Source organism: Coffea arabica, chromosome 11e (genome assembly GCF_036785885.1).
Source record: "Coffea arabica cultivar ET-39 chromosome 11e, Coffea Arabica ET-39 HiFi, whole genome shotgun sequence".
Lineage (NCBI taxonomy): Eukaryota > Viridiplantae > Streptophyta > Magnoliopsida > Gentianales > Rubiaceae > Coffea > Coffea arabica.
The window spans coordinates 18499242-18571330 of record NC_092331.1 but is presented as its reverse complement, the minus strand read 5'-3'; the positions used below and the strand labels follow the sequence as shown (position 1 = coordinate 18571330).

The following is a 72089-nucleotide window of genomic DNA, read 5'->3' as shown; positions in this document are numbered from 1 at the left end:
CCAAGGGTCCATGTCAGTTGAGGATTATTATAAGGAGATGGAAATGGCCATCATGAAGGCGGATTTGCGTGAAGATGGAGAGGCCACTATGGCTCGTTTTCTACATGGATTGAGGCCCGAGATTGCCGAAGTAGTGGAACTCCAACACTACCTCGACATGAATGAAATGCTCGAGAAGGCGGTTACAATTGAACGGCGCCTCAAGAGGAGGGGTACTGTGCGACAAAGCACTACTTATCAAGCTGGAAATTGGCGTACTTCTCAACCAAAAAGGGAGGAGAAAGCCGCAGCTCCTTCTTACCCTCCAAGGCCGAATAACCTCCCTTCCAAGGCAGCGCCCAAGCCTGACTTTAAGGCTAATAATGCAGCTACCAAACCGCGTGGTCGAGACACCAAGTGTTTTAAGTGTCAAGGATTTGGCCATATCGCTTCTCAATGCCCCAGCCAAAGGACCATGCTGATGTTGCCAAATGGGGAAATTGTATCAGATGAGGAAGAGGAGTACGAGGGGATACCGCCTCTAGAAGAGGAAGAGAATGAATCAAGTGAGGAGATACCTACGCATGAGGAGATTGGATGCCTAGTGGTTCGAAAGGTCCTCACTACCCGCGCCAAAGAGGAGGAAATGGAGGTACAACGGGACAACCTTTTCTACACAAGGTGTCATATCAAGGATAAGGTGTGTAGTGTTGTTATTGATAGTGGGAGCTGTGCCAATGTCGCTAGTCTGCTCATGGTAGAAATGCTAGGGCTCCAAGTTATCAAACATCCAAGACCTTATCGCCTTCAATGGCTGAACAATGAAGGAGAAGTCCGTGTGTTTAGACAAGTAAAAGTGTCATTCCGAATTGGCAAGTATGAAGACGAGGTTACTTGTGATGTCGTGCCAATGCAAGCAAGTCACCTAATTCTTGGCCGGCCTTGGCAATATGATCGCGATGTCGAATTCAAGGGAAGAGCTAATAAATATGTCTTTACTCATTGCAATAGAAAGGTGACACTTGTACCTCTCACCCCAAAACAAGTGTATGAAGATCAAATGAGTCTCCAAAAGGAGTATGAGCTAGAACTTGAGAGGAAAAAGCGAGAGAAAAGTGAGGAAGAAAAAGGAGAGAGTAGGGCCGAACCCCTAGGGAAGAAAAAGGCAACAAGTGGGTCGGCTATGAGAGAAGAAAATAAGGGGAAGCTAAGCTTGCTAGCAAAAGCCAAAGATGTAAGGCGAGCTTTGTCTTCCAACCAACTCTTACTTATGCTTGTGTGCAAAGAAGAGTTGGTCAATTCATCCATACCTACTGACTCCTTGCCTTCTACTATGTTACATCTCTTGCAGGAATTTGAGGACATATTTCCTGAGGATGTACCTGATGGACTACCACCGCTAAGGGGAATCGAGCACCAAATCGATCTCATTCCTGGAGCACCATTGCCTAACAAACCAGCCTATAGAATGGGTCCTGAGGAAACAAAGGAATTGCAAAGGCAAGTGGAGGAATTGCTAAGGAAAGGTTGGGCTAGAGAAAGTCTAAGTCCATGCGCTGTACCAGTGATTCTCGTGCCAAAGAAAGATGGAGCGTGGAGAATGTGCACCGACTGTCGAGCAGTCAATGCAATCACGGTAAAATATCGTCACCCTATCCCTAAGTTAGATGATATGTTAGATGAATTGCATGGTGCCATTATATTCACTAAAATTGATTTGAAAAGTGGTTACCACCAAATAAGAATGAAAGAGGGAGATGAGTGGAAAACCGCTTTCAAAACTAAACATGGTCTATATGAGTGGTTAGTAATGCCATTTGGCTTAACTAATGCACCTAGTACCTTCATGCGTTTGATGAACCATGTTTTGAGACCTTTTCTTGGGAAATTTGTAGTGGTTTACTTTGATGATATTCTGATTTATAGTAGAAGCTTAGAGGAACACTTTGAGCACCTCAAAGCCATCTTTGCAGTACTTCGAAGGGAAAGGCTATATGCCAACCTTAAGAAGTGCACATTTTGCACTGATCGTGTTGTGTTTCTAGGATATGTTGTAAGTGCGCAGGGCATTCATGTAGATGAAGAGAAGATTAAGTCCATCCAAGAGTGGCCAACACCTACCTCTGTAAGTGATGTGCGCAGCTTTCATGGACTAGCAAGCTTCTACCGTCGCTTTGTGAAGGATTTTAGCACCATTGCTGAACCTCTTACCGCGGTCATAAAGAAGAACGAGAAGTTCTTTTGGGGGGAAGCCCAAGATAAGGCTTTCCAATTGCTGAAACACAAACTCACACATGCACCACTCCTTGCAATACCTAACTTTGATCTCACTTTTGAAGTGGAATGTGATGCATCAGGTGTAGGAGTAGGAGCCGTACTCATGCAAGGAGGGAGACCGATTGCCTACTTTAGTGAGAAATTAAATGGCGCGGTCCTCAACTATTCAACTTATGACAAGGAGATGTTTGCCCTCGTACGTGCTTTGGAGACATGGCAACACTACCTACGTGCCCGGGAATTCGTCATCAAAACTGACCATGAGTCTCTCAAGCACCTAAAAGGACAACAAAAGCTGAGCAAACGGCATGCCCGATGGGTAGCCTTCATCGAGTCTTTTCCATACGTCATCAAATACAAAACAGGTAAGTCTAATGTAGTAGCTGACGCTTTATCTCGGAGACACATTTTGCTCACTGCCTTAGATGCTAAACTCCTAGGCTTTGAACTCATGAAGGAGTTGTATAAGGATGACTTGGATTTTGCCAACGCTTATGCGAATTGGGGAAAATCTGACTTTGAAAAGTTCTTTGTACATGATGGGTTCTTATTTTATCTTACCAAGCTGTGCATTCCTCGAGGGTCCATACGTGACTTACTTATTCAGGAGTCACATAGTGGTGGACTAATGGGACACTTTGGTGTCACCAAGACATTAGCTGTATTGCAGGAACACTTCCATTGGCCTCGCATGCGCAAGGACGTGGAGAGGATTGTTGAAAGATGTGGTGTGTGCCACAAAGCTAAGTCTCGGGTCAACCCAAACGGTTTGTATACTCCTTTACCCATACCTCACCAACCTTGGGTTGACATCTCCATGGATTTCGTGCTTGGTTTACCTCGTTCAAAGCGTGGCCATGACTCTATATTTGTTGTGGTAGATAGGTTCTCCAAAATGGCTCACTTTATTGCATGTCATAAGACGGATGATGCTTTACACATTGCTGATTTATTCTTTAAAGAGGTTGTTCGTTTGCATGGCATACCTAGGACAATAGTATCCGATAGAGATGTCAAGTTTTTGAGCTATTTCTGGAAATCTTTATGGGGTCGGTTGGGAACCAAACTGTTGTTCTCTACCTCTAGTCATCCTCAAACGGACGGACAAACTGAGGTAGTCAATAGGACTTTATCCACACTCCTACGTGCAATCATAAAGAAAAATATCAAGTCATGGGAGGAGTGTCTACCTCATGTTGAGTTTGCATACAATAGGGTTGTGCATAGTGCTACACAATTCTCGCCTTTTGAAGTTGTGTATGGTTTGAACCCCTTAACTCCCTTAGATTTGTTGCCATTACCTTCTTCTGAGCATATGAACTTAGATGGCAAGAAGAAAGCTGAGTTCGTGAGATCATTACACGACAAGGTTCGTACCAACATCGAGAGGAGGACGGCCCAATATGTCCAACAAGCTAATAAGCACAGGCGCAAGCTTGTCTTTGAACCAGGTGATTGGGTCTGGTTACATTTGCGCAAGGAGAGGTTTCCAAAACAACGGCAAAGCAAGCTGTCACCAAGAGGAGATGGGCCTTTTCAAGTTATTGAGCGCATCAACGACAATGCATACCGCTTAGATCTGCCTGGTGAGTATACTGTTAGTGCTACATTCAATGTTGCTGATCTAAGTCCATTTATTGCAGGGGACGAGTACGATTTGAGGGCAAATCCTTTTCAAGAGGAGGGGAATGATGCGGTTGAGCACGAGGCCCAAAGTGTACAAGTAGACCCTGTGAAGGTGCCCCAAGGCCCAGTGACACGAGCACGAGCCAAGAGATTCAAGGAGTCCCTTCAAGCCTTGGTACGTGCCGTCCAAACCCAAGAGAAACCGGTCATTGAAGGAATTGAGTTGGAATATCCTTGCACAACTACTAAAATGCTGCTTACAATTGAAGATGCAAATGTTCAAGCTCCAAACGGCGGGCTGAGCCGCAGTTTAGTTCATGTTAAGTTTGAAACGCATTATGGAAGTAGGACCTGTTAATGCGGTAAATGCGATAAATTTTTGAAGACTAGGTGGAGTTTTGCATAAAGGAATATTATTTTATAAGGTGCTAAGGGATAATTAGAGGTTAGTTAGATAGTTTAGCCTTTGGAAGACAAAGAGATGAGAACAAACCTTAAGGATGCCAAGTGTCGCGAAATCTTTGGAAGTTGGACTTTGACTAAGACTTTCTTAACCTTTATTAAAAATCAAAATTTGACCAAAATTCCTTCCATTTGCTCTTAGCCTTGGCCAAAATTCTTGAGAGAAAAAAGAAGAAAGGAACTTCATCTTCAACCTCAAATTCTTGCTTGAATCTTGAGTTTTAACCAACCATCTTGCAAACTACTCCATAGAAAGTGATAACTAAGGAAGATTAAAGGCTTGAGTGGAGAGATTTCGGAGGAAGAAGCACTAAATTTCCATCTTTCTTAGGGTTTTTGATGCGGTGGAGCACGAGGCCCAAAGTGTACAAGTAGACCCTGTGAAGGTGCCCCAAGGCCCAGTGACACGAGCACGAGCTAAGAGATTCAAGGAGTCCCTCCAAGCCTTGGTACGTGCCATCCAAACCCAAGAGAAACCGGGCATTGAAGGAATTGAGTTGGAATATCCTTGCACGACTACTAAAATGCTGCTTACAATTGAAGATGCGAGTGTTCAAGCTCCAAACGGCGGGCTGAGCCCCGAAGCTTATGATCTATAGTTAGTTGGGCTAGCTTTCGGTCAAGTATAGGCCCAAGGGGCTGGCCGAACTTTCCTTGTTATTTTTCCAGTTTATTAGGTCTTAGTCACGGCTATTAATAGCCTCAAGCCGCATGTTACATTCAGTTTTTGAGAGTATTGAATAAAATTTTCAGAATTTCGTCCATTCCTTGTGGCAAATTCCCTTAGCTTGTAAAAGCTAAGTTGAACATCCTAGAGTTGATCCTAGGCTGTTCTTGACTTATCAATCAAGCACACATACTTGATTGTGGCGTCCTCTACCGTTAAATCTGTTCTTGAGTGGTCCAAGTTCGGGTTCAACTCCGTCAAATCTTCATCGTGTTCCTCTAGATCCGAAGTAGCTTCCGCGTCTCGCATCAGTTTTAAGGTATCTATGGAAAGAAACTTCTCTTTAGTTCTAATACTTGCATACTAGTGGTTTAGAGTTGAATATTGGTAGATTTACGAGAATTTTCATGGTTTGAAGTGGTGATTTGGAAATTTTTAGTTTTTATGGTGAAATTTCGGCCTTTATATGATGCTTAAGGTTAGCCATGATTTGATAGCTTTGCCATGTGAAATATCTAGTTTTTATATGTTAGTTTGGCTTGCTTAAGGAAAATTCTAGCTTGAATGTGAAAATTTCAGCTTAGAGTTTCCAAAAATCAGCTTGATTATGGTTGGTTTTGAGAAATAAATTTGCAATATTTAGATTGTTTTGTGGCCTTAATCAAGTGTATGTTATAGCTTATGACTTGTGGTTGTAGTTGAGGTTGATTTAAGATGAAATTTGGTGTTGAGTTCGGATGGAAAAGTAAAGAAAATAAAGGGAGGTACTGTCCAAATTTTGGGGCAGTTTGTTTCCTTCAAGTTTGGGTTGATTTTGTAATAAACTTGCTTAAGATGCTTGGTAAACCTATAAGCTTTACTTATGTGTTGAATGTTGGTTGAAATGGAAGGATTTTCATTGGTATTTTCACCAATTTGCTGGCTGAAATTTCGCTTGTTGGCCAAGTGATAGCGAAGTCTATTACCTTGTTGTTTTCTAACCTTTTCATAATTGATTTTGGCCAAAAATTGTTCCAAACATTGGTTAAGCCTTTTGTGCGTGAATTTGAGTGAAAACTATGAAGATTGGGAGGTGAAAAACCTCATGATTGTAATTGTTTCATGGCTGCGAAAAATTCTGGTTTGGAGGGCAGTTTTGCACCTTGCTACCTTTTAGCCTCAAAGTCTTTAGTTTGGAAGTCTTTTGAACACAATCTCGCTGACTTTACTTGCCAAAACCTTGAACAACAATTGTATGTTGAATTGGAGTGAATATCCTAGCCTAAAGAGGTGCATTACCTTGTTTCTTTTCATTGTTTTGCTGCTGGAAATTTCCAGCCATGAATCGAAATGAAGAACTCTTTGGTTATTCATGTTATTGGATCTCAATATTTTCTTTTCACTCCAAAATCATATTTGCATCTTTGCACTAGTAGTTATTTGGATTTTCTTTGATTCACCTAAATTTTGGATGGTTGAACCATAATACTTTATCTTGGTCGTTCTTAAGGTTTGTTGGTGATTAAGGGCATAATCCGGAAGTAAACTTTTGACGTTATTTTGCTTAAACTGGTGATTGTTCTTTGCATGTTGTGCTTCCAATGACTATGTAAATTGTTGTGAATGTTTGCTTGAATGTTAAATGCTTTTAAATGATTGTTAAATGAATTTTCGATAGGCGAGTGTGCACTTTATCACACTTGACCTAAGTGAACGTGAAATTTTCAATGATTAAATCATTGAATGTTACTTGTGCATGAATGTAAGCCTTTTGGCTAAATTGGGCCCTTGCCCTTCGTTGCCGGTCGACTCGAACCAGAAACGGACTCGGTCAGGTGGCTGGTAACCCTGGGATAATGTTTGGTATACTCAAGTATTACCACCAAATTTGGTGGAGAACTGGCCAGTGAATTCAATGCAATGAAATCAATGAATGAATGGCAATGAACACTGAAGGAGTTTTTACTATTAAATATTGTCTAATGACGAAAGAATAAGGGAAATGATCGGTGACTGAATGACTGAATGAGTAGCTCCAAGTGAGCACGTATCCTTCCAATGAATGACTGTTTATTTCTTGAATGACTGTTTATTATTGTGCAAAGTGTTCAAACTGTTAAATGCCATACTTCCATGGTTTCTCTACCTGATTACTTGTTTGGGAACCTCACTAAGTTTTGAGCTCAATTCATTAGTTTGTTTTCCTTACAGGAATGGAGGCGGGAGCAAGTAGGCATGAACTAGAGTGTATAACCCTATTGTACTCATACTTTTGGTGGATAGGATGTATTTTGACATTTGATGTTGTATCATACGTTTGGCTTTTGGGTTGTAAATAAGTTTGCATTTTGGTTGAATTGTCGAACTTAAATATTATTTTGGAGGCTTGAATGATTAATCTTGAGAGTTGATTGAGTGAGTGAGTGAGTCTTGGTGAAAGTTAGGCAGGCGGTCTTCCAAACCCTTGGGTACACCCTATAGGAAAGTGGGGTCGTTACAGGTGGTATCAAAGCTATTTCGCATGGTCTCAGTGCAGGGTAAGCTTGGGACAAGTGGTGTTATAGTCCCAATTATGTGAAAAGCGTAAAAGATTAGATGCTCTTCTTGAGCGTAAGCTGTGAATCATGAAGGTTATAGGTATAAGCCCTTTTTCTTGATACTTGGGGAAGATAGATATGTATGTTAGGTAAGAATCTCTAACGTGGGTGATTTACTCTTGGGACCGGCTAGCTCGAGTTGTGAAATATCCTATTATTGGATTCTTGTACTCGAGTACCAAAGAATTGATACTCTTAGGACGGTTACGAATGAAATTGAGGTAAGTGTGGAAAATACAATTAGGCCATACTTATATGAATTGTTTTTGGATCGAGAGAGTAGGTTGTTGCCTTGGATTGCCATTACGAATGATGTATTTGAATTTGTACATGCGATTGAAGAGTTTTGTACTTTGACTAATTTGAGATGCTTGTGGATAAGGTAGTACAAGTGAATGGAGCCAAGAGAGGTTAAGGGTATGCAGACCCCAATGAATTTAATCTTGAGCCTAATGTAGGGCAATCTGTGCCGAAGGAGAAGTAGAATTAATTGGTTCAATAATGACCTATGTTAGAAACTTGAGAATGCAGGACGTGGGTGTAGGTAACTGGGATGACAAGTCATTTATTATTCTACCACTGTATATATGCTACTAGTGACATGTCAATGCTAATGTGTATGGTATCTGCTTTGTTTTACGCATTTGGTTTTGATCAAGTTGATATGTAAAGTATCTTTGTAACTTAATGAATGAACTTGGAATGCTATAAATGTACTAAGTGCATTTCCTTATCTTTGACTGTGTGATTTAAAAATATCTTTCTTTGTCTGTTATAGTCGATTTATTTTGTTTATGTGCTATATAACCTTTTGAAAAAAAAATAAAGAGAGAAGGGTATGGAGAGTAGATGAAGTCAATGACGAGGGGCTAGTCGGGTACGTGGGGCTAGCCATGGACGTGGCGGTAGGCAAGTACAAGAACCAAGAGAAACAAGAGACGCGACAACAGAGCAGCGACAGGAACCAAGGGCCAACACAGGGGATCAAGTAACAACGGTAATACAACAAATGGCTAATATTTTAGCTCAATTGGTAGAGGAACAAAACCGAGCTCCAGTAAATCAGCCTAGAAACCTGAAAATGGAGAGGACAGGGCTCTAGAGCATTTTCAAAAGTTTGTTCCTCTTAAATTCCTTGGAGGGCCTGATCCAGAGACGGCTGAGCATTGGTTGGAGGTTATGGTTAATATTTTTACTGCCTTGAATTATACGGAGAAAAGACAAGTGGCATTTACCGTCTTTCAGTTTGAGGAACCAGCCAGGGCGTGGTGGAATGTTATTTGGACAAAATGGGAAAGAGAACAGACGGCATGGATTTGGGTAAATTTTATGAGAGAATTTAATGGGAAATACTTCCCACTTCTAGTTTAAGAGAAGAGAGAGGATGATTTTATTAGGTTACGTCATGAAACCTTAAGCGTGGCCAAATATGAAACACAATTCAGTAAACTGTCCAAATTTGCTCATGAATTGGTAGTTATGGAGCAAAAGAGGGTGAGGCGATTTGTACAGGGGTTATATATGAAAATGCAAGAGGCTTTGATGGCTGCGCAAATTAATACATTCACAGAAGCCCTTGAAAAAACTCAAAGAATTTAAATTCCAAGGCACAAGTGAAGGCTTTTCATGCGAGAAAAAGGAGCATACCTACTAGTACACCTGAGGAATCTAAGAAAAATGTAACGCCCTCAAAAGTAAGAAGAGTGGACCACCATGGATATTAGGACAATTAGAAGAAGGTTCTTCAAGAGGAGTTCAAATAGGAAAAGGGCAATAAGAGGGAATTCCTTGAGAAAGCCAAAAAGTGGCTTCTTGCTTGACTTGTGGATACTGTGAACAAACAAATCATACTGAGGATGAATGCTAGGTAAAGGGGCGAAAGTGTCTGATTTGTGGGAGTACCGATCATCAAATTAACAACTGTCCGAAGAAGCAGCCATGAGGGAATAATGCTCAACAAGTGAATAGAATCAAATCTAACAAGCTAATGAAAGAGGAAACAAACCAACAGTGCCAGCACGAGTAAATGCCATAGATAAGCAATAGGCTCCAGGGTCGTCTGAGGTAATGGAAGGTAAAAATGTGACGCCCCCATTTCTCTCTATGGCGAATCCAAGGGTATCAACGGGATGCCTGCCTAACTCTCGCCAGGATTCACTATGAGACGAATTCAACTTATGGATAATCAATGTATACTAAAAGTCGAAAATATGAAGAAAGCCGCTTCCTTAAATAAATATTCAAATCTTACATCATAAGTTATCAAAAGTACATCAACTTTTCCAAATATACAACTTTCAAAAGTTGTCCAAATAATTACATTCAAAACCCTAATCAAAAGTCCATCAAGTTGGCTTCTCCATAATCCTTTCCATTTCGGCCCCGTTAAGGAAAACAAAACTAATGGGATGAGCTAATACTCAATGAGGCCAAGAAAAGCATGCAAACACATAGTTCAAGTAGCAATAGCACTTATACAAAAAATAAAGCTATAATATTCAAATAATTCACATTTTAAAATAAAACACACTCATTAAAGATACGGGAGCTCTCAAGAGCTAGATTCCACTTGATTTGTCGAGTATCAATCATATACCTCCGCGTGATGACACTCTATCAACCGGGTAGGTATATTTAGTCCGTAGAACACCGCTTTACTTCGCAAATCCCATTCACCGCTACACCCCCTGTTCCGGGCCCGTTCATCATTTAGAAAGGTGATACTACTCGAGTATCCCAAACGAGATCTTTCAAATAGATCAAACTTTACGAATATTCTTATGGTTCACCAAGCTTCTCGACCAAGCCCATGCCGGCTTGAATCACAAGGTTAGCCTATGAGTTTGGGCGTCCCCCGAATATAATATAAGTCGATGAGACAACGCTCCAATCGACGATCACAAATACGATTCACAATCACATCACTTCACACAAGTCGAATATCGATTCACATAGCAAAATTCGATCACGATTTCATTTAAAAGAGAACTAGTGCGATAAAGTACACACTCATCTCGACAATTCCAAATCACATGAATGGCAAGAAGCAATTCACGTACTTAACAATAAATCATGCACTTGACACTCACCAAGTCAAAAGTGAGCAAATGAGTAAATGAGTTTTTAGGCGTCCGCTCCGAGATTCTCTTGAAAATCCTCTTAAGCGCCTGAAGAAATAATGATTGACTATCACTCACAACCATGCATCAACCAAGAAAGAATGTACACTTGTTTAGACCAAGTCAATGTCTTAAAAGAGAACCTTAATCTCTCGAAAATCGAGATTCAAAAGTGAGGAGTTAAAGTCCCAAGAGAGACTTGCCTCTCCCATGAAATCGATTTTAAAACGATTTATCAATATCGAGAGAGAGTGATGAGTTCTCAAAAACTCATTTCCTAAGAAATTATGAATTTTCAGTTTTGCATGATAAACTTAGTAAAATCGGATCTTGAGTTTGGCATGTCTAAAAATGAAAAATTTTATACCGTCGGAAACTAGGTTCAAAGTACTAAAAGCTCCTAGAAGACACTTTTCCAACATTTCAAATGGAAGCTTTCATATTTCGGCTCAAAGTTGCTGATTCAAGGAAGCATGACAGAACCAGTCTTGGTTTTTCGGCGATGTTTGAAAATTTGGCAAAATTCATAGAAAGCGAATCAGCTCGTGAAATTTGTAACAAAATAAGAGTTCCAAACAAGGTTTCAAACACAATGAGCGGAACTAAATTTGGGGTTTTGAGCATCAAGATATAACAGTTCAAAGTCAGCTGAATCTTGCAAACTGATCAGTGAATTTCCAGATTTGAAGAGCAATCTTTGGGTAATCATTTGGATATCGAAATGATATTGAAATTAAGCCAAATTTGGTACACTTAAACTCCCATATGTGGACTACCTCTTTATCAAAATTTAAATAAAAATTCGCACGGGAAAGCAGTTAACAAGAACTTACACTTAAGTCCTCTAACCTATTTTCTTAAACCCATGCAAACTAACCTTCATTCTTGAAGAAATTGGAAAGATTAAAGAAGATAAAGGTTACCTCTTGAAACCCTAGATGAAATCAAAATTTTCCACCAAAAACTCTCCAAGAAAATCCACAAGATTGCTTCTTGTTCCAAGATAAAACTAATCTTCAAAGTGTTTGAAAATTGGATGAAGATTTGGAGCAAGATTTGTGGAGCTTTCTTCCTCCCTTTTTCTTTCTTGTTTCGGCCGACCAAAGAGAGAAGAGAGATGAGTGTTTGTGTGTGTGAAGCCTGTCTTGGAAGATTGGAGGGAAAAAGGAACAAACAGGCTTGCCAAAATCAACTTTGAATAGTTGTCGGAATAGTGTCGTGCACTACCAATTCCTCTCTTGTTTGATACATTCATGTATTAATCCTCCAATGTAATTCCTTTAGTACTATAATTACTCACTCTTACTAGTCCAATATAAATTTCTAAAATTCTCCAATTAGTCGTGCGACACGATTTTCGAGAAACTTTTGACGCGCACTCAATAAAGTGAAATTTGAACTCACTCACCCCTAATATCTCAATTAACTTCTCTTAGTCTACTATTGATCATTCTTAATTCTCCAAGATTATTGTACACTCGGATCGAATATTATCTCGAAAAACGTGTATTCGATATCCCTTACTGAACGAGTCGCAGAAAAATTAAATTTGCTATCGAGATATTTGAAAAATATAAGTAAGGTATTGTTCCATGTAAATGGATTTAAAATGATTGAAATAAATTATTTTGGGGAAAACGGTTGAATAAATAATCAAATAAGCCAGTAAAATAAGAAAATTTTCAAGTCCTCACATCCTTCCTTCCTTAAAAAGAATTTCGTCCTCGAAATTCACGCCTCGGATAACATCATACTTCTTAATAGTTATGCTTATCAAATTGATCAACAACTTACACTCTCCAATCCATTTCTCACAATTTCTATTCACCCAATTAGCAATCAAACTTTGATTCCCCAAAAGGCATTTAACTTCCAAGTCGTGAGGTAACTTAATCGGTCTCACGTCTACTCCACTCATAGATCTAGGGTTTGCAAAAGAGTGTGTCGTATCATGGTCACTTAGAACCTTAGCTAAGTAAATTCCACCAGTGTCAAGTACTTACTTCAACTTTTCCCAAAATTTAAGATACAGGTTCTCAACATATTCTCAAGGGTCTGCATTGTCCTTTCTGACTGTTCATCAGTCTGTGGGTGGTAGGTAGTGTTAAAATTCAATTTAGTTCCTATCATTTCTTGCACCTTCTGCTAGAATCAAGAAACAAACCGAGAGTCTCGGTCAGATACAATACTTATTGGTATCCCACGTAACCTTATAATCTTATCCAGATATAGCTTAACTAGCTTCTCCAGTGGGGATTTCATATTAATCGGCAGAAATTGAGCAGAATTGGTCAATCTATCTACTATCATCCAAACAGCGTGTGATCTCTTTCAAGAAGTGTAATTTTTTTATCATCAATCCTGCTACTTGCACTTGATGAAATAAAGCATCGGCTACCACATTAGTTTTCCCTGGATGATAATTAGTCATGCAATCATAATCCTCTAAACTCCACCTATCTACGTTGTCTCAAATTTATCTCTTTTGGAAAAAATAAGTACTTAAGCCTCTTGTGGTCAGTAAAACCTCAAACGTCACCCCATATAGGTAATGTCTCCACTTCTTCAATGCAAATATTACGGTCGTTAACTCTAAATCATGAGTTGGATAATTTCTTTCGTGAGGTTTCAACTTTCTAGAGGCATATGCAATCACCTTATCATGTTACATCAATACACCTTCTAAACCATCCTTTGAAGTATCGATATAACCGACAAAACCATCTCCTCCACTCGGTAAGGCTAACACAGGTGTCTCGGTTAAGCACTTTTTGATGAGAACATGAAGATTTGGATTCCCTTCAAATTCAAGGAAATTCAATTGATGGTTGAGGTGCAATCGGGTTCAAGAATCATTGAAGATTTGTCATGCTTATTTCTTGTTATTTATTTAAGTAAGTTTTCAGCAATACTTGTTAGTTAGTCTTGAGTTATTAAGGGAAATAAAGGCTAAGGTCATGTTGACCATAGTTAAGCCAATTGAGTCAGTTAGTTTCCTATTCTAATTGAATTATAGTTTTAGGAAAGTAGTTAATTGCTTCCAAATTTATTTAGGAAGTTGTGTCAAGTCAAATAAGGAAGTTTGTATTGTTTCCAATTTAGATTAGGGTTTTGAGTCTTGTAAGGCTATAAATAGCCAACTTTATTTAACTATTCAGGACATGATATTGAAGATGAATTAATAAAAAGAGAGTTGTCTCCTTTTATGGAGTTCCTTGATGGAACTTGAGTTTCCTCTTGAACTGTATCAAGTATTTAGCTTGGATACTTGTGGTGTTCAAGGCAAGATGATTACATCATCTTGTTCTTTCAAGCCAATAGCCAATCCACTAGGTTTCTAGAGACGGGTTCTCTTTAGGTCTAGCAAGGTAGTTATTGTTCCATAACCTGATCAAGATAGATCCTTCCGCTGCCTGATCGACTTGGTTCTTCAAGACAGGTTCTTGTTGGGTCGAGTTCGTATCACTTTTCACTCTTGAAATCCTTCCTCACATTTATAATCCCAAATAAATTTATCATGTTTCTTAGTCAACTCAGTTAAAGGTCTTGCAGTCTTAGAAAAGTTCTTGATAAACTGACGATGGTATCCGATTATCCCTAAGAAACTCCGAACTTTGGTAGGGTTTTCTGGTCGTTTCCACTTAAAACAGCTTTCACCTTAATTGAGTCCATAGTAATTCCTTCCTTAGATATTGTATAACCTAGAAAGGCTACTTCTTCCTACTAAACTCATATTTATTGAACTTAACGAAAGTTGGCACTCTCTTGGAGTTTGTAAAACTATCCTCAAGTGCCATTCATGATCTTATTACAAGTCTAAAGGTGGGGGAACAATACATTTAATATACATATAAGTCGTAAAATCAAACAAAACACGGTAAAATCTTATAAGTTATAAAAGGTTATAATAATTACACCAGGTAAGGATAATTCATCAAATCATTTCAAAAGAAAAGGGATACAAACAAAATCATAGAAAAAGGTGCTAAGTCACAAATGTATAAATTAACAAAAGGACTTTATCCCCTACACAAAAGATTACAACTTCTAAAAGTGCCAATCTAACTTAGGGTAAAACTACAATCCCTATCCCTCGAGTGGAGTCAGATCCATCCCCAGTTGCAGAGCTTTTGTTACTTGGATCCCTCTTACAGTCATTAGTATTAATCACTCCTTCTGGTACTCGACTGCTTTGAAGCAGACTTAGCAGGCTGTTGGGTATTTCCTCTTTTTAGAGGCACCAGAGCAAGTTGAAACCTGATGTTCGGCACAACCGCATCTCAGACATTTTCTTTGCTTTCTCCAGTACTTGGATTCAGTGTGGTTAGACTTGCCACAGTATCCACAAGTCGCGTGAGGAGTCACTACTTAACCAGTTTGAGAATTTCCTTTGTATTTCTTTTTTAGTTCCACGTTCTTGTGTAGTAACTCAATTTTCTCTGCGTATTCTTGCTTCCACCTTCCTTCCCAGTGGTCAGCCAATTTCTTTTCAAATTCTACTTCCTTTCGAAGAATGTCCATTTCCTTATGCATTTCTCTCAAATTTGTCATCTCACCGGTTGGCCTAAATCAATTGCTAGCCTGTGAGGCAAATCAAGGGATCAAAATAAGTAACTATTCACAATGAAAACTCTGACCATATTACTCTTTCATTCTTTTGGTTATAGGTTACCCCAAAATATAAATCTTAACTATTCTCTACTTAATATAGACGAACTCTTAAGTCTCCACAAGATTTCTATCATCGTTTATAACAAAATACTGAAATCTTATTCCTTAATATAAAAATTCCATACCCTACTTCACTCTCCAATATTCACTTACAAAGTTGCTCAAGAAGAAACTCTAACCTCTTGCTCTCACTAGTGCCTTATCTCATCCCCTCAAACCAATTTCTTCTGTTTCGAGATTAGACCCACCGTGAAACTTAGATGGGTGAACTTCAAGAATCGCTTTATCCTCATACCTCTCTTGGTTCTTAGGTTGGTTGATTGGTTTAGGATTTTGGTGCTCAGCTAATCGTACTAAAATATCAATCATATGATTAATAGTAGAAGCTACTTGTTTATCCTCTTGATTCCTAGGGTTTTGGGTTTGGTCTAGCAGCCGTTCCCTAATCATCCCCTTGAACTTGGGGTTGCCTAACCCCTCGCCCTCGACCCCTTTCACTTCTTCGATCGTTCATAAGTTTAACATTTATAAAGGTATGACGTAAAATAAGTACACATAAGCGAAGTTTGAAAATGACACTTTGATCATGCAAAATGAAAATAATAAGGAAGATACCGAAATAATTGCAAATGTGTACAACTTATAGCATAGATTTGAAATCATAGATCAATAAAGTCAAGCACCTCATAGTAACGTTCAATTGCTTCAAAAGGTAGGAAGCATAGTTAAGCAAAATACAAAATGCAATGGCTTTTGAACAAGCACCACCCCGACTATCCTTGACAAAAATTACTAAAGTAGACCAGATCACTAGCTTAGTGAGTGGTGGAGCCAGAAGTCTCTGCTACTTCAGTAGAATCATCTTCATTTTAAGGACTAGGGGTTTTCTCCTCATTTCCCCGTCAAATATCTTGCCATCCTCCACTTGTTCGACCAAGGTAACACACTCGGCTATCATCTCCTCAGACCGGTCTCTAATTTCATGTACTACCTTAGCAAGTCGGCTCTTAGCCTCCTGAAACTGCTTATGAAGAGTCTCGACCTTTTTCCACTCCTCCAGTACATCGGTCCCCAATTCATGAATTCTAGCAGTCTGGACATCCATAGTCATCCTCAGTCCTCGATTATCCTCCTAAACTGGCTTTTTTCCTCGGATAATCGTCTCCGGTCATCGTTTACCGCTAATACCACATTATTTGGGTACGAATAAGTACTCCAACAGTCACATGGAGTCCTACTTTGACGGATTGGGTTATATCTCCAATGAGCTTCCCTAGACCCTTCTCGATAATGGACCCACTGGACGGCGCCCCGAGACGACTCAATACCACCATTACCTTCCATAACTTACAATTAAAAATAAAAGCTTAGATGGACCAAGTATACTAAATAAACAAGATTTGATCATTTCATACTACCCCACATATCTCTCACAAGATCAAGACTCCTAATCATCCACTAATTCAAACCTAAGCTCTAATTTTTCATCCCTACAAGCGGTCACTTAATTTTCAAACTAGCCCCATAGTCCGGCATCTTAAACTTTTAGCCTAAGATACACTACAGATATCTGAAACCTAAGCTTTGATACCAACTGTGACGCCCCCACTTCTCCCTAGGGCGAATTCAAGGGTATCGGTGGGACGCCTACCTAGCTCACGCCAGGACTCACTACGAGATGAATTCAACTTATGGATAATCAATATATACTAAAAGTCAAAAATATAAAGAAAGTCGCTTCCTTAAATAAATATTCAAATCTTACATCGTAAGTTATCAAAAGTACATCAACTTCCCCAAATATACAACTTCCAAAAATTGTCTAAACAATTACATTTAAAATCCAAATCAAAAGTCCATCAAGTTGGCTTCTCCATAATCCTTTCCATTTCAGCCCCTGTTAAGGAAAACAAAACTAATGGAATGAGCTAACGCTTAGCGAGGCCAAGAAAAGCATACAAACACATAATTCAAATAGCAATAGCACTTATACGAGAAATAAAGCTATAAAATTCAAGTAATTCACATTTTAAAATAAAACACACTCATTAACGATACGGGAGCTCTCAAGAGCTAAATTCCACTTGCTTGCCGAGTATCGATCATATACCTCCGCGTGATGACACTCCGTCAACCGGGTTGGTATATTTAGTCCGTAGAACACCGCTTTACTTCGCGAATCTCGTTCGCCGTTACACCCCTTGTTCCGGATCCACTCATCATTTAGAAAGGCGATACTACTCGAGTATGCCAAGCGAGATCTCTCAAATAGATCAAGCTTTACGAATATTTTAATGGTTCACCAAGCTTCTCAACTAAGCCCATGCCGGCTTGAGTCACAAGGTTAGCCTATAAGTTTGGGTGTCCCCCAAATATAATATAAGTAGATGAGACAACGCTCCAATCGACGATTACAAATACGATTCACAACCACATCACTTCACACAAGTCGAATATCAATTCACATAGCAAAATTCGATTACGATTTCATTTAATAGAGAACGAGTGCGATAAAGTACACACTCATCTCGACAATTCCAAATCACATAATTGGCAAGAAGCAATTCATGTACTTAACAACAAATCATGCACTTGACACTCACCAAGTCAAAAGTGAGTAAATGAGCAAATGAGTTTTTAGGCGTCCGCTCCGAGATTCTCTTGAAAATCCTCTTGAGTGCCTGAAGAAATAACGATTGACTATCACTCACAACCATGCATCAACCAAGAAAGAATGTACACTTGTTTAGATCAAGTCAATGTCTTAAAAGAGAACCTTAATCTCTCGAAAATTGAGGTTCAAAAGTGAGGAGCTAAAGTCCCAAGAGAGACTTGCATCTCCCATGAAATCGAGTTTAAAACGGTTTATCAATATCAAGAGAGAGTGATGAGTTCTCAAAAACTCATTTCCTAAGAAATCATGAATTTTCAGTTTTGTGCGATAAATTTAGTAAAATCGGATCTTGAGTTTGGCATGTCTAAAAATGGAAAAATTTATACCATCGGAAACTAGGTTTGTAGTACTAAAAGTTCCTAGAAGACACTTTTCGAAGATTCCAAATGGAAAGCTTTCATATTTCAGCTCAAAGTTGCTGATTCGAGGAAGCAAGACAGAACCAGTCTTGGTTTTTCGGCGATGTCTGGAAATTCGACAAAATTTGCAGAAAGTGAATCAGCCCTTGAAATTTGTAATACAATAAGAGTTCCAAACAAGTTTTCAAACACAAGAAGCAAAACTAAATTCGGAGTTTTTAGCATCAAGATGTAATAGTTCAAAGTCAGCTGAATCTTGCAAACTGATCAGTGAATTTCCATATTTGAAGAGCAATCTTTGGGGCATTATTTGGATATCGAAATGATATTAAAATTATGCCAAATTCGGTACACTTAAACTCCTATATGTGGACTACTTCTCTATCTAGATTTAGATAAAAATTCATACAGGAACAAAATGACTAAAGTTCATGAAATTTTCAAAGCAAATATGCCAACCCACTCTTTCTTTCTTTCCAAAGGTTTTTGTCCAGTGAAATCAACCTCAATTCACTCTATTTTTGTAACCAAGGTTCCAGAAATATTTAATAAGAAATTTATGGTTAAATGACACTAAAATTTTTGAAATATAACCTCCCAAAACAGGTTTGACCATTCGTCCAGCAAGAAAGGGAAAAGCTTCCAATTTCCAGCTTTGCCGCGCATTCGAAATCAAGCCATATCTAACTCTATACAAACTCAAATTGAGAATGATTGATGGCGCTGGAAACTAGGTTTAAAATTCTACAATTTATCAGTAGACATGATTTTGAAAATATTTTCAGAAGTGGGACAAAATCAAGCCACAATATGCAGCTTCCAGTTTCATTCGTATGAACAGTCAAAACAGAACAGCCAACTTTGCCGATTCACTAGATTCACTCAAAATGAACCAGTAGGAGATTTTTATACCATTGCAAAGCTATAAATGTTTATTTTTGAATGCCACTAACGGCACTCAATTTTGACTTTTGTACAAAAACTTATGTTCGGATAAAGGAGCACTGTCCAAGAACCCTTGCTATACGTTTTCCACATTTGAACCTTGCCAAAGCTCAAGTTTTATGCAACCGAATGAAACGATTTTTGGAAGGCGCTTTGTACACACAATATACAACATATATCCATCGATTTCACAATCAACCAAGCATCAAAATTCTGAAATATAAACTGAACAACATGGACAGAATTTTCGGCCATCACACTCTCCAAAATTTTCCAACTTTCTCTCCATTTTTTTTAACCATAATCTTCTCAATCATCACACAAACAACATTAACCAAGCAAAAAATCCTCAAGGCAGCTACCTACAAGCCTCCTCAACACCGCTAGCCTAGAGATTAAAGCAAGGTAAGTGGTTTCCTCAAGTCCTCTAACCTATTTTCTTGCTTAGGGTTGTAAACCCATGCAAACTAACCTTCATTCTTGAAGAACTTGAAAAGATTAAAGGAGATGAAGGTTACCTCTTGAAACCCCAGATGAAATCAGATTTTTCCACCAAAAACTCTCCAAGAAAATCCACAAGATTGCTTCTTGTTCCAAGATAAAACTAATCTTCAAAGTGTTTGGAAGTTGGATGAAGATTTGGAGCAAGATTTGTGAAGCTTTCTTCCTCCCTTTTTCTTTCTTGTTTCGGCCGACCAAAGAGAGAAGAGAGATGAGTGTTTGTGTGTGTGAAACTTGTCTTGAAAGATTGGAGGGAAAAAGGAACAAAAAGGCTTGCCAAAGTCAATTTTGAATAGTTGTTGGAATAGTGTCGTGCACTACTGATTCCTCTCTTGTTTGATACACTCATGTACTAATTGTCCAATGTAATTCCTTTAACACTATAATTACTCACTCTTACTAGTCCAATATAAATTTCTAAAATTCTCCAATTAGTCGCGCGACACGATTTTCAAGAAACTTTTGACGCGCACGCGATAAAGCGAAATTTGAACTCACTCACCCCTAATCTCTCAATTAACTTTTCTTAGTCTACTATTGATCATTCTCAATTTCCCAAGATTATTGTACTCTCGGATTGAATATTATCTCGAAAAACGTGTATTCACTATTCCTTACTGAACAAGTCGCAAAAAAATTAAATTTGATAACGGGATGTTTGAAAAATATAAGTAAGGCATTGTTCCATGTAAATGGATTTAAAATGGTTGAAATAAATTATTCAGAGAAAATGGTTGAATAAATAATCAAATAAGCCAGTAAAATAAGATAAAATAAGAAAATTTTCGGGTCCTCACAAAAAATTTGGAGAACGAAATTTCTTTTAAGGGGGAGAGAGTGTGAGGACCCGAAAAATTTTCTTAGTTTATATTGTTTTACTTTATTTCTTCGAATACATTTTCTTTACTTTACTTTATTACCTTAATTTTCTAGATATTTTGATAAGTGAGTCCAGTTTTAAATCATTTTTCGTGTATAAGTTAGTTCATGTTAAGTTTGAAACGTATTATGGAAGTGAGACCCGCTAATGCAGTAAGTGCAATTAGGTGGAGTTTTGCATAAACGGATATTATTTTATAAGGTGTTAAGGGATAATTAGAGGTTAGTTAGATAGTTTAGCCTTTGGAAGACAAAGAGATGAGAACAAACCTTAAGGAGGCCAAGTGTCACAAAATCTTTGTAAGTTGGACTTTGACTAAGACTTTCTTAACTTTTACTAAAAACCAAAATTTGACCAAAATTCCTTCCATTTGCTCTTAGCCTTGGCCGAAATTCTTGAGAGAAAAACAAGAAAGGAACTTCATCTTCAATCTCAAATTCTTGCTTGAATCTTGAGTTTTAACCAACCATCTTACAAATTACTCCATAGAAAGTGATAACTATGGAAGATTAAAGGCTTGAGTGGAGAGATTTTGGAGGAAGAAGTACTAAGTTTCCATCTTTCCTAGGGTTTTAAGGTATCTATGGCAAGAAACTTCTGTTTACTTCTAATACTTGCATACTAGTGGTTTAGAATTGAATATTGGTAGATTTATGAGAATTTTCAAGGTTTGAAGTGGTGATTTCGAAATTTTTAGTTTTTATGGTGCAAGTTCAGCCCTTATATGATGCTTAAGGTTAGCCATGATTTCATAGTTTTGCATGTGAAATATCTAGCTTTTATATGTTAGTTTGGCTTGCCTAAGGAAAATTCCAGCTTGTATGTGAAAATTTCAGCTTAGGGTTTCCAAAAATCAGCTTGATTATGGTTGGTTTTGAGCTATAAATTTGCAATATTTAGATGGTTTTGTGGCATTAATCAAGTGTATGTTATAGCTTATGACTTGTGGTTGTGGTTAAGGTTGATCTAAGATGAAATTTGGTGTTGAGTTTGGATGGAAAAGTAAAGAAAATAAGGGGAGGTGCTGTCCAAATTTTGGGTTAGCTTGTTTCCTTCAAGTTTGGGTTGATTTTGTGATAAACTTGCTTAAGATGCTTGGTATACCTATAAGCTTTACTTATGTGTTGAATGTTGGTTGAAATGGAAGGATTTTCATTGGTATTTTCACCAATTTGCTGGCTGAAATTTCGCTTGTTGGCCAAGTAATAGCGAAGTCTATTACCTTGTTGTTTTCTAACCTTTTCATAATTGGTTTTGGCCAAAACTTGATCCAAACATTGCTTAAGTCTTTTGTGCTTGAATTTGAGTGAAAACTATGAAAATTGGTAGGTGAAAAACCTCATGATTGTACTTGTTTCATGGCTGCAGAAAATTCTGGTTTGGAGGGCAGTTTTGCACCTTGCTACCTTTTAGCCTCAAAGTCTTTAGTTTGGAAGTCTTTTGGACACAATCTCGCTGACTTTACTTGCTAAAACCTTGAACAATAATTGTATGTTGAGTTGGAGTGACTATCCTAACCTAAAGAGGTGCATTACCTTGTTTCTTTTCATTGTTTTGCTGCTGGAAATTTCCAGCCATGAATCGAAATGAAGAACTCGTTGGTTATTCATGTTTTTGGATCCCAATATTTTCTTTTCACTCCAAAATCATATTTGCATCTTTGCACTAGTAGTTACTTGAATTTTCTTTGGTTCATCTAAACTTTGGATGGTTGAACCATAATACTTTATCTTGGTCATTCTTAGGGTTTGATGGTGATCAAGGGCATAATCCGGAAGTAAACTTTTGACATTATTTTGTTTAAACTGGTGAGTATTCTTTGCATGTTATGCTTCCATTGACTATGTGAATTATTGTGAATATTTGCTTGAATATTAAATGCTTTTAAATGATTGTTAAATGGATTTTCGATAGGCGAGTGTGTATTTTATCATATTTGACCTAAGTGAACGTGAAATTTTCAATGATTAAATCATTGAATGTTACTTGTGCATGAATGTAAGCCTTTTGGCTGAATTGGGTCCTTGCCCTTTGTTGCCAATCGACTCGAGCTAGAAGCGGACTCGGTCTGGCGGCTGGTAACCCTGTGACAATGTTTGGTATACCTGAGTATTACTACGAAGTCTGGTGGAGAACTGGCCAGTGAATTCAATGCAATGAAATCAATGAATAAATGACAATGAACACTGAAGGATTTTTTACTGTTAAATATTTTTTAATGATGGAGGAATAAGGGAAATGGTCGGCGACTGAATGACTGAATGAATGGTTCTAAGTGAGCACGTATCCTTCCAATGAATGACTGTTTATTTCTTGAATGACTGTTTATTATTGTGCAAAGTGTTCAAACTGTTAAATGCCATACTTCCATGGTTTCTCTACCTGATTACTTGTTTGGGAACCTCACTAAACTTTTAGCTCATTCCGTTAGTTTGTTTTCCTTACAAGAATGGAGCCCAGAGCAAGTAGGCATGAACTAGAGTGTATAACCCTCTTGTACTCATACTTTTAGTGGATAGGACGTATTTTGACATTTGATGTTGTATCATACGTTTGGCTTTTGGGTTGTAAATAAGTTTACATTTTGGTTGAATTGTAAAACTTAAATATTATTTTGGAGGCTTGAATAATTAATCTTGAGAGTTGATTGAGTGAGTGAGTGAGTCCTTGTGAGAGCTGGGCAGACGGTCTGCCAAACCCTTGGGTACGCCCTAGGAGAAGGTGGGGTCATCACAGAAAAGGTGTTCTATTGTCACAATGGCTTACCTCTCTTGCATTCCATAATCCCTTGCACTTTCATTATTCTCCCAATCCAATTCCTAGCTATGATTCTATTTCCTGTCCTTATCATTTCAACTGATATGGCTGCATTTGCATTTATCTTAATGACTCCCTTCTTTGGTGGCTCCAAGCTCAATTGAGGTTGTTATAGTGGTGTTGCAGCTTTGCTATTTTCATCCTCTGTGCTTTTTGCCATTTCAAATTTTAGTCATTCCAATTGTCCTTTTTGCACTATATTTCTTACTTCAAGAGTTTTGTGCTCAAATTTCTTTTTATTTCTCACTTTTCATAGCTAGCACAAGATGTTGATTGCAAGGTTGATTTGATTCAGGCCAAGAACTTTATCCTCTAACCACATTATTGCTTCCCACCCCTCCACAGATTACATTTTAGTTCTGTCAATCCTTAGCATCATACTGGAGCAATTTTCCATGTCACTTCCGCATGTGGACAGTGGAAGAAAAGGTATTTGATTGTCTCAATGGTTTCCTCTCTTGCATTCCATAATCCCTTTTGCTTTCATTATTCTCCCAGCTCAGTTCATAGCTATGATTTCCATTGTTGTCCTTATCATCTAAGCTAATATGGTTGCATCTGTATTTATCCTAATGACTCCCTCCTTTGCTAGCTCCAAACTTGATGTTGTTGTTGTGGTGTTGCTGTTTTGTAGTTTTCATGTCATTTTTGCATTTAGACAATAGAAGAAAAGGTGTTCTATTATCTCAATAGCTTCCCCACAACATTCACATACTCTATCTCCCTTCTTGATTCTTCTATATATGACCTCTTTTACATGAATGCAATTTTGTATACATCTCCACATAAAGTGCTTCAATTTTGCCTCTAGATTTAGATTCCATAGTTTTTTTCCAAACACTGTGCTTCCTTATTTCCCAACTAGTCTTAGCTCTCACTTCCTTCCTCCATTATTGTGTTTTTCCTACTTTGCCAATGCATAACCATATTTGATTGTATATACTCCTGATTTGGAATGAGCATTTGTTATTTTTAACTAAAATAGAGTGATCTATGTTAACTACCTATTTATTCATGTTTATGGCTCCAACAAAGAAATCTACCTTGGCTACTGCTAAGCAAAGTGTTAAGCACAAGGATGATGTATCTACTTTCACAGCACGTCCTCTTCATACCAAAAGGACTGCTGGTCAACATTCAATTGAAGAGGAGCCCGTTTGATCTGAAGAGGAAGAGCAACAACAAGAGGCTAACAAGAGGCCCAAGCTATGAAGAAGAACAGTATGATCGCACTTGATTTACATCGATAACCAACCAAATCTGGCATAACGACAGAGTTCAAGTTCAAGCCAAAATTTTAGTTGAAAAGGACATTAATCACATAGTTGACAACCATTATCATGTGAAGGAAACCTTTCATAATCTTGGGTGGTGAGAATTATTTAATCTCCCTAACTGCTATTATCTAGACTTAATATGGGAATTTTACACTAATCTTCGTAGCAAAAGAGTACGTCACCTTGAATTTGATGAAATTGTTAGCACTATTAGAGGAAAAAGAGTCCATATTACCAAAAATGATGTGGGTAGTTGGCTTGATGTGCTCAACCAGGGACAAGAAATAGATTTGAAAAAGGCCTTCAGTCCTCCAAGAGATTTGAACATTGACGATGCTCTTCAACGCTTGAAAGCGAAGTATGGAATCTCCCAAAAGAGCATTAAAAAACCTTGCGCACCTCTTCTTTTCAAGATCAGCACCACATCCTTATTTATTTGTTCGGTACTAACATCATCCCCAAGGTGAATGGATCCAATGAAACCCAAACAAGTGATGTTTATTTTTTAGACCAAATCATTCGAGAGGTGCCACAGGAAGAATGCTGTCTCTTGGGCAGCATTTTCATCAAGCATATGTGAATCGTGGATAGGAGAAAGGAACCACGGCATGCTTTTTCATACACCCGATTCCTCACCATAGCTTTTTAAAAGGCAAGAATCAACTTGTCTAGGCTAAAACCAGTGATCATAACGCCCATCGAGGCCTTAGGAAAAGTCACATGCCGCAGACTTGGCGTTTCTATTGATTTTGACAGGAATTTGGCTCAAGGTTAAGAAATTAGTGGCCAACAACAAGAAGAATGGAAGGAGCAACAAGCAGGAGCCTTCACTCCTTGATCACTTCAACAGCCAATTGGATGTACCCAAACTTCGCCACCTCCTCCAAACACTCAACCAACATAGAGACAAGTCCATTGACATGTTCAGCCGCTTCGAAAAGAAAATGATGTAAAAGCTTCAGTATCATGATGAACGCCTTCCATGGATCAAAGCAAAGTTGGACATTGACACACCACCAATTCTGGAAATGCAATAAGCTAAATACAGTGGTGAAGGTGAAGTTGAGGGGTTGGATAAGGTGGGAACATTTGCTAGAGCTACAAAGTCTTCGGGTGCTAAACCCACTATTATGCTAGAGTTAAAAGATGGATAAGGTGGGGATGTTTACTAGAGCTGAGAAATTGTCGGGTGCTAAACCTAATGGTGGTAGAGCTGAGTAGTTGTTAGATTTGGAAGGAAAAAAAAGGAGTTCTGTGAAGTTGTTACATCTTTACAACAAATTCTAGACAACCAAGAGGGCTTGTCCTTTCAGATGCGAATTCATAATTTGGTAAGTGTATGTTAATGTTTTTTTTTTCCATCTTATTGTTTCTTCTTTTCTATGTCAAATAGCCAAAGTGTATAACTTCATTATTTTCTTCCTAGATTACAAATAATTTGGAACAAATTTCAAATGGTATTGGTGCCATGGAGGTAAAAGAGCTCAAATTGAAATCATTGGCATTTTTTAAAGATGTGAGACATGTTCCTTCTGTTTTCTTCTTTGATTTTAGTATATACTAATTTCTTTATTAAATAGTATCATGCAAAAGTTTCCGAAGCACTAGAGGCTGATTTGTAAGCAGCTATAGAGATTCATTTTAAGGAAATCCTTCTTGCAGGGTATGTTGAAATCTAGTAGCTTTAGTCAATGGGCTTCGTTTGGATTAGCTGTTTTTAGGAGTATTTTTTAAATAATTTAGGGCAACAATGCATATGAAAAACTTTTACTGCAAATGTTTTTAGTGGTGTTTTTGGTGGTGTTTTTGGGATATATTTAAGGTATTTTTAAAGTTTAAAAATTTTTAGGATAATTTTTAAAAATTAACATTCCACCCACCACCGCCACCATCCCCTCTCTCCCTCCTTCTCTCTTCTTCCCGTCCCTCACTCCTCTCCGACCCTTCCCTTTCCCTCCTCTTTCTCGCCACACTCCGCCCTTCCCCTTCCTTCCCCTCCCCGATCTTGCCTTATTGAGACCAGATGGGGCCTTTGGTCACAACCAAATGCCTCAATCTAGTTGGGGCTAGAGAGGAGGAGATGGGTGTGGCGGGGAAGGAAAGAAGGAAGAAGGATAGAGAGGGAGAAGGAAGAGGCAGGGAGAGGAATCAGGAGGTAAGAGAGGGAGGAGGAAGATGGTGGGTAGGGGTGGTGGTAGTGATGGTGATAAATAGAAGAAGAAAATAGTGTAGATGTCATTTTTTAATTTTTTGTATATTTGGACTTGTTTTTGATATATTGTACGGGCATAGTATTTTTTGAGTTATTTTTGTTTGTGTATTACTGTCATATTGTATATGAAAAACTTATTTTTTAAAAAATGGAAAATCGAAATAGAGTCATTGTTTTATGATTTTTGTGATTTTTTATTTTATCTTTTATAGCAATGTGAAGAAAGTAGATGAGAGAAAGGTTTTTAATCTTATGAAAGAACATTTAGAGCACGTTATGAATGATAATGAGTGGATCAAAAACATAGTTAAGTTTTATATTTGTTGGAATAGTAATAGTTCTTTCTTTATTTTTGTCTTAGTAGTATTTTGTTGAATCTGTTAATTTGTTCTATTACTTTAAGATTGTTCATTTACTCCCAAAAGAGTATAAGCAATTTTCTTTTGCCTATCCTGTGTTCTAGGTAAGTCGTAATATTATTACTTATTTTCTTGTGGCTAGCAAAATTCATATTTGACTCTTGCTTGTCATTCACTTCATTATAGAGATCTTGTATGTTAAGTTATCCATCCACAACACTCCAAACTCTAGAGACTGATAATCTTCAAAACCGGCTAGAATTCATGAAAATTGTAGAAAAGGTATACACATTTATTACTCTCATCACTTTGTAATCTATAACATTAGAAATGCAATCATTATTTTAAGTTATATCTATGTATTATATCTATGTACTTATTGCATGCAATTGGATACTTGTTCAATTGAATGTTGTTTATTATATGATATTGCAGTTTTTTTTTTCCTTATAGCTTATCATGAGCATTGGTTCTCATGATTGCTCATGTCAAGGAAAAGGAAGTCTATATAGGACCATAAGAAATCATACTACAAAGGTGTAGTGCAATTTTTGGTACGTACAAAAGAAGTTGCAGCTTATCTTAACATAAAAAATGAATGCAGGTTATCTTAACATTACTATTTTTTAGTTTTTCTTTATTTTTTGTCTTAATATATAGTATTATATAGTATTTTGTTGAATCTATTAATTTGTTCTATTACTTTAAGATTTTTCATTTACTCCAGAAAGAGTATCACCAATTTTCTTTTGCCTATCCTGCGTTCTGGGTAAGTTGTAATAGTATTACTTATTTTCTTGTGACTAGCAAAATTCATATTTGACTCTTGCTTGGCATTCACTTCATTGTAGAGATCTTGTATGTTAAGTTATCCATCTACAACACTCCAAACTCCAGATATTGATGATCTTCAAAACTGGTTAGAATTCATGAAAATTGTAGAAAAGGTATACATATTTTATTACTCTCATCGCTTTGTCGTCTATAACATTACAAATGCATTCATTATTTTAAGTTATATCTGTGTACTTATTCCATAGCCATTAGCAATTCTGACTTGGATTAGGCCTTCATAGGGCCGGATTATGGAATAAATTTAAAGGGCAAATTGTTTTTAACATAAATCCGGTGGGTGGATTTGTATATATTTGACCAAATTGGGCAGAAGAATTGCAATTCTGCTTCAAATCCGTTCGTAGATCCACAAAAGAATACGTTTCTCAAATTTTAAATCAAACCAATCTTGACATGAATATGCCTCCACAGGCCAGATTGTGGAAGGGATTTAAATTACAAATTGTTATTCAACATGAATCCGGCGGGTGGATTTGTATATATTCAATCGTATTTTTCGACTAGATTGGTAGAGGCTAACTCCTTTGAAACAAATTTTTTGACAAAATTCGACCTCTAGATCTGATCGGCGCCGTGTAAATCTGGCCACATATTTTTATTTTTAAGCATCAATTTCATGTGGAATAATAGTTTCTTCACTTAAAATCATTTGCTTCATAATGTCTGCCTCCTCGTAGCCTTACTGAATTCCACATGAAATTGTTCCTTTCTTTTCATTCTATGTCAGTGATAAATGAAGTGATTTTGTCTATGTGTTTTCATTCGAGTTTATGTTAAGGAAATGAGGAAATAAAAGTATTTGGTTTTTATTGTTAAGCATCAATTTCATGTGGAATAACAATTTATAAAAATATAGGTTCGGATTTATAAGGCCAAGTCTGAATCTGGAGGTCAGATTTTGTCAAAAAATTTGTTTTGTCAAAATAGGCAATATGAAGGATTGCAATTCTGCTTCAAATCTGATCGTAGAATCCACCGGTGGATATGCTTCTCAAATTTCAAATCAAAATAAACCTAACGCGCATTAAGCCTTGACAGGTTTGGATTGTGGAATGGATTTAAAGTGCAAATCTGGCCAACTTTCAGCCTTGAATCCATTCTTAACATCTGGCTCATTTCACTACAATGTGTCCATGAATTTTCTGGAAAGAAATTTTTCCATATCAAATACAAAGGCGGATTTATATTGCAAAGATCAGATCTAGAGGTCAGATTTGTCAAAAAATTTGTTTTGTCAAAACAGAGGGTTTGAAGAATTGCAATTCAACTTCAAATCCAGTCGTGGAATCCACGAGAGGATGCATTTCTCAAATTTTAAATCAAAGCAATCCTAACACGGATTACGCCTTCATAGGGCCAGATTGTAGAATGGATTTAAAGTGCAAATTATTATTCAACATGAATCTAGTGGGTGGATTTGTATATATTCAACCGCATTTTTAGACCAGATTGGGCAGAGGCTAACTCTTTAGAAACAAAATTTTTGACAAAATCTGGCCTCTAGATCTAGTTGGAGCCATGTAAATTCGGCCCTGTATTTTTATTTTCAAACATCAATTTCATGTGGAATAACAATTTTTTCGCTTAAAATCATTTGCTTCATAATGCCAGCCTCCTACAGGCTTTTTTTTTTTTTGGCACCAGAATGACTGGGCACTATCTTTCTTGGGCACCAGAATGACTGGAACAGCACAAGGGCTTAAACTCTCACGTGCCCATCCTTTGCCAAGCAACTCATCCACTTGCCTTTGCAACTCCTTAGTCTCCTCCGGGTTGCTCTTGTAAGCTGGGCGGTTTGGCAATGAAACTCCAGGGATGAAATCAATTTGATGCTCAATGCCCCTAAGTGGTGGCAACCCACTTGGCACGTCCTCGGGAAAGACATCAGCGTACTCCTGTAAAAAAGACTTAACCTCGAGAGATATGTCAGTATCAAGTTCATGCACATTCAGAGCTACTTTCTTGCTAACAAACATAAGAAGCGGCTGCTCATCTCTCATTAACTTCCTTACTTTCTTGGCTTTTATCAGGAGCATTTGTTTTCCCTCGATTTTTACCTCACTTGCCGAGCTATCTATAGCCTTTTTCCTCTCTTTTTTTGCCTCGGCTCTCTCATTCTCTTTCCTTTTTGCACTATACTTCTCAAACTCTTGTTGCAATTTCACTTGGTCCTCATGCACTTGTTTTGGGGAAAGGAGAGCTAGGGTGACTTTCTTACTATTGTACAAGAAGCTATACTTGTTAGTCACACCATCAAAAGTTACCTGCCTATCAAACTGCCACGGCCTACCTAGTATAATGTGACTAGCCTGCATAGGAACTACATCACATAATACTTCATCAGAATATTTATGAATTTGGAAGGATATAAGAACCTGTTTGGTTACTTGAACCTCCCCAGAATTGTTGAGCCATTGGAGTTTGTAGGGTCGCGGGTGATCCCTCGTAGGCAGCTTCAAGTTGTCCACCATGAGTGAACTAGCTACATTTGTGCAGCTCCCACTATCGATAATCACACTACAAAGTGCTTGGTTGACGAAGCACCTAGTGTAGAAGATGTTCTCCCGTTGAAGCTCGTCCTCCTTAACACGTGCGGTTAATGCTCTCCTTGCAACCAAGGCGGTCCCAAAGTGACCCTCGGGTGTACTAAACTCCTCTTCATTTGGTGACTCACCATCACTACCTCCTTCAAGGGGTGGCATGCCGTCGTACTCGGTTTCGTCCTCACTCACGATCTCGCCATTTGGCATCATAATCATAGTCCTTTGGTTGGGACATTGACTAGCAATATGGCCTCTACCCTGGCATTTGAAGCATCGAGTATCATGAGCTCTCGTTTGTGCCCTAGGCTCCTCAAACTTCGGAATCGAAGAGGGTGGTTTCCCCACATTAGAATTACCCACCTTACCTCCCTCGAATCTCGGCTTTGGTGAAGGAGCATTTGGCGAAGGCTGCGAATCATTCCGTGGTTGGAATGGGCGGTTGGTAGAGTAGGTGGTATTGTCGAAATTTACTCGAGTAGTACCCCTCCTCTTGAGCCTTTGCTCAACCTTAATGACCTTATCTACAAGCTCATGCAACTCCATATAGTGTTGAAGTTCCACTCGTTCAGCGATATCGGGTCTTAACCCGTTCAAGAATCTCGCCATGGTGGCTTCGGGATCCTCTTTTACATCCGCTCTAAGCATCAGGATCTCCATCTCCTTGTGGTACTCATCCACACTCTGGTTGCCTTGGACTAGGGTTCGTAGTCGGTGGTATAAATCCCTAGTATAGTGTCCAGGTACAAAGCGAGTGCGCATCATGGCTCGAAGTTCGGGCCACGAAATGAGTTCGGGTAGCCCACTTCTCCTTCTAGACTTCTTGATTTGGTCCCACCAAACCATAGCGTACCCAGTGAATCCCATGGTTGCCAATTGCACCTTTTGCACCTCGGTGTAGTTTTGGCAAGAAAAGACCATTTCGATCTTGGATAACCATTCCAGAAAGGCCTCGGGATCGGACCGTCCTTTGAACTCAAGGATTTGTATCTTGATGCCCTTAAATACATCGGTAGGTCCAGATTTGTTCCTTTGCCTTGGCCGAATGCGAGGTTCTCCATCATCATCATCATCGTTGGAACCATCGGACTCCTCCACGTCCTTTCGCCTTCGCGTGGACTTAGACGTTCTTGGTGTCCCCGATGCCTGGAGTTGTAACAACTCATCTTGGATTGGTTCTAGCATGCATTGGAAACGCCTCTCCATTTGTTCCATCATCTGTTCAAAGTCCATAGGGTGAGATATTCCTTCGTTTCCACTAGACATGGAGTCTCGAGTGTCCTTGCAAGGGTTAGTAGCAAAGAAAGGGGAAAAGGAAAAAGAAACGTTCGTCTCCCCTTTTTTTTTCACTTCACTCCTAAGTGTATACTCTCACACTCATATATGGTCACTCAGATCACTCTAATGAGCTCACCATAAAAAAAAAAATTTCTCACAGCCCTTTGCAAAACCTTGAAGAAATTAGAATTCCTCAAGTGCTCAAATTTAGCTTAGAAACCTAGTTCACGCTAGAATTTGAGGTTCGTAAGAGTAGAGATTTTCTTGGAAAACAAAATTAGGACACTAAGGATGGAGTAGTATTTTATATTCAAGAATAAAATTCGGGAAAAGACTTGACACAAAAACTACAAAAAAATTAAGAATGACGCTCAAGGCTCTAATCAACAAGGAAGTTGGTCATTTTGCTTTGCTGGATTTTCGTGGAATGTTTACTCCTGCTCTAGCTGACTCAAGGTGCTGGTTTCCTTTTTGCAGAGGTACGGACACACCTTAGGAGTAATTCTAGGGAAGGGTTGGCTACCAAATAGAAGGCAAGTGAGTTGGAGGGCCACTTGGTCTTGTCGGGTCCCTTTTGGATTTAGAAGTCAATCAGGATTGGAAGTCCTCCAGCGGCTGTTCCTCTTTTTTTTTTTTTTTTTTTGCTCTAGCTGTTCAGCCGAGTGAGTTCCTTTCCTATGTGCTTGAGAAGGGTACCAAGACTGGTGATAAGTATGGCAAGCGGTGGCTATGAATTGGGTGACAAAATGAAGTTGGAAGCCCCTTCGGTTTTAAGATCCAATCAGGTTTGGAAGTCTAGCGGCTGTTTCTTTATTTTTTGCCTTTTCTAGATATTCAGCCGACCATGTGCCTCTTCCCAAGTGCTCTAGGATTGCACCATAACTAAGAATATAAACTTCCCTCTGGCTGCTGTGTTCGTTTTTTTTTTTTTTTTTTAGCAGCAACTTCGGATGAACAAAGGTTCGCGTTATCAATTTCTTTCCCAGGTCTCTATCGAGTTTGTCCTAGTCTGTTGTGGTAGGTTGTTGCAATTGGCCAGGCTAGGTTCGGTCACAAACGGGTCAAGTACAGCTCCAGGTATCAACCAGCCTTTAACAACTAAGAATAGTAAACCAAACACAAAATTTCCAGCAAATAACTTCAAGAATATCGCTGCAATTTTCCAGATTTCAAAGGTTCAAGAATCACTTCAAGAACTCCAAGAAATCGTGAAGTTTGCTTACAAAATTCAAGAACAAGGTACCACTACTTTCCTAGATAACAAACAACTCGGCAAAGACTCAAGACAGATTTAGAAACAACCCGTACACAACCAATAGATACGAACAGAATTTGACAACTTCAAGGGCTGCACTTCGCGACTTGGAAGAGAGCAGCGAGCAGAATTTTCTTTTTTGTCTGTTTTTTTTTTTTTGTTTTTAACTCAGGTTGGACTTAATCTCGAGAGCAAGAAGATATCAAGTTGCTGAACAATTATCATGCACAAGCAATGAGGCGACAACTTGGACAGGTTTATCAGTGATAGTGCGGCAAGACAGAATTTCCTATCAACTCAATATTTTGTGCGACTTGGGAACATGATAATTTAGCACCGACTGACTCTTTAACCTGCTGGACTCAAGCGGTGGAAACAATATAGCAAGACACGAGCAGATTTAACACACAAGACTCAATGGAATTGGCAATAACGGGACAGATTGCACAAGGTTCAATGGACACAGCAATACGGGGGCGACACTAAGAACACTAGCGGTTTGGTTTTGTTTCTCTTTTTTTTTTGGTAGCAAACTATGGAACACACAATTAGCCCAGACACAACACAATTGACTCTCCGAAATTCCAGAAATTGAAGACGACACAAGACAGAACCAAACAATGACGACCAGACTTGAAAACAAAGGAAACTCGCGGCGCGGACAGAATGCAACGTGCAAAAGATTTTTTTTTTTGAACTAATGAGATGGGCACGAATTAAGACACAAAAAAAGGGATAAATGATGTTACCAACAAGCTAGCTCTGATGCCAGATGATACGAATCTCGTTGGGAGAAGATTCGTGACCCAAGATCGCTTGTTGGATTTGACTTCGGACGCAAGAAACGGTAGCAGCGGAAACCCTACGACCCCTCTAATCCCCGTGACTACGAACTTGTTGATATTATCTCAACCCGTAATCAAACGAATTAGTGAACCTCAGGCAAGTGTAGAAGGCGCCACAATTCAAGTGCGATTCTTGAATTGATAAGCCGAATAAGAACGCTAGAATATAACTCTAAGTTGTTCAAGGGATGCTCGAAAGCTATGGAGAAAATTCTCTCAAGTATTTTATGATAAAAGTGTCTACCCTTCATTGATGTAATATGGTGCCTTATATAAGCTACAAGTGAAAAAACCTAATCTAATAAGAAGAAGGACTAAGGGTGCAGTGGATATGGGCCCTAATAAGAGACGACAATGGAAACGGAAGCTACAGGCTCAACCCTTGATGGGTTAGGCCTCACATGGGCTTTCCTTCCTAGGTAGCCCACTCTAGAAAATAATAATGAACGAAATAGCAATCCTACCCTTGGCGATTCTACGTGCAACATGCACTTAGCCAATTATTCAATCTAATCAACTAATGTGGAAATAACTAACTATGATGCTAAAATGGAAACTAGGGTTTGGCAAAACCCTAATCCTCAGGTGTAGCTTCAATACTCATTACCGGACCGCGATCACCTTCACTTGAGTGTACGAATCTTTCAAAAGACTTGTGTATGGCTTGAATAAAAACATTGAGTTGTTCACGAAGTCTCTTCGCACGAGCCCTAGTAATGGATCCGCTTGGAGTTTGCATGTGATCCTCAGCCCCTCGGTCACGTATCATGATGCTATCACACTCAATCTTACATCTTTTCACCTCAAATTCACCGTACAAACTTAAAACAACTTGGAGATCATCTTGGACTAGGAAGAGGGCTTCATTCTCACAGTTTTCTTGGAGTTCTAGTGACCAAAATTTTCTGGTTTATCATCACCTAGGAGGTAATCATCATCCAACCTTTGAATCTTAGTTCTAGTGAGTTAAATTTCACTTAGAAGCTTGTAGCTTCATGTGGGTAACTTGGGTTGGTTGAAAATCATGTGAGTGGGCTCTATGAAATCCCACAATGGACTTGTTGGGCTGATATCATGATTTTGGATATTATTTATGTTGATTAAGTGTTAGATTAGTGGATATAAGTTGAAAAAGTGAAAAGAAAATCAAAGGAAACCAAAAGCTAAGAAGGGCCGATTCTGCCCTGTTCTTGCCGCAACCTTAGTTCGAAAGTTTTGTGATCAAATTGCCTTGATTTTGATATAGATATGTTGTATAGGTTGTGTGGAAAGTTTTCACCAAAAATCACTTGATTTGGTTGGCTAAAGGTTGCATTTTCAAAAATTCTTCAAACTTGGAAAACGTGTACAGAGGTGCTCTGGCAGCGAATTTTAAATGATCATAACTCTTTGCTCCGATATCGAAATCGAGTGCCGTTTGTGGCATTTGAAACTAGACACTTCCTGTTTTCTAATGGTGTAAAATGCATCCCCTGATTCGACTTGACTGAACCGTGCTAGCTTTTCAAAATTACCTGTTCTGTTTTGTTGCTGTGCTAGAGAGTCAATGAGGTGCTGGGAGTTGTTGCTTGAATTTAAGCTAGCTATGAACAGAATTTCAAAAACGATTTCTTCTGAGAAATTATACCCTTATGAATGTAGTTTCCAACTCCACCAACTGTGCCCCATTCTAAGTTGAATTGAGTGAGTTATGGCCAAATTACAGACCTGCACCAGAGAAAGAAAACCCTAATTTTGGGCTAGCCGATGGCTTAGCTCGAATTGGGACTTGTTATTTTGAAAATTTTGGTGTTAATCACCTACCAAATGTATGTTGGATGTTTCCTAGATTTTTCCTTCATAAATGAACCATGTTTTAGATGATTTCATTGGCTAAAGGTTCGAATAAAAAAGGAAAACGGAATCATAAGGCAGAATTGCCTTGGATATTCCTGGAACTTTAGTGGTCTTGTTAACTGACTTCCCGTACGAATTTTTGCATGATATTTGATAGAGGAGTAGCCTTATATGGTAGTGAAATCATACCAAATTTGGTGCCATTCCGAGTCTATTTTAATGCCCAACTGAAGTCCCAAATTTCATGTTTCAAATCTGGGAATTCTTGATCAATGAGGAATTTTTATCCAACTTTGAGCTGCTATATCTTGGCGCTCAAAACTTCAATTTTAGTTCCACTTATTGTGTTTTAAACCTTGATTATAATTCTATTTTAGTTTCAAATTTGAGAGGTTAGTTCACATTCTTTGAATTTTTTCGAATTTTCAAAATTTGCCAAAAACCAACCCCGAATCTGTCTTGGGAGTCCAAATCAGCAACTTGAAGCCAAATTTTGAGTGTCTTCCCTTTTGAATCATGGAAAAGTACCTTCTAAGAACTTTTCGCACTTTGGAATTAGTTTCCAACGGTACCAAGTTTTCCAATTTTGGACCTACGGAGAGTGAAATATGATTTTTCAAAGAATGCACCTCAAATCTGGAATTTCTGAACTTGAAGGGAATTGAGTTTTTAGAAACTCTCCATTTCCGTTCAATATTGCTTGATCATTTTACACTTGATTTCAAAGATGAAAATCAGTTTTCCTTGTATTATTAAACCCCATTTTTGAGTTTCGATTTACGAGTAATTAAGGCTCTCTTTCATGATATTTTCTTAGATTGTACAAGGGTACAATCTCTTTCTTGTTAATAAGGGGTTTAAAAGTGATAGTGTGTAATTGTAAATTATTTGTTCAGGTACGCAAGGAGACCTTCAAGAGGATCTCACAAGGGACGCCTAAATACTTGACTGTGCACCACTCTTATTTTGATTAGGTGAGTGTCAAGTGCATGACTTGATGTATTTACTTGATCTATTTTGCTCATATGCATGAATGTTACTTGATGAGACGAGTATGTACTTTATCGTACTTGCTCTCCTTTACTCGAACTTTACTTGCATTAAACTTGATTTTTAAAGTCGATTGGAGTGAATCTCATCGGCAAAATATACCTGTTTTCATGTGCATGTCGTGTTATCGTGCGTGTCGTGATATCGAGTGGAGTGAACCTCCTCGACTTATGGGGACACCCAATTCTCTTAGCCAATCTTGCAACTCAAGCCGGCATGGGCTTGGTCGAGAAGCTTGATGAACCAAGAGAATAACAAAACAAAGCTTGATCTTTTTGAGATTTTGTTCGGCATACTTGGCGAGTATTGCCCTTTTCGTGCGTGTTTGGTTACGGATCCGAGAGTGTGGAATGATGGATGAAGGAAGTAATAAGTGAAGTTTCTATGGACATAATTACTACTCGAATGACGGAGCGTCATCACGAGGGAATATCGGATCGAACCGTGGCAAAGCAAGTGAAAATTAGCTCCTGAGAGCTCCTGTATCCTACTCAAGTGTGTTTAATTGTTAATCGTGAATTACTTGACTTTATCGCTTTATTTATGGTATAAATGTTATTGATACTTGAACTACGTGCTTGCATAATTTTCTTGGCCTCACTGAGTATCGGCTCATCCCATTATTTTGTTTTCCTTAACAGGAACTGGAATGGAAGAAGTTAAGGAAATGCCGACTTGGGAAACTTTTATATTGATGTTTTGATTGTAATCGACTATACACTTTTGGATGTTGTATATTTCGGGGAATGTGATTGTAAGTTTGAAATTGTGGTGTAAGATTAAATATTTATATATGGAAATGACTTCGTACCTTTATTTCGATTTTTATTGTTAGTATTAGACTTTAAGTTTGAATTGGAATTGTCTTGAGTCCTGGCGAGAGTTTGGCAGGTGTCCTGCGGATACCCTTGGATTCGCCCTTGGGAGAAGTGGAGCATCACAAAAAAACAAGATGACTCAAATGATCAAAGGAAAATTTTGTTGAGACTCAAATGTATTACTATTCGAGTAAGCAAAGTGACTGAAAACAAAGAAGGGAAAAACAAGATGACATTGGACATGAAATAAACTTCTAAGTAGAATTGGATTTACTACTTTCGGGTGAGTTCTATTCCTGGCAAGCTAGAAAAAATTAGCAAGATTGGTCGAAAGTCAGCTTTTAGTTTCACAAGCATAGTTCAAAAATTTTTGAGTGCTTTATTTTGTTTACTTGAATAATATGTGTAGAGGTATTATTGTAATTGATGAATACATGCAAATGAAATCTTAAACAACGATTTCAAGATGTGCCATGAAAGCCCAACTTCAGCGTAACGGGCTTCTTCTCAGTCTCAAATGGTTGATGGTAACAAACATATTGCTTTATTTAATTGTATTTAAAATAAAGAGCAAATACCCAAATAATCCCTGAAATGTACATTCTTAACTCATTCCATTGATTTGTTTTTAATTTGCTAGAATTTATGGCCTTTTGGCAGAAATTGGCATTAAAGCGATACCTTATTTTTAAAAGAACATTTTAACTTTCTCTATTACAAGAACTATTTCTCTTAACATTATTTTTGTTTTAATTTAATATGTAAGGCCTTGCATTACACATGCGAAATTGCTAGTAGAGTAAAGTATCGTAGCGCGAAATTTTTAATATGAAGAAGTGAGAAATTACCCAATATCAAGCTTTCAAGCTGAAGAAGAATCAGCAAAGAACAGAGGTAAAGGCAACAAAATTTGCGAATATTTTTGTGGACAAAGTTACAAGTAAACAATTTTTGTAGTTAGATTTAGCGCCTATGAATTCTAAAATATTTTCCAAGTGGTCAAATTCAAGTACTTATTTCTCGTTTGCTAATAGAAATGTGTTTACGGTCTCTAGCCTGATCATCCACTTGACCATAATTCAACTGGATGATCAGATTTTGTAGGACATTTAGAGGCATTGTGGTCAGAGGGCGACCTGCTGTATCTAGGAAGATGTAAAAAATAATAATAATAATAATAATAACCTAAATTTAAATTTAAAATAAAAATTTTATATATGTATCATGCATTCAACCATAATAATGTATATAATAATATATATATATATAATATTAACTCTTATACTGGCATAGCCAAAGCCCAGGAAGCAAGACAAAATAGAAACTCTTTTTTTGTTTTTTAGTATCATGTTTGGTCTGTGAGCGTAAATAGTATGCAAAAGGCTGTTCTTTTCACCGAGACTCAAAGTTTATAACTGAAGTAAATGCTTAGGGGTACTCCACCTGAGTACACGTTTTTGCAAAATCAATAGAAGTTACAGAGGTTACCAGAAAAAAAAAAAAAAAAAAAAAAAAAAGGTTTGTTTCCCGTCCAATATCATATAGAGGAAGAGAGGAAGATATTGCTTTTAAATTTTATTTTCTTTCCATTGCACAGCGCCAAAGAATAAACAAATAAATAAATAACCAAGTTGCCCAAGTTCATCTTCAAAGCTCCAATGCTTCATTACAGTTTACCATCTGATGATGCTAAAGAAAATTTTCATCGGATGATAATCCAATAGACAACCAAGCTAATAAAACTCTAGTATTTCAGCTAGACCAAAAACTTTCGGCAACATAGGATCAGGCGAAACTAGACACTGTCATAACATTCTTTCACAGTATCCATCTGAATACAATTGAAACATGAAAAAAATACAAAGCTTCCCTCAAGCAATAGATAATACGGCGCTATTATGGCCACTTAATGAGCATGAGAATCAACCAAATTTCAAAAAGAAGCGGCAAATTTTGTTTTTATCCCAAACTACATGCAAACCCCCACATCATTGAGCTTGATCTTTCAAGTGCTTCTCAAACTCTCAAATTCTAATATTCATTTCAAGAGCCCTCAATTACTCTTGTTTTCAGAGATACACTCACATAGGAATTATTAAATGCCACGGGGAGTGAATGTCTACTATATGTGTTCACCATTTCAAATGACACATGATCTGCATCTTGCAACAGGCAGAAGCCCGCACAGATAGGCAACAGAGCAATCTCTTTATCCTGGTACAGAGCTTTGCACCAAATGCAACCATATCATGGAACTGCAGCGTGAGCTTTCTTTACTGTCGTCAACAGAAGCCATTCTGGTAACAGGTCATACAGAGTGTGCACGATGCAGCAACAATAACCAATGATGTCAAGATTAAGGAACAAATTACAGCTAAACCAACAACCACCATAGAAGTAAAACGTCTAGAGAAATAACTGACAGCTTATTGCCACACAACTTTACGAGCGTAAAGCACATTGACCCCTGTCAGGGGGTAATAGGGCATCCAGACTTCATAGCATCAAATTTAAGAAAAGTTTCAGTCCAAAACTGAGAGCTTTTGAGATGAAATGTACATTCTTAACATGCAAAGAAAAGATACCACAAAGTACTACTACTATTTAGAGTTTCAAACCGTATATGAAACGCTGAATTGAAGACAGTAATTCCAGACAGAAAGCACAGATCCAATTGACTGAATCAGCAAGGTACACCCAGAAACCTTTTAAAACATTAAAAATAACACCATGTTGAACAAAATCTCTACGGTGCGACCAGAAACCTTCCCAAAATCAAGACATCGCAAAGTTCAGTTTTTCAACCCTATTGGCAACATTAAAATGTACTCTAAGAAGATTGGTAAAACATACCTATCTAACTTTTCTAGCGTGTCCAACAAGAAAAAGAGTTGACTCCCTTGAAAAACATATTCAACTAACTGTGTTCCTAATTCATGGAACATTCTTTCAAAAGCACGCAATGCTTTTGGGAAAGAAAACACAACTATGGACCAATATTGTAGTCTACTCTTATGCTGGTTGTGGTCAACCACTACTCTGAAATTTAAAATTAGTTTTTGAAAAGAATGGGTGAATTCATAAGTTGCAGGATTACAAATACTCTTCCCAAAACACTACCAACAGGCTGCCTGAAAAAAAACCTAAAATAGAATTGCATGATCATGTTCCCATTAAGGTACATCCAGAACACTACCCCCATGAGTTTGGTTGCATGATTCTTACAAAGATCCCAAATTTGACACGGCTAGAGCTGCAATATGCACCGTTAAGCTCAGGGTTTCTTAAACTGAGGTAGCATCATTTACTTCAGGCACTCAAAACAGTTCTCTCTCTCTCTCTCTCTCTCTCTCTCACGCAGCCCCCAGATATATCATATCAGCATGGTGTAGTTGCCCAGATATATCATCATGCCCAGATAAAGCTGGAACAAGTGTTTAGTTGCCACAGGTCTAACACCCCAATATTTGGCAGTTCAAATTGAACCAAAAATGAAGCACCATTTTTCTCTTCTTCTGTGAAAGAAAGATGCCTCAGGGGAAGAGGAATGATGCAATGAGAGGACTTTTTCAGAATCGCAAGGATTACTGACAGAAAACAAAGATCTTTGTCCTCTCATGCTGCCTGACCTAGACTACAGCTCACTGACTTGATTTTTAAAAAGACTTAATTAGATGGGAATATGGGAACGGGAAACAAGAAAGCGAAACAACATGCACAAGATTCATTCTATAGAACACATTATTGGTACATCAGGTCTATGATAAGAAAGTATGTTAACACCAGAAAAGTGTAGAAGTGCAAGCTACCACATCTGAGAATAATTTTATCCTTTTAGTGGAAGCATGTATAGATTCTGCATTCTTTTTCTTTTTTTCTTTTTTTCTAGTAGGGGAGGGATGGAATTTAAGAAGCAGGGAGGGGGAAGAAGGATTTGAACTCAAGACCTTCTAAGGTTCCGTTTGATAAAACTAAATCTGAATTCTGAAATCTAAATACTGAAACAATTAATTTGCTGAATTTTAAGCACTGAAAAGAAAGATATAAATGTCTGAATTTTAATGGTAAACCTATTTATACTGTTCGATAAACATTTATAACTGAATGCTTTATAAGTTAAATTTAACAATTTTGCCCTTATACCTTTACATCCAAAAAAGAAATAGAACCTATGTTTAATTAGCTTAAAATTGTTAGGTATAAAAATGACAATATTTATTTTTAGATTAAATTAATATAAAAGATGAAATATATTATATGAGGAGTATGGAGAAGGTGTGAAAGTCATTAAAAAGGGAGAAAAGAGAAATAGAAAATCATTAGATAGAGAATATTAGGTTATTTTATTAGATAAGAATTTTGAACATAATTAACAAACAATGATAGATTTAGTAGATAAGATAAGATAGTTGAAGTAATTCTATTGATTCTTATCAGAATTAAGCATTCAGTTAGGATTCTTGTACTGAAAAAAATACACACAAGTTCAGCACTATTTAACAAGTTCAGCAAATGGATTTTCATTTATCAAACACTCAAAACATCCGAATGTCTGAAAAAGTTTAGATGCAGCACTTTTTTATGTTATCAAACAGACCCTAAGTCTTGAGGTCTCAACCTCGGCCACTAGACTAAGGCCTCCTCAGCATCTAGATTCTTCATTCAATTAGCATCATTTCAATTTCAAACATGAATAAAATGCTGAAAATTCGACAAAACATGAATTTTGGTATCAAGCAAACTCTAAGTCTAAAATAAGATCCTCCACTGCCAACAAAAGAAGCCTCAAAATAGTCATGAATCAAGAGCTATAAACATCATTCGAACCTACTAGCCAACACCGCACTATATACACTCCATAAAAGCAAGTTCAAAACACATTTTATTTCCCAAGATAAGAAAAGACAGTTTAAGAACTCTTCATAAATTGCTGAATGGAACTCACTAGCTCATGTTGCTTCCTATGTAAAAGTGCCAGTGCTACTGCATAAAGGGAGGCTCATATGCATTCATGGCTCATATTTGCAACAGAGGTGTCAATAACCACAAATTTTAATTGGATATTTCATTATAATACCTTATTGAATCCATTTACAATCTACAATGTGAACATGACAACTTGAAAAATGCACCTTCTAAGTATTAGGAATTGTAGATTAAGGTGGTCTCATGGATGCAGGCTAGAGTTTATGCATTGTGTTTGTAACCTGTGTAGAAAACCACAAAAACAAAGATTGGACTCTACTATCCAAATTACACTGGGGAGCTGCAAATATCTCATTCAAAATGGTTACTCATGTTCTCTACTAATCCAAGCAGAACCTGTATATCAAAGACAGCACACACTGTTAACATTCATTGTATCCAAGCTACAACATAGGGCCTTTTTTTTAACTTTTATACAACCACCTGAGATGGTGGGGGATTTGTTAGGAGCCCCACCTAGTTTATGTCAAACCTCTTCTCTGCTTCTCTCTTTTGTCTTTTAAAATAAGATGGTCGCTCATGTTCTGCATGAGCCCAGGAAGAACCTGTACATAGAAGACGGGGGCATTCTTAACTGTATCCTGTAGGGTCTTCTCATTTTTTTTTTTTGCTTTTTCTTTGTTTAAATTAACTTCAATACAATCACATGAGATTGAGGGGGTTCAATAGGACCCAACCAGATTTACATCAAAGGGAAAAAAGGGAGGGGCACTTCTCATCTTTCACTTTCTTTCTCTCACCATTTTTGGGTGTCCATGCAAGGATTTTTTTAAAACAAGTTTTAGCGGCAAAGATGCATGATCAAGCACCTGTTGAGCTTGTAAATTATTGCGGACTCTAAAAATGGCAAGGATGTTTTTGCCATTCTCCTTCCCTTTTGCCTATTTTCTGTGTCTATACACAATAGTGTCAATTACTTTCATGTTGCCACTTGTCTAAAATCAAATCAGAAAAGTTTTCCAACTACAACAGGCTAAATATGTTTAGGCAACCAATAAGCATCATAAGTTGCATCACTATATTCAAGGGGATGATTAAAAAGTATTACTATAATAGTGCATACTCTGCAATGATCAATTGCAACCAAAACAGCAAAATCAGAAATGAACATGAGGAAACTTCTTTACTTTGAGCTATTAGTATATATAATTCGCTGATAATGCATTTCAACTAAATACCTAACATTCTGCACAAACTAAATATGAGCAAAAAGTTTTTAGGTAAAGGCAACTAGCTTTGCATTTACGTACTAGCCATCAAAGCAACAGATATTTCCAAAAAAAAAAATTCAGAACCTTACTCATGAGGCGAGTTGAAGGTGAACGTAGCCACTACATTCTGAGTGCAATAGTGCCAGTTCCACCTCAAACAACACTGCACCAGAATATGAGAGTATAACTCATTAACCTTCTTTATTCTAATGTAGAAAATATTCTAATACTCTTATAGCCAATTCCACCACAACCTAAAGTAAGTGACCCGTGATAATACAGCTAGTAAGCTGCCTTGTAGGAAAAAGCACAGTGAGTTGGAAGAAAAGAAAAAGAGTAATAATGAGATCTTAACGAAGTACCAACACAAATTTTCAGGATTAACAGGGTACAGAAATGATAGACTACCACTGCATAACTGAAAATCCTACTGGCTAAAGTGGAAATTTATTTTTCCTTTAGAAGGCTTTCTAGAAATCAAATCCAGTAGTAGTATGATTTGTATATTACAAAAATGCACAACATGATTGCAAGACGGCTTTGGTTTTCAAATTATGTGCATTATGATTACCACAACAAAAAAAAAGGGAAGCCATATTAGCAAGTGGACCAGTTCACCAAATCCAGATTCTATAAACCATTATACATCAGTTAAGATACTTGATTTATTACTTCAGTCATGTCGTCGTCCATACAATCCAAGTCCTTCATATTCACATTAGCTTCATTTTTAGTAGCTCTGTTATTCACTCTCCTACTCTTCAGTATAATCTCTGATTCCTTCATCAGATTAATATACTTCTTCCTCACATTCGCAATTGGATGGGCCTCAATAGCTGACTTTTCACGATAAGCTTCTTTAAGGATAACAGTGCAAGTCTTGTTCCTTAAAGATAGATAAAACATATGAGGATGCCTCTCAAACGCCTTGTGAACTTTCTGTGGCAACCCCAAGCACTTTCTTAAACACAAAAGCCTTTTCCTCTCAGCAGCATGCTCAACAAAGAGACCAAGCAGCTCATGAAGAATACCAACTACCCGCTTCTCAGACAAATCACTATCCATTTTCAAGTCAGAGGAATCCTCATATGGTGAAACATATGGAAGCCTCTGAAATTCATTCATCCAATCAGAAATCTTCCTCTTCAGCCTCAAACCCTTTGATGGAAATAATGGAAATACGATTGCCTCCCTTTCACCACCAGCATAGACTCCTTTCTTCATTGCGTTCTGTTGTAGTATTGACATCATTGCTCCATCATTACCATCACTCCCAACAGCAAGTCCCTTCAACTCATCTCCCATTTCAACAATCCTGAAGTGCCCATCAAGATTGCTTTCCGGGTGCCTTAAAAACTCATCTGGCAGCCCCAAGTACCATTGCAAACCTTGAATTACCTTCAAAGGCAACACTTTTTGCTCTCCAACACTCATTAAAATCAACTTCTTTAACCTATCAACTATATCATTTTTATGTTCTTCATAAACCTCTCTCTCCTCTTTATCAAGCTGAATAGCTGTAGGGGTCAGTTTAAACCATGGTAAATTATATTTAGGACCTTCAAACTCCTCAAAAAAAGATGGGTATTTTCTCAAGAACCTAGCTACCTTAAATGGTATCCCCAATTCCAGACCTCTCTTTGAGACAGCAGAGATGGGGATGCAGTAGTCCTGTGGTGAGGCTGAGACTATGCAGTTTTTCAAGGCGATGATGGGTTTGAGTTCAATTGATCTGTGGATGGATTCAATTGATTCAAAATATGTGTCTTTCTTCCAGTCCATGTAGACATCTACATAAGCACGTCTTTGGATGAATACGTGGGAAAGATTCCGGCAGTTGGAGAGAGAATGAAGCGAATTTTGACAAGAGAAGAAGAAGATTTTTTGCAGGAGGTTTCTAGCACAACCTTTCTGGTTCGGCATGCCTATCTGATTTGAGATTCTGTGGGAAATTTCAGAGTCAATAAGATATTTTTCTCATTTTTTTGCACACCAATTTTTAATTTTGCAGTTTTCACTAGAGTGTTCGGTTTCTGTAAACTTTTAAACACGGTTCTCCCACTAGGGAATCAGAAATCAACAATCACATAGAAAACAACAACATGAAACAAGTTTAACAGCCCAAAACTAACCTTTTGAAAAGCTACTTATGAGAAGACCCACATTTAAATTTGCAAGCATAAGTATAATTAAGAATTAACTAATAATGAATCTAAGAATTAACTAATATAATCCCAGTGGCCAACTTGAAAACATGAAAAAAGAAAGTACTTAAATTAACAATTACAGGAACATAAGGGAAATTAAATTACAGTTAACAAAAATTTTAGGGACGGAAACCAAAAACAATAAGAATCTGTCTTCCGGAACCTAATTGAAAACTTATCAAACAAAGTTCCAGGGCCAATCTGCAGACATAGAAATTAGAGGCAAAACCGAAAACAAGGAAAAGTTGAGGGACTAAATTTAGAATTTTGGAAAAAAAAATCACTCTCCCAAGCGAGCAAGCTTCTGGGTCTCCATTTTCGCTCTGTTTTCTTTCCTCCAAGCTCAAGTACAGCACGAGAAAAAACCTCCTCCGGCCAGCATTTGGGCATTAAAATCTGTTTACTGGTTTCCAATTTTTCTTTCCATTTGGGCATTTTATCAAACACTAAATAGACAAGTAAAAGTCTAAGACTATTCCAGCTACAGAAAAGTCTGAAATTCTCTGTTTCAACCAAATTAACCATCTTTGCAGCAGTAACACAACAAAAGAATCACACGCAAAAAATCACTCCACCATGCTAGGTTAGAAGTAAGACGGACAGTAAGGCCAATTTCACATACTCTCTGCATGAACTTCAAGAAAACTAAAAGTTGAAAGAGAAACGAGAATTTTACAGTATTTCTTTATTGAAGAAGGTTGTGGTGGCGATGGTTTTCCTGCAAAAACGACACCGGCTTGCTCCCCAGCTCGTTCTCCCGGTGGATTTTTTTTTTTTTTTTTTGGATTGGGCAAAAATGTTTTATGAGAGATGAAAGGACTCCTTCTCCAGGTAAAGTCTTTTCATGTTGTATTCTTCTTCATTTTTTAAAATTAATAATGGGATTGGGGATTTCTGTTGGGCTCCATTTGAAAAATAAGAAAAGACAATTGGACCTCCAATTCAATTGGCCTACATGCATGTTTGTCTTTTTGAACCCAAAAAGAATTAAACAGGAGGTTCAAGTGAGAATTTTCTTTGAATTCATGCCACAAGCCTAGGAAAATCGAGTTTAAAAATAAAATGCCTACACTTTTCAAAAACAAAAAAAAAAAAAAAGGGGTGCCTACCTGCTAATAATTTCTTTAAGGCTGCATTTGGTTCTATAGAATTGGAATCACAATTCTATAAAATTGTAATTCTATAAATTTTAATTCCAAAGCATTTGAATTCCTTGGTTTGGCAAATGCATAGAATTGATGTGGAATTCAATTGAAATTCCTACTTCTTTATTGGACGGTTAAAAATTATTGAAATCCACATAGAATTAAAAATTTGTATACTATTAAATAAATAGTCCATAATAATGACAGTTTTACTATAGCCTACAACTAGATCTCTCTAAAGCTCTATTATATTGCTAGTAGACAATAATTATGTAATTCACCATCTAACATGTTACTATTAGAAATTAAGAATCTAAATTATAGAAAACCAAAATGTTATGTCAAAAAAAAAAAAAAAGCATAGCTTTGACCTTTGACAAATATTTGAACTGTGCCTCCTGCAACAAATTCCAATATATAACTATGAAAGTAAAGTGATTAAACAAAAAAAAAAAAAAGAGAGAAGCACAATTATACATTGTTCATCTGCTAGTAAATCAAAATTATGACGAGATTGTTTCTTTTAGGAAAAAAAGTGTAGACATATCATCAATTGCAGCCCTAACCACAAACATAGGGGCGTCAATTAGTCTAACTAACTCGAACACTTCTCTATTTAAACTTATATTTATAACGAGTTTAAAATTATGTTCAAACTCGTTTGTTCATTTATTGAGCCAAATCCAAATGAATTTTAATCTAAAATCGAGCTCGAACTAAATCTTTTACATGTAAATTTCAAATGTTGTATTAATTGACTCAAACTCTAATGGAATTTCAAGCTTTCATAAACACAAAATGCTATTTTTTTTATTTGGTTTTAATTAGTTGGTGAACTAGATTCAAACAAGCACAAATTGAGTCAGAGTCAATTCTTCTATTAAGTATTTTTAGTCGCCATCAATCCTAATCACAAACAGACATGCTAAAAGTACACACACTATAAAATTTATAACCTAAAAGCCAAAGCAAAAAATGTTGCTAATGAACTAAAGTGGTTGAAAATGTTACCACTGCTATTGATATTCAATAAGGAAAAAATAAAGGCATTCTTAAATTGATACATAAACCAATAAAACAATCCCTATTGAGTCTAAATTTCCATTTCCCTTCTAGAGACACCTTACATATATCTATTTCTACTTCGCAGTCAACACTGAAATCCTTCATTATCTTTTTCTTCTACCACCAAGCTGCTAACATAGCCACAGTAACGAAATGATATGCCACAACTACTCTATATTTTTGCTTTTTGCTCATCTTTATATTGATCTATATGGTGATCCATCTTATGAAATTCAAAAGTAAGACAAGAAAAGGGTAAGTGAACCGATGAAAAATACTTCGACACAACACACCAGAAGAAAAGGAAAAAATAATGCACACCAGACAAACAGCAAAGGCAAGTGAACCTTACCTCCCAACACCAAACAATAAGAAAGTGTGGTCAACCAAAGCTTAGGAGGCTTGCAAATTCTCCGCAAGCTGCGAAGATGGAAAGGGCAGGCAAATTAAAGAAAAATTGGATCGTTTACTCTTGTTAACATTAGAAAGTACCATCAAATATATTCACAGTAATTTAGTGAGATTAGTGCCATGCTTTAAACAGTTCAAAGGCAAGATTACCATTGTCCCACTAAATTGAATGAGGACAAAGATTTTTGCGCCAAACTAGTGGGAGCAACACTTATTGCAAATAAGCACAGCGAGTACAATTTAGGCATTAAAAACATCAACAAACACATAGCCCTATATTGCCTCACCACTCAACATTAGGCTAATAGTACGAATTAGTGTCCTAGTTTTTAGTTAATCATTAAATCAAACAGAATGCAGTCCATATCTAAAACCATCTTAAACCATATTAGTGAACGAGCTTTGCTTTACTCAATTAATGTCTTCGCTCAAGTAAACTCATTCCAGAAAGTTCTTATTAAGTCAAACAGTATAAATTTTAAGATTACCAAAATACAGTGCAAGTCATCCTTGCAAAACATTCTTCAAAGCAAAGACAAGATCTTATGACCCCCTAAAATCACTCAACAATCACTGACAAACCAAACGGACTATCGAAGTCATTTTCTTGAAAAATCACTTCCTTCTCCATAATTTTCCAATGTTTGGTTATTTAGTGAAAATATTTTCCAAATTCCTTTTTTCATAAATTTCGGATGTTTGGTTTTTCAGTGAAAATATTTTCTAACTTCCTTTTTTAGTATTTGTTGATATGTTGCAAATGTTTTTCTATTCTCAAAACATTCTTCTCATTACATGTTATTTTTACTTTCTATCCATTATAATCATATTATCATTTTTATAAAATACTTATTCAAATTACACCATGAATTCTTAAATGGAAATATTAATGACACTAATGAATTAGCTTTTGATCTTCTTTTAAAAAAAAATATTAACGGGTGAAGAATCTCTTTTATCAAATTGGATGCCGCAACATTTTGTTTGTTGTCTCAAATCAGTGATAATAGAAAAAATTAGGTAACCTCTATACTAGATGCAACATCTTTCATTAAATGAACTAAATAAAACACATTTTTTTGGTTCGTTTTTCATTATTGCACTTGGGCTGGGAAAGAAGAGTTAAAAGTCAAGAAAACCTAACTGAACACTATTCTTATTGGTATAGTATCATGTCATTATCTTGTACCATTGAAAAAACAAGGGAAAAAAAAAATTGAAAGATTGGTCTAGTAGAAGAGTTTCGGTGACTGTTATGCTGGTGCAGATTTATGGAGAAACGGACTTTAGAAGTAGAGAATAGTGATAAAATCAGAGTAAAAGAGGAAGAAGTAGAAGATAACATAGGAATTAACTTAATGAAGTATTAATTAACATATAAGCCGCCTAAATGAACTGATAATGAGGGGAGATCTGTTGTGAGAGATCCTTCTCTCTTCCTGCTGCTGGTCCTTGCCTTTCCTGGAAACTCAATAAGTTTTCTCCATGTATCTTTATCATGTTCCTTACCATGGTTCTCCTACTATAAGTAGAGCTAGATGCTTAAAGGTTAACCTCGAGTCCGAAAATTTGACAGGCATGCGCCATGATATATCCTTTTCATGCAAAACATCCACAAAATGTCACTGGAACAGCCAGGGAATAAAGGCCACAAGTATAACTACTATAGTTCCTTAAAAGAAAAGAGAAAAAATAAACCTTTGGCTAAATCCTATTTTTGTAGGTTTGAATTTTGCCAACAGGGAGAGAACCGGAACAGTTCGCTAAATAAACATAGAACATTTTTTATTGTGAGACATTATGAAACATAGTAAGTGCTTCATTCGACATTTCAATCTTTCTTGAATCTCTCGAGAGAAATCAAACGAAGTCTTTGATTCTTCGTCATAAATGCTTTTCCCAGCTTCTCATTTTGCACCAAATGATTGAATACCAAATCCAGAAAGTCTTCGTTATAACCTTCTATCTTTATAATCTCATCATGTAGTTGGTTGATATCAAGCTTGTTTGTACTAATTTTGTTCAAAGCCTTCTCCACGTTGTTGAGACATCTTTTCAATTTCTTTTACGTTGTTGTTTGGTTCCGATGATGTTGCTCTCACTTCGAAAGATCTTGCACTATTCACGTTCTTTTGAACACTTGTCTCTACACTTGTCTTAGGAAGAAATCTGAGTTTTCAAATTCACATCGATAAATGATTTTGCATGAGACCCGGTGGCCAGATCTTTCCCAGCCACAACAACCATTTCATCATACAATTCGATTTTATTGTGAATATAATTGTTGTGAACTGGATTTTTCTGCATATCATAAACCAGAAATTTCAATCAACCATAGAACAGAATGATCGTGAGAAAACTATTTATACACACATCAACCTTGCAGCGAGTAGAGATATGACACAATTTAGAGACATCTATATAATATACAATAAGAAAAATAAAAATCTTATATAGACAAAAGATGTAAATACATGAAATTACCTGAATATAGGCATGATACACACTGGGACTGGGCCCTATACAAAAAAGTTGATATTAATCTTAGATAATTTCTAAGGTGCATGTATTCTTTTATATTGTCTATTATTTGCTAAATTATATTTTCAATTTTTTGATATCTATACCCTAACTAACACTAAGTTAATAGAAAAAAGGTACAAACCAAATTTGTTTTTTATGTCCTTGTCTAAAATACCTTTATTTGATGTCCCTAACTCATCAATGTATAATACAAAATTGTGGCCATGAAATTGTGGAAAAAGAATAAATTTCTTCAAATAATTTTTGCATTTTAAAATTTATTTCCAAAAATTGAATTACATGGTGTGTGCGCGTGCGCGCGTGTATATTGGTCAAAGTTGAAAGGATGCCTAAAGCAAAAAAAAAAAGGAAAGGAAAATTTTCTTGTAGTAGTATGTATTTTACTTTAAGAAATTAATTCTCACACCATTTTTCACTTCCCTCCGAAATTTCCCTCTTTAAAATGTTGTATTTTTCAATTTTTGTTAGAATAACAACCGTGTATTACTAAACAACCGATTATTGGGAGTAATCTATACTATTATAAAAGTGTCGATGAGTCAATTGCTTTCTCAATTGTCCAATCAAATTGCTCAATTGGAAAATTGGATTGTCAACTTGCAAAACTGAAGACTCTGATTGGTCCAATTTCGGTGGCGATTGCTGTAACTTTGAGCAATTTTAGTGGCAATTTCATAACGTCACCACTAACCACTGAAATTCGTTAAATTACCAAATAACCAGCCCAAGCAATCAACCTAATCGATCAGCGCCTCTCACCGGTGACCCTTGAGATCCCAAGTTCTAGTCTCCGCTCCGCTGGGTTTCTCTGCGCACTTAACGTGTTCGGGCCGGGTTGGAGCGCCGGACCCGGACCGCAGGGGATTAGTCGGGTCCCGTAAGAATTGATCCGAACACCCCTGTGTCGACAAAAAAAATAAAAAATAAAAAATCAACCTAAACGATCAATCACAATGAATAAGCAGATGAATTCAGTTCTCACCCGCAGTGGCGTCCTCCTCCTTTTTCCTGAAGTAACAAGGCTGTGGGTTGGCTGTCTATAAATATTGGGATACCCAATGCCAAAGGTAAGAATTTTATACGAAATTTTCATTAACCTAAAGGCATTAAAAACTTTTCTTTTTCCCTCACTTTCTGATTTTTTGTTTATAATCGTACAATTTCTCACCTAAACCTTCCATTCTTCTCCTCAAAACTTCTCCCACGCTTCTTGCCATCTGCACCTCCTTCTTTGTGACCTTTTTATTATTTTTCCTAAGGAATTTGATTCTTTTCATATCCTTGGTATCGGTTGGACTATTTAATTGTGAATATAGAACATAAAAAATAGCCAATTTTTTTCCAATGTTTAATTGCTAGGCATCTTAATGATTGGAGCCTTTTAGAATTCGACAATATTAAAAGTAGCCAATTTTTTCCCAATGTTTAATTGTTGGCATCTGAATGATTGGGGCCATTTAGAATTCAATATTATTATTTGTGGATGATTTTTAAATTTCTCAAATGCTAATGGTTTACTTTTTCTTTTTTTGTTTTTACTCCATTTCTAACCATCTGTCGCTTTCTTTCTTGCCAATGGCATATTCTGATTTTTGGACAGTTTATTGATACTTTATAAACTAAGACTCTACACTTCACATCAACTCGAATTATGTCATTCCAAAGAGTAATATATACATATTATACTTATTAGATGAGTATATAGAAAGGTAAGTAGTTGGCTAAAATATTGAGAAAGTGGATGATTAATGGCCTAAATATTCTATGAGCTCATTTTTCTTGATAAATACTTTATAATAAAATTAAACACGGACTCAATTATATCTTTTGTATTCCATGGTCCATAGTCTCTCATCTTGATTATATATATAACTATCTTAGTCATTTTTCTGTTAGTTTATGCTATGCATGCTGCTTTTGTCAAATCATGTATGCAGTAACAAGCCGGCTATATTGCACGAACGTCCAGATTCCAACATTCAGACAAATGTTCAGTCTCTTCTGAAAATATAAATATTGTCACCATCTAAGTTTTTATGTGAAGAAGGTTTGCATATATGTTAACGTATCTGTAACTTTACATATTTGTTTAATATATCTTAGACAATCTATAGCCATATAAGAGTTCCAATCAAATTTCTCAAAATTATATCTATTACTTGTTAGGGTGGTTATCTAAAATTAACCATTGGTGAAAACCATTACCTATTAAACTCAAAATCTATATGGCGATTATTAAGAAATAAATTATTGATAAAATTGTGGAAGCGTGCCTGGATTCATATCGACAAACTGATATATGAATCTCCAAGGGTATTGGGGTGGTCTTCCAAGTCAACACGTATTTATCGATCCTTGAGAGAGCCCTTTGGTATCTCTCGGGTATCTTTCTTGACGATGGAATATCAGGGAAGAGCTATATTTTGCGGTACTAGAAAATACGACAATTAGAATGATACGTGTGATCTGGGGACTATAACCCTATTTATAGGTAACATTCCTGTTACCTTTTGGTATCCTATTTCAGTCCATCATAGAAATAGGAGTCCTTAAGTCTCTACACATTAAAAACTCACATCCTATTAGATATATTAAGTCCAAACCATATTTGATCACTTTAATTAGACTTAACCTTATTTGACAGTTTGCAACCCATAATTATTCACATACAAGTCCAACGTTAGATTAAGGATCCAATAATCTCCCACTTGGACTATATGTGTAACCTTATAATTATGTTTCGCAATTAACCGTATGAGCTCAACTTTACTGTCATTGCTAAAATGTATCTGTAGCCAATTCGGTCCATCAATCACACCAATATAGGATTAAAGCAGACTTTGTTACAATTTCGTAACTTGACCCATCAATGGTCACATATATCGATACAATTGAATGACATGAATCATGATGTGGATGTGTAGTATGGAAATTTTATGTAATGTGATCAAAACATGCCTATTTCCAACTAGTTCATTTTAAATTTTTATGAGATAAAACCATACCAAAGTCAGAGTGTAAATAAATCCAAACTTTATTTATGCGTAAAATATCCTTAAATCATTAATAATCGAAAAGTATCATAAGAGCATTTAAAATATCAAATTCCCGCTAAAACTGTACATCATTTAACAACATGACACCCATAAGAGTAGTATGTTCATGAAACATTTTGGGTGGCAATTCCTTAGTAAGTGGATCCGCAATCATGGAGTTTGTCCTAACATGCTCTATCGACAACTGTTCACTCTGTACTCTTTCTTTAACAGACAGGAACTTGATATCTATACGTTTAAATTTCGTCGAACTCCTGTTATTATTGCAATAGAGGACTGCTGACTATTGTCACAAAATAATTTGAGTGGTCTTTCAATACTATCCACTACACGTAATTCGGTGACGAAGTTTCGCAGCCAAAATCCATGGTTGGATGCCTCATAACAAGCTATGAACTCTGCAGCCATAGTGGAAGATGCTATGAGGGACTGTTTAGTACTCTTCCAGGATATGGTGTGACGCCCCCACTTCTCCCAAGGGTGAACCCAAGAGTATCCACGGAACGCATGCCCAACTCTCGCCAAGACTCGATACAATTTCAATTCAAACTTAAGATAAACAACTAAGGAATGACAGTCGAAGTAAGAAAAGTCACTTCCTTAAACAAACTTTCAAGTGTTACAACTCAAGTTCTCAAAAGTGCATCACTTTTTCCAAAATACAGTCTCCCAAAAGTCGTCTAATCAATTACATTAAAATTCTAATCAAAGGGCCATCAAGTTGACATCTCCATAATTCCTTCAATTCCGACCCCTGTCAAGGAAAACAAAACTAATAGGATGAGCTGCTGTTCAGTAAGGCCAAGAAAATCATGCAAGCACGTAATTCAAGTAGGAATAAAACTTATACGAGAAATAAAACTATAATATTTAAGTAATTCGTGAATATTCACAAAACAGTTCATTTCCACTTGTTTTGCCAAAATTCAATCTAGTATTTCCTCCTGATGACACTCCATCACCCGAGTGGGTAATTAAGTCCGTAGAACTTTACTTATTCCATTTATGATTCTGAATCGACATGAGAGGTACCTTCCACCCGAATCGGTGTGGTACATGCTATCGCCTAGGGAATCGATTATATGTTTATGGTTCTGAGTCGACATGAGAGGTACCTCCCACCCGAATTGGTGTGATACTTACTATCGCTCAGTGATCGATGAGACATCACTCCAATCGATTTAGAATGATTTGTGATTTTGAGACGACATGAGAGGTACCTCCCACCTAAATTGGTGTGGTACTTACTATCGCTCAGAACTCACAAGCTAAACATATCCATGTGAAATTACCAATTATATCTATTCATGTAATAAGTACCACGTAGTTAAAAAAGAGAGAGAACGAGGGCGATAGAGTACACTCTCGTCTCGGCAAGTTTACGTATCATGTATAACACTTGTACAATTAATATTTCAATCACATAAGCATTTAACATGCACTTGACACTCACCTAGTTAAAATAAGAGAGTGGTGCACAATCAAGTATTTAAGCATCTGCTGTGAGGTCCTCTTGAAGGTCCCCTTGAGTGCCTGAACAAAAATAATCGGTGATTACACGCTACCACTTAAAAACCCCTAACTATCGGAGAAGATTGTACCCTTATACAATACTTAAGAAAATATCGTGAAAAGAGCCTAAATTACTCGTAAATCGAGACTCAAAAGTGGGGTTTAATTATATAAGGTAAAACTGTTTTCCCTCAAGAAATCAAGTCTAAAACGGTCATTTAATATCGACGGTAATGGAGAGTTTCTAAAAACTCAATCCCCTTCAAGTTCAAAATTTTCAGTTTCGAGGAGCAATTTTTGGAAAATCATATCTCACACTCCGTAGGTGCAAAATTAGAAAACTTGGTACCATTGGAAACTAGTTCCAAAGTTCTAAAAGTTCCTAGAAGACACTTGTTCATGATTCTAAATGGAAGACACTCACATTTCAGCTTAAATTTGCTGACTTGCACTTCCAAGACAGATTCGGGGTAAATTTTTGGTAAACTTTGGGAATTCGGCAAAATTCACAGAATGTGAACTAATCTCTAAAATTTGAAACTCAATTAGAGTTACAATCAAAGTTTAAAACACAATAAACAGAATAAGAATCGGAGTTTTGAGCGCCAAGATATAGCAGCTCAAAGTTGGTTCAAAATGACGACCATTGGGCAATTTTTCAGATTTGAAACACAAACTTTGGGACTTCAGTTGGGCATCGAAATGGACTTGGAATGGCACCAAATTTGGTGTGATTACACTACCATATAAGGGCTACGCCTCTGTCAAATTTCATGCAAAAATTTGTACGGAAAATCGGTTAACAAGACCACTAAATTTTCAGAAATTTCCAAGGTAATTCTGCCTTATGCTTCCGTTTTCCTTTTTTCGAACCTTTGGCCAATGAAATCAACTCAAACATGGTTAATTTATGAAGAAAAGATCTAAGAAACATCCAACATACATTTGTTAGGTGATTGGCACCAAAAGTTTCAAAATAACAAGTCCCAATTCGAGCTAGGCCATCGGCTAGCCAAAATTAGGGTTTTTGATCACTGACGCAGTTCTGTAATTCGGCCACAACTCACTCAATTCAACTTGGAATTAAGCATGATTGGTAGCTTTGGAAACTACATTCATAGGGCTACAATTCATCAAAAGAAATTATTTTGAAATTCAATTCATAGCTAGCTCAAATTCAAGCAACAAATCCCAGCACATTACTGACTCTCTAGCACAGCAATAAAACAGAATAGGTAAATTTGAAGATTTGGTACGGATCACTCAGTTTGAATCAGGGGATGCATTTTATACCATTAGAAAACTGGAAGTGTCTAGTTTCAAATGCCGCAAACAAAACTTCGTTTCGACATCGAAGCAAAGAGTTATAATCGTTCAAAGTTTGCTGCCAGGTAACCCCTGTTACCCGTTTTCTAGCTTTGAAAGATTTTCGAAAATGCAACCTTTACCAACCAAATCAAGTGATTTTTGGTGAAAACTTTCCACACAACCTATACAACATATCTGCATCAAAATCAAGATCATTTGGTCACAAAAAAATCGCACCAAGTGCTCTGCAAAAACATAGCAGAATTTGCCCCTTTCTCATACAAGCTTTCCTTTGATTTTCTTTACACTTTTTCAACTTATATCCACTAGTTTAACACTTAATCAACATAAATAACACCCAAAATCATCATATCAGTCCAACATGTCCATTGTAAGATTTTATAGAGCCCACTCAAATGATTTCCAACAAAATAAAGATACCCACATGAAACTACAAGCTTCCAAGTAAAATCTAACTCACTAGAATCAAGTTTCAAAAGTTGGATGATTTACTACCTCTTGGTTGGTGAAACTCAGAAATTTCGGCCAGTAAGAGCTCCAAGAAAATCATGGAAATGATGCTCTCTTCCTAATCCAAGTGAGTCTCCAAGTTGTTGTGAGTTTGTGTAGTGAATTTGGAGTGAAATGGTGCAAGATTTGCGTGAGATGAAATGAGTTTTGCTCCTTCTTCTTCCTTGAGGGTTTCGGCACCTTTAAGAGAGAAAACAGAGAGATGGTGCTAATATGGGAAGCTTCTTCGAGAAGTTTGGTGGTTGGTAGCTTTAGGTGCACAAAAGTCAACTCTCAATAGTGCGTGTACGAGCGTGTTTCGTATCCGTTTTCTCTCGGGTTTGTTTCACTTGTGCACTAAACCTCTAATGCACTTCCTTTAACACTATTATTATTCATTGTTAGTAGTCTAACAATAATTTTCTAAAGTCCTTTAATTAGTCACGCGCGTGAAAATGCGAACTAATACTAGGGTAATTAATCATAAAAATACCTATTTTAAAACTGACGCATGAGTTCTCAAATCTCCAAGGTCACTGTACTCTCAAATCGACTATTGCCTCCAAACGCGTACTCACTAAATCTCACTGAACGAGCTTCCAAAAATTAAATGTATTAACGGGACATTTTAAAAATATATGCAAGTCATAGTTCCATGTAAATGATTCTAAAAGGGTTAAAATAAATTATTCGGAAAAAATGGGTGAATAAATATTTAAATAAGCCAGTAAAATAAGATAAAAATAAGTAAATTTTTGGGTCCTCACATCCTCCTCTTCTTAAAAAAATTTCGTCCTCAAAATTCATAACTTGATTTTTGTGTAACTCTAAATACTTCTTTCGGTCTCCTCTTCAACTTCTCAAATTGCTTTCTCGATTCCATAATCTCTCTATAAAACATTTATTAGAGGGATTTGCTTGCGTTCTAACTTCTTCACTTTTCGATAAAATCTTTACCGGTCTTTTCCTCACGTGACCAATTTTCATCACTCTTATTTCTCCCATTCAAAACTCACACTTATTAAACTGAACTATCCTCCGGTGCCATTCAAGATCTTATTACAGGTCTAAAGGTGTGGAGCAATAGATTACATATACATATAAACCGTAAAATCAATTAAAAATAAGGTAAATTTTCATATATCATAAAAGATCATAATAGTTACACTAAGTTGTAATAAGTTCATCAAATCATTTCAAAAGAAAAGAGGAAACAACAAGATCAAAATGTACTAAGTCGCAATATACAACAAAAGGATGTCATCCCCTATCGAAAAGATTACAACCTCTAAAAGTGCCAGTCTATACTAGGGTAAAACTACAATCCCTATTTGTCTAGTGGAATCAGATTCACCCCTACTCGTAGAGTTTCCACTACTTGGATCCCTCTTATAATCATCAGCATTAATCACTCTTTCTGGCACTCGACTGATTTGCAGTGGATTTAGCAGGTTGTTGAGAATTTCCTTCTCCCTTAGAAGCTCTAGGGCAATTCGAAAACTTATACTCGGTACTACCGCACCTCAGACATTTTCCTTGCTTTCTCCAACACTCGGCCTCAGTGTGGTCAATCTTGCCACAGTATCCGCAAGTTACGCGAGGAGTCACGATTTGACCAGTTTGAAATTTCCTCTTTTGTTGACCTCGCCTACTCTGATTTTCTTTTGGTGGGGTTTCGCTTGATGGAGTTTCTCCGGATTTTTCAGGCATCTTCACTCCTCTAGCCTTTTTTCCTATTTTCGTCAGGGGGTAAATTGGTGTTACTACGCCATATGTTTACCTCAATGCCTATGTACTTGCTGCAAGTGCTAGATCCACCTCGGGCAGTTTTGCTCAATTTGGGAAGGATATGTAATGCCTTTTTATGGGATAAAAATGCAGCTTCAAAGGGTATATATTCACTGGATGTCTTGGGAGAAAATCTGCTACCCAGTAGTTGAAGGTGGACTAGGTTTTCGCTCCTTCGAAGACATGTACTTAGCCTTTACTTGCAAGATTTGGTGGCGGTTGCAGAAAAACGAGTTGTTATGGGCAGATTTTATGCATGCCAAATATGTTAGGGGTAGCCACCCGCTTCAAGTTCGGGTAACCAAGCTTTCCCCTTCGTGGAGACGCTTGGAGGGCATTAGAAATGTAGCGGAGGGCAACATTAGATGGTGTGTAGGCAAAGGTTTTGTAGATTTTTGGTATGATCGCTGGCTTTTTTATTCTTCTTTGGTTGACTTGATCTCTATTAATGACTCACCACACATGTTGCTAGCTGAGTTCTTTGGTGACAGGGGTTGGAATGTAGAGAAGCTGAGGCATTGGGTGCCTGCTCATCTGGTTAGTTAGATTTAGGAAGTTCAATTATCTCCAAACCGATATGATTTTATGATTTGGGTAGGCTCGTCCTCTGGGGATTTCTTAGTCAAGTCTGCTTGGGAGCTTATTTGACAAAAATGTAATAACTCACTAGTGGACGGTTTCCTCTGGAACAACTTAGTGCTGTTGAAACTGTCTTTCTTTGCATGGAAAGTGGTGCATAATTTGGTTCCCTTGGACGTGAATTTGAAGCGACGTGGAATTTCTTTGGTATCCAGATGCTTCTATTGTCTTTTGCAAGAAGAATTATTAGTTCACTTTTTTGTAGGCCTGTCAATCGGGCTTTCATAAGTTTGAAATCACCTCGTTTAATTTGTAACATCTTCAGGTTTTGGGTTATGAGTTTCGGGTTAATAAATATGAAATTCATACTTAACTCATATAATATTTGGGTTGTGAGCCTTATTCGGACTTAGCTCAAACTCACTTATCGCTCTTTAATTTTTTTAATATAATTACTATAATTATTAAGTTGAAAAACTAATTTAACATTTACAAGACTACAATATTAAAACAAAACATGAACAAATAATAGTTCTTTAAAGGTATATAAACAAAAATTTTTCAATAATATTTATATTTAATTCTTTCAAAATACATGAAAAATAATAATAAAAGTTGAAACTTTTTTATAGCCTTGTGATTTGAATCCAAACATACTTGATGATTTGTGTTTCTAGACTAAAAAGAAATCAACCAATATTATGCTAATACAAAAATTTACTCAACCAATAAGAAAAATTAGAGATTCAGTTGTGCATTAATAATATTGACTCTCAAAAAAGCTCATATAAGAGTTTTCAGATGTATTTTTGTATTTTGTAATTTATATATATTTAGTATTTAGTAATAATATATTTGAATATATAATTATACATAATATCAAAATATAAATATTATATATATATAGGTAATTAAAAGGCCGGGCATATAACGGGTTTGAGTCTAATGAGGCCCAAGCTCGGCTCATATTTAATTTGGACATAATTTTTAGGTTCAAACTCAAACCAACTCACTAAAAGGTCGAGCTCATCGGGTTTCGACCTTTTAGTGGGGGCAAACGAGCCGAACTCGAGCTGGCCTTGCCCCATTGATAGTCCTACCTTTTTGTGATAGGTCTGATAGCAATAGAGGTATGGAGCTCTTTTCGAAAGAGATTTGGAATTATTGATTCTCATTCCTTTTCGGTGTCTACGATGGTTTTGCCATGGTTTAGCTCGACTTCTCTGATAACACGGGACCACATAAGGACTGTTGTTCTAGTAGCAGCATTGTGGTTCTTATGAAAGTCTAGGAACAAAGCGCGTTTCGATGGTGCTCATTTTGGGGCTCATAGGGTTATTTCTTTGGTTGATGAATTTGTGGAGTAGGTGGAATTGGTAAAAAAATTCTCTCGTGCCACTTTAGGGGGGACTCGGCAAATCCATGGGCTTAGCTAGGCACCCAATTGGCGAGGGGAAAGAAGACTTACGCCGTATCTTAGAAGCGGCCACCGTTGCAACATGTCAAGTTGAACACGGATACTAGTGTTTCCCAAAATTAGGCTTATAGGGGTGGTTTACTCCGAGACTTTGAAGGCCGTGTAATTTTCGCCTATCACAAGGAAATTGGAGAGATGGATGTCTTAAGAGCAGAAAGCTCATCATTGTTGTATTGTCTTCAGCTATGTAAGGATGTAGTCAGGGGTTCCCTGCTGGTGGAAGTAGATTCTGAGAGCTTAGTTCTGCTACTTAATACGGCGGTGATGTCCCAGTGGCCTTTATGTAATACGCTAAGGAGCAACGCTGCTTTCCTTACTTCCAGCAACTTTATCACATGTTGTTAGAGAGGCAAACTCTTTAGCGGATAAATTAGCAGGTTTGCGATTGCTGTTAGAGTTATATTGTACTTCGCTTCATCAACTCTCGTGTTTAGTGAGAGCTTCGGTATATTTAGACAGCAGAGAGCTTCGGTATATTTAGACAATAGAGAATTCACTTCCCTGTGATGACAATTTGTAAGGGAATAGCTCTCCTATTTGTTGTTTAGTTATGGAGGATGTCCTTAGCTCTTTGTATTTTTTCAGTTATATCAATAAAACAGGGGCTGGCACCCTCACCCTATGTAGGTGTTCTTAAAAAAAAAAGTCATCACATATTGAATAGCTTTTGAACCTATATAACTTAATAATGGTACATATGTGATTGTATACTAACTAGTATAATCTTTAGCATAATCCCATCTTATGATCAATCTTGATATTTGCCATCTTGTTTGATCATTTGGCAGTTTGTAGATTTTCTTGAATCAAAGCTTTTTTCCTAATTCGAGTTCTTTTCACTTTTGTATATGTTTTCGTGCAAACTTCTTATTGTTTAGAAAAAAAAACTGAAATTGTTTGTGATACATCAATTTGTTCATATTATCTATCTCTTACGAGAGCCACTAAACAAACTCTATCCTTCAAGGCATATGCATTGTTGATGGCAATCATGTTGTCTTTTGAAAGTAAAGTATCATAGAATATTCTCATTTAACTAATTATTTATTATTTTTCTGGAGGTTTATGTGTAAACAAGTTAAGACAAATTTTATAAAAAGAATGAAATGATTACAAATCATTTTAAAATAGCTGCTGAAAAGAAAAAAAAGAATTGAATGAATAGTTTGTTAATAAATAAAAGGGTGATTCATAAAATCTATTTTGATTACTTTCTTTTTGTTAATGTTTTGTCTACAATATTATAGGTAAAAATAAGACAAATTTTAGTATGATCAAATAGGTGCGTGGACTTTATTAACATGCACAGGCACTTTAATAGCGTGTGTTATATGCATGTGTGTGTGTGTGTAAGATTGTCAATGTATGTAAAATTAATGCATACAAAAATGATGATAATGAAAAATATGAATAATCATCAATTTTACTAATTATCAAACTATTCGTTTGTCCTAATGAATAAATTGTAATATAATATTCCTTCCGCGATCAATCCACTTACCACTTTTACTTAATTTGCGTGAACAGTACAAATTCTAAAAGCAAATAGTAGCCCTTTATTCCTTCTCTAAAACCCACCACAGACACCCAATTCTCACTGCCTCTCACTGCATGTGTGCGTGTTTTTTTCACTAATTTTCTTGGTATAATTAGTACTATTTTTGTTTTCACTTCAAGTTTTGGTTAAGATGAATTAAATTTACCAACAACTGGAGTCCTTGGTTGGGTTGTGCTTTGTTGATGAGACTTGCCAGAGCCACCTCTGGGTTGAGCTGGCAATGCAAGTACCACCAAAGCTCCATTACTCGATAAATCTGTGTTCATGTTGTCTTCCATTTTAAGCTTTTACAAAATAGAATTTAAGGGACCGAATTTTACTTTTCCAACCGGGGGGGGGGGGGGGGAGGACGGCTAATAAATAAGCAAAGAAAAGTAGTCGGAGAACTTGAGCAGGGTGGAAAAGTTTTGGGGGTATTTTTTAGGCCAAGGAGATTGGCGTCAGAGAGGTCTAGTGTGAGGTTACACTGAAATATCTTAAAAGCATAAATTCATTAGCCTGCACTCCAAAACATTTAGCATATTACATGTGCCTACTAGGTTATTGTCGGATAACATATTTAAGATTGGATTCAAATAACTATCCTATCTGAGAAATGGAAACTAAAAACTCTATATTTCATCCCACATGTAGAAAAATTGGCATCTGCTAATTTGACCATAGTCTCCGAACATATGGTGCATGATATCAAGGTTATGATAATAAAAATACTCACTTATTTCAAATATTGAAGGTAATGGAAAATTGGTCCTTAATGAATTATAGATTAGATAACTAGTATAATACAATATGGACTTATTACACAAGTTTTCCAAATCCTGTCAATAGAGGTTTGTAGCTTCATTTAAATGCAACAATGTGGGTTATGACTAGATAGCAACAAATTTAGTAACAGATAATCATCAAAAGGGATGAAGACTAAGCAGCCATGCTGAGAAACAAATAAATGTTGGGGATTGAACTGGTCGACACCTACTCAGCAAGAGAAGCCGTCAAAGATTACGACAATCCAAGAATATAAAATAAATGTATGAATATATAGCATAGTCTTGTCTATCTTGTGATGGGTGATAGACATTCACTCAACTATTCCATCTACATAAGTTTATTCTCATTTTGCTCCCTCCAAACTTTTGTATGAATTCATTTAGCATAGGAGCTAATCTTTTGCTTTTCCTATGAAACGGACACTCCTGTTCAACAAAGAAAGCATGTCTTAGAAACCATCCTCAAATTTTTAAAAGCAAAATTGCTAGCTTGTCAAAAGGCATTTTTAGTTTGAAAAGCAACTATGTTAAAGACTTGCTAAATAGTGGCAAAAAGCAAAGATAGTATCATAATATGGTAACTAAAGGACAAAAGTTAAAGAAAGCGTACGTGCAACTGAAGTGATTAATCGCCACCATTCACTTCCCTGTCCAAATATATTCGGCTCCCGAATTAAAATTTTCGACAATATCTCCTCAACATGGGCAAAAATAAGGTTGTTGATTGTGGTGGATGGGCCGAATGGAGGCCCCATGTCGACCCAAATGCCATTACTTCTGACTGATCAACATAAAATTTGAACGGGGGTTGAACCGAGAGTCTATCAGGAATCCATCTTGTTTATGGGTTGAAATTCATTACATCATCACATTTCAGCGGATAATTTAAGAACTAAAATTTACTATATATTAACTATGATATGCAAGTTTGTATCTTATTGCCCTAGAAAAATTTACGTACTAGGACCAATTTTTCTAAATTTTATCTAAGAATGATATATTATATAGATAAAATAGAATGTATACAACAAGCCAGAAGAAGTCGGGCTCACAGGAGTTCTATTCTTCATCCAATAACACATAGCATGAATTTACTAAGTCGAAATTGTGGCGACCCCACTTCCCCCTAAGGCGAACCAAAGGGTTGGCGGGCCGTCTGCCCAACTCTCGCCAGGACTCACGCAAGCATTCTAACCCAAAACCTTCCGACGATTAACCTAAGCTATTACAAAAATGATTCTTCCGAAACAAATCGATTTCTATCACCACATTAACTTCAAAGATAACAACATATAACTTAGCCAATCGACGGCTCTTAAACACTTCGCGCGTCGCTCGCAAGGGTTAAGGACATACTATACCAATACAAACATACATACCGAATACTAGAATTAGGGATTACACTTTTCCAGCTTCAAGTGGCAATCCAAAATGAAAGGTACAATGCTTAGCTTAGAAGTCATTACAAACCGAAAATTAAATTCAAGTTGTTCAAGTACAACCATAGGAAATATAAGCTGTTCAAATACTTTCAAACCTTCCATCCTGTAAGGAAAACAAATAAACATGGGGTGAGCTAAAGCTCAGTGGTGCCCCAAAACATGCAGTCACGTAAATCAAACAGCGAGAAATAACTTAAACAAATTGAACAGTTAGGAAAGCGTATAACAGCACAAGGTAGGATACAGGGGCTCTCAGGAGCCATTCTCCTCGCTTGACCACCATTCATCGTAGTTGACCCTCCGTCAACTCTCACTACTTATAGTCCATGTAGATCCACTCATTTTAATCCTAACCCGTCACCATTCATACCCCGGTCCCGGGCCCGCTCACCGACAAAGGACGCAGAATACTCGAGATATACCCGTAGATGTTTGGTCGAGGGATTCACCCAACGACATTATGGTAGTTAGATTCATGCGTCGAGGGATTCACCCAACGACGTAACTACTTTTAGATTCAGGGTAGTTGGATACAGAAGTCGAGGGATTCACCCAACGACGCAACTACATTTAGAATCAAGGATTCAGGAGAAAAATGTTTTTGCACAAGTCACCACTCGAACGGCTAGTGCGATAAAGTACACACAGCTCACTTCGATGGATCAAAAATCAGTTTTGCAAATTATCACATATCGAGTCAAGGAAGTACTTTAAACAGGTAAGCATAGAACAGACAGGGACACTCACCAAGAGTGAAGTTCAGGTATCAAGTTGGGAATCGAATTCCGCGTCCTCGCAATATCCTAGAATACCAAATTTTGAAACTATAAGTTTCTATTCAGTTTTCAAGCTTATACACATCGAGGTTTATCTAATATATTACTAGTTTACTTTCCTATAGTAAATTCAAGAATCTACTTAGGTTGAAGCTTGACAAAAGTAGCAGAAATGTTTCTTATAGTTTTCCTTGAGATATTTTTCCTTAGAAAAGGGTAACTAGTATTATTTTCTTGAAACAATTCAACCATCCACTAAGGATTGAAATTTAGTAAAAGTAGGAAATGTTTTATATGGCTTTCCTTAAAAATATTTTTCTCTATACGAGTGCGGCTAGTACTATTTTATTTAGAATAAGTTTTCTTGCCGAGCAAGTTTCTATGTTTTTAACTAAAATTATTAAAACTCGTATTTTGGAACTTTTCCTATAGTTAACTAGCCAGGAGCAATACTTAATGAAAGAAAAGGAATTAATATAAAACTTAGGATTTTCAAAAGCTATAGAATTTAATTACTATAGCTATCAAGGCTAGTTTGAGCTAAAGGAAATTATTGGTTTGGAAAGTTTTAGGCGAAACACTAGATATTGAGTTTTATAATCTAATACTAGCTGGAAAATATTTTTGATTAATTTGATCACAGTTACTCGAGTTCGCAAGGTCGATACAATTTCCACAGCTCCGATCCCGTTTCGAAATCATAGTATGGATCAAAATATGGCAAAAATCACATAGCAAATTACTAGGGTTTCGTCAATCATTAGCCCTAGATTTCAACAAATGCATTTCTGATAAAAATAAAATGAATGACCAAGGCTTCATCAATCATTAGCACTTGGTTTCGGCAAGCTTATATCACATCTTAACTAAATAAAAAATGAAGGTAAGGCCTTCAAGAAATTCCAGCAATCAAAGTTCATCACTCTTTAATATTTATAAAACCATTCAAATGGCCAAGGGCTTCATCAATCATTAGCCCTTGACAACATCAATCACTTCCAACCACAATTCAATCAAGAATTCAAACCACAAATAAGCTAAATGTTCGATCCAAGTCAAAAATTCAGTTTCATAAAGAAACAGGACATTCAAGCAGGACAGTCTACTTTGAGGAGTCACGGACAGCAGTACATATGGAGGAAAAATATGAAATTTCTACAAAACAAAGGCCCATGAATCTAGTTTCAAATGCCACTGACGGCGCCTTAAACGGATTTTCCTACACCAAGATACATGCATTTTACTGAGACTGGTCAGGGACATCCGAAAATCTGAAATTTCATTTTCCACTTGTGAAAAACTCCTTTTTCTCTTTTAACACCAAAATGTTTTTATTCAACCATCCATACATTTCTTATAAAACTCCAAAACAACATATTCCAGGCATTTCCATCCATCATGATTCAAAGAAATATTTAAAAACCAAGCTAAGATTCCAACTCACCCTTCGGCTACCACAAAAGAAATTCCGACATGTATACACTAACATTTTTGGTTCCATCTTCCAATTTATCAAATATTTCATTACTAAACAACTTGCACAACTTAAAACTTACAACTCCTCTGTATTTCTAAACCATTATATCCCAAGGGAAAAATAAAATAACGTTCCAGAAACCAATTAAACTTCCAAAAACAAACTAAAATTTCTGGTTCAACCCTTGTGGCTTCCAAAATTTTCCAGCAACCAAATACTTTTTAGATCAAATTTTCCCTTGGTTTAAACATGGTGTTAGGTACTCAAATTCAGCATGTAAACACTTAGCTAGCTATTAAAAATTTTCACTTCAAAACCAGATTCATTCAGCAACTAAAATCATCCAGAAAAATCCAGAAATCTGTCCAACTAGTCACGGTTGAACATGCATGAAGAAACTTTCTGTTTTCATTTTATTTTCTTGGTTAAAACATGCTTTTAAACTCTCAACTTCCTCATGCAATTACTTAGCTAGAAAATAAACATTTCCATTTCAGAAATCGAGTTCAAATCACAGTTATAATTATCTCCAAAATTCCAGAAATTTTCCAGCTATCCTCGGATGATCAAGCATGCAGCGGATTTCTGTTTCAATTAATTTTTCTGTTTTAACCCAATTAATTAACTACATAAAAAGCTTACTTATCTTGTTATTACCCAGCTAATCACGGTTATAAGCTCAGAACAACAGGATTAAACCAATTAAGGCTGCATTATTCAAGTCAAGCTCTCAGCTATCACAAAAAAAAAATGCCAGCAGCTAATGGTCATAAGATGTAAACTTTTCCCTGGCTGGATCATTATATTAGGCACCCAAAATTGACATGCGAGGCTACCCAATAAAGTTACTTATCATATCTAGTTCAGAGCAAGTTCGGTCAGCAGCTATAAACATCCACAATTCCAGAAATTCCTACGACTATTCTCGGATGATCTTGCATGCAACAGATTTTCTTGTTCATCTTTATTTCTTGCTTAACCGAGCAAATGAGCTGCATTCACAGTTTAATCATCTTGTCTTAAGTTAGGGAAACACATATAAACATTCAGATTGCATCAGGGAAACAGAATTAAAGCTGCATCTCCACTTCAGCTTTTCGGCAAAACCATTTACTTCCAAAACAGATTTTTCTAATGCTTTGATTTCATCATCCGATTGCACAAACAATACATGCATGCCCCTAGATGGCTCAATCTACCTCTTGATCAACCTAAAATGGTCCAGAAATTACCTCACAGTGCAACTCACCCATACGGCAGAGCTGAATTTTTTTCTTCCTCTCGGCACGCGCGCAAGGCCTGAAGTGCTGGTTCTGGTTGCAATAGTTGCGGCTGGGACTGATGAAGGTGGTGACGATCAGCAGCTCCCACGACTTCCACTTGCTCTCTCCTTTCTTCCCTCAAACTCACGGACAGACCAGAGAAGATTCAGCTCGCGATTTTTCTTTCTTTCCTCTCGGCTGCAAGGTGCAGCTCTCTCTCTCTCTCTCGTCGATGATCACGAGGTGAAGCTCTCCCTCTCTCACTCTTGGTCAATGCTCACGGTGTGAGGAAATGGAACTGGTTGTGCGAGGTTGAAGTGAAGAAATAGGCGCGGTTAAGGGGGTTGGGTGTGCAAGAGGGTGGAGTGTGAAGGTGTTTTGTGATATAGGAATGAAGATGGAGTGGGATGGTATCGCGGTTTTGTGATATGAAATGGAAAGTATGGTATAAGGTGCCGCTGTTTTGGATCAGAGATTGCGTGTAGGAATCGATTGCGTATCGATTTAGCAAAAATGTGATTGGCCGGTAGTTGCGGTGATTGAATTTGCTGTCAGAGGGTTTGTTTGGTTTGCATGGAAATGTAAGGGCATTTTAGTCTTTTCACTTTGCTTCCTAACCTCAACTTAATTTCTCAATTCTAACTTAATTCTAAAAAAATTATCCCCAAGCGTGATTTGAACGCCTAATTATACCCTAATATACCTAAACCATTTTTATCGAATAATTATCGATTAAACTTGAATATTAAGGTTCCTAGTAATTCTTATATTATTTAGCGATTAAATTAGTTATTAGTATTTCCAATTATTATTTCTCAAGGAATAGAGTTAGTCTAACTCGAAATTTATCGATTTAATAATATAAAGTCAAGTGGAATAATAATTTAATCCAAGGGTGTCAATTTGCACATAAAAATTATTTTTACGCACTTATTTGAAAACAAAGAAAGATAAGGATATATTTATCGAATTTTCACGCCTTAAGCATGTTTAATATATTAGAATCATATTTATCGAAAATTCATTGGTTTTCATCTTAACGCGAGAGTTCCTATTAACATTTAACATTATTACCTAATTATTTTAAACTATTAAAATCAAGTTTGACCTTAATATGAAAATTTGACGTTCTTGATATTCGTTTATCCATTTATATCAACATTTATTAACTTAATCATTGTTAACGCTTAAGATTAGCTATCGGAATTCAAAGAGGTTTAATTGTTAAATAAATGAAATATTTTACCTTCGAAATATGAATTTAATGAAACAAAACTAGAAATTTAATAGTTTAGCACAATTCTTTTTATTTTGTACATAAAAGTTATTGGTTTTGGTCTTAACGTGAAATTTCTTATTAGTATTTAACGTTATTCACTAATTAGGATTAATTAGTGGAATTCAAGAAATTTTATATAATTAATCTACTCAGGTAGCATTAATTTTTAACATAAAGAAAACTAAGTATTTTAGCATTTTATTTTAAGGCGATAAATTATTCTAACTCCAGATGTATTAATTTAGTCTAGCAAAGTCAAGAAAATTCATATCTTGGGAAAATTATATTATTCTTCACATAAAATTGTTTTTACGGACTTATTTGCAGACAAGGGAAATTAATGCTAAAGTTTATTAAAAAGTTAAAAGAAGTGCAAATGAAATACAAACTGATATTTATATATATATTTTTCAGGGTTCTCACAGAAATCATGACCTTCCAATATCATCAACGTTGCATTTTGCTCCTGATCAGAACCAAATACATTTGGTAAAAAATAATTCAATGAATTGCAACATTCCTGTTAGATCGGTTGGTATGAATATTCTGTCAAACTCTATTGTGAATTAAAATGGTTCTATAACAACTATAACTACCCAACTTACAAATAATCATTCATCTGAAATTTATGAATTAGATTGTTCTCAACTTTTTGGTGTTGCTATTTACTTAGAATTGTCTCCTTAACATAATCAATTTTCTGGTCAAACCTCTGCCAATCACCAATCCAGTATTCTTGAGACTGACAATATTGGTCAGAATCAATTTAATAATGCCTTCTCTAATGTAAGCCACCTCTCAACCGACCAGTCTTCAAAAATAATTTATTGTCCTTTGATATCCAACTCATATCACTCCAGATATATTGATATTACTAGATGCTAGATGGAATCTGATGCTAATAGTCAAACTAATGACTCATACATAATGATATGTGCCTGGTACCTTCTCAAAGTATGTATCATACATAAATTTAGTACATATGTTTAACTTAATAGAACATATCAAACAATATTATTTTGAACTTTTGTAGAAAGATCAATTAAACTTTGGAGTTTTGGACCTCAGTTGTAAGGATTGTGGAGCTATTATGTGGTATGAAGAGACAACTAATAAGACCATTGATACTACAAAACTTAAGTTCTCTCAATGTTGTCAACAAGAAAGATCAAATTGCTGGTACTTTGTGAACCTCCTGCATTCTTGAAAAGACTACTGACTTATAATGGGGATAGTTTATCAAAAAAATTCAGAAAAAAAATTAGAGTTTACAATATGATGTTAGCTTTCACTTCTTTTGGGGAAGTTATTGACAGACAGATAAACAATGGTGGTGGACCATATGTTTTTCACATAAATGATCAAAATCATCATTGTTGCTAAATTCTAACCAGTTAGGATGGTGGATGCAATTGTACATTCATGACGCACAAAATGAAATCAGCAATAGAATTCGCTGTCTATTTTCATTTGAAGAATATAGTGGTCTTGACTCGACAATAGTCGAAGGTTTGATACAAATGTTGGACGAACACAATTCTTTGGTTAAAGTATTTAGAATGGACTGGGGTCATTTTCAAAGTTCATAATGTAGAGATGTCCATATTAGATTGATTAGTAATCAGCAACGAGATAGGAGAAAATATAATTTACTGACAGTATCTAAGGTTGCTGCACTAATTGTTGGATATGGTCAACAAGCAACATGTAATCGGGATGTTATTGTTTAAGAAAGAGGTGGTGGATTGAAAAGAATAACTGAATTGCATCCAAGTTTCGTGGCAATGCAGTATCCCATTATCTTTCTTTATGAAGAAGATGGTTTTAGGATTGATATTCCGCTAAATAACA

At 36.7% G+C, this 72089-nt stretch overlaps 1 protein-coding gene and 1 long non-coding RNA gene across 14 annotated transcripts; both read right to left on the bottom strand.

Moving 5' to 3' along the window:
• Positions 1-39663: 39663 nt before the first annotated feature.
• Positions 39664-47216, bottom strand: LOC113719593 (protein WHAT'S THIS FACTOR 9, mitochondrial-like). Of its 13 annotated transcripts, none has more exons than XR_011825314.1 (5): positions 46959-47212; positions 44748-46017; positions 44160-44238; positions 43321-43409; positions 39664-43200 (listed from the first exon to the last, which is right to left on the bottom strand). XR_011825314.1 is itself a non-coding variant. In XM_027244825.2 (4 exons), the coding sequence occupies exons 2-3, from the start codon at positions 45996-45998 to the stop codon at positions 44161-44163; spliced, it is 1329 nt and encodes a 442-aa protein (XP_027100626.1). In that variant the 5' UTR covers positions 45999-46017; positions 46959-47212; the 3' UTR covers positions 39664-43409; position 44160. The 13 variants fall into 13 exon arrangements, 6 of the variants coding, with proteins under 6 accessions (XP_027100626.1, XP_071928549.1, XP_027100624.1 ...); XR_003454929.2 differs by having other exon boundaries at positions 43288-43409; positions 44165-44238; XR_011825313.1 differs by having other exon boundaries at positions 44165-44238.
• Positions 47217-65023: 17807 nt separating this feature from the next.
• LOC113719137 (uncharacterized) lies at positions 65024-69380 on the bottom strand. Its single transcript, XR_003454766.2, has 3 exons — positions 68930-69380; positions 66192-66247; positions 65024-65547 (listed from the first exon to the last, which is right to left on the bottom strand). It is a non-coding gene; the product is annotated as an uncharacterized lncRNA (long non-coding RNA).
• Between the last annotated feature and the right edge of the window lie 2709 nt (positions 69381-72089).

Excerpts from the sequence above, each read along its gene's own strand:
- LOC113719593 (XM_027244822.2), bottom strand. The coding sequence starts at position 45,998 with ATGCCGAACCAGAAAGGTTGTGCTAGAAACCTCCTGCAAAAAATCTTC. Across the intron at positions 44,239-44,747 it reads TGGACGACGACATGACTGAA|TGTTGTTTGAGGTGGAACTG; the intron begins GTAATAAATCAA and ends ATTCTGGTGCAG. Across the intron at positions 40,176-44,164 it reads ACCTTCAACTCGCCTCATGA|AATGGCTTCTGTTGACGACA; the intron begins GTAAGGTTCTGA and ends ACCTGTTACCAG.